At 33.1% G+C, this 60,948-nt stretch overlaps 4 protein-coding genes across 9 annotated transcripts; 2 read left to right on the forward strand and 2 right to left on the reverse strand.

Moving 5' to 3' along the window:
- Positions 1–482: 482 nt before the first annotated feature.
- LOC105331661 (mitochondrial import inner membrane translocase subunit Tim8) lies at positions 483–3,398 on the reverse strand. 2 transcript variants are annotated; one of them, XM_020068671.3, is made up of 4 exons: positions 3,346–3,398; positions 2,603–2,643; positions 1,053–1,102; positions 483–908 (listed from the first exon to the last, which is right to left on the reverse strand). In XM_020068671.3, the coding sequence occupies exons 1-4, from the start codon at positions 3,381–3,383 to the stop codon at positions 708–710; spliced, it is 330 nt and encodes a 109-aa protein (XP_019924230.3). In that variant the 5' UTR covers positions 3,384–3,398; the 3' UTR covers positions 483–707. The 2 variants fall into 2 exon arrangements, with proteins under 2 accessions (XP_019924230.3, XP_065933321.1); XM_066077249.1 differs by lacking the exon at positions 2,603–2,643 and having other exon boundaries at positions 3,346–3,364.
- Positions 3,399–4,121: 723 nt separating this feature from the next.
- LOC105331662 (uncharacterized) lies at positions 4,122–13,322 on the forward strand. The gene is made up of 9 exons (XM_011433942.4): positions 4,122–5,098; positions 6,957–7,055; positions 7,229–7,501; positions 7,732–7,924; positions 11,508–11,612; positions 11,761–11,945; positions 12,063–12,327; positions 12,586–12,904; positions 13,074–13,322. Coding segments are annotated over exons 1-9 (2,376 nt in total). The 5' UTR covers positions 4,122–4,162; the 3' UTR covers positions 13,075–13,322.
- Positions 13,323–13,748: 426 nt separating this feature from the next.
- On the reverse strand, positions 13,749–21,512 carry LOC105331663 (large ribosomal subunit protein uL22m). The gene is made up of 7 exons (XM_011433943.4): positions 21,375–21,512; positions 21,200–21,248; positions 20,213–20,399; positions 18,906–18,971; positions 18,329–18,406; positions 18,139–18,208; positions 13,749–13,985 (listed from the first exon to the last, which is right to left on the reverse strand). Exons 1-7 carry the CDS (start codon positions 21,379–21,381, stop codon positions 13,768–13,770), a joined length of 675 nt encoding a protein of 224 aa, XP_011432245.3. The 5' UTR covers positions 21,382–21,512; the 3' UTR covers positions 13,749–13,767.
- Positions 21,513–28,803: 7,291 nt separating this feature from the next.
- LOC105331664 (uncharacterized) lies at positions 28,804–58,286 on the forward strand. 5 transcript variants are annotated; one of them, XM_011433946.4, is made up of 8 exons: positions 28,804–29,051; positions 36,190–36,639; positions 51,366–51,747; positions 53,067–53,313; positions 55,239–55,462; positions 56,290–56,396; positions 56,484–56,621; positions 56,807–58,286. In XM_011433946.4, exons 2-8 carry the CDS (start codon positions 36,566–36,568, stop codon positions 56,931–56,933), a joined length of 1,299 nt encoding a protein of 432 aa, XP_011432248.3. In that variant the 5' UTR covers positions 28,804–29,051; positions 36,190–36,565; the 3' UTR covers positions 56,934–58,286. The 5 variants fall into 5 exon arrangements, with proteins under 5 accessions (XP_011432248.3, XP_011432250.3, XP_034301458.2 ...); XM_011433948.4 differs by lacking the exon at positions 28,804–29,051 and adding an exon at positions 35,776–35,852; XM_066077250.1 differs by lacking the exons at positions 28,804–29,051; positions 36,190–36,639 and adding exons at positions 46,583–46,607; positions 48,707–48,758.
- Positions 58,287–60,948: the final 2,662 nt, after the last annotated feature.

Consider the following 60,948-nt stretch of genomic DNA (forward strand, 5'->3'; position numbering starts at 1 on the left):
TTTTTTAAATGTCACGAGGTGCCCTTTAACCCTATGTATAACCTTGCAGATTTAGCAGATTTCTTCTTCTTCAAAGTTCTATGTGTCTTAAGTGTTTTCAAAGAGTTCTAATATGTCTAGTAAAGTGTTTTTAAAGAGTTAGTTGTTTGTATTCAATTTTCTCTTCTCAGCTGCAATAGTGGTATTTTGATGTGAGCTGTACAAAGAATATTTCAAAAGTTCACATACAAATCCAAATAGTCACCACACAACCGTTTTGTTAATATCTTGGTAGAAATGTGTTTTTTTCATCAGGTATTTAGAAAGCCCATTTGTATGTTTCTAGTGAGAATTACACTTTTCTAAAGATATCAAACTTTTAATCAAAGGCTCAGCTCACTTATTTAGGACAGCTATTTCAAATTAATATTCAATATAGCCTTCACACAATTTACAATTTCAATTGGTTTGTTTTGTTTTCATATACAAATACAAAATGTATATTTCATTGAATACATAGGTATTTTAATGCTTCATTTACAATGTCATGAGACCTTTTTACAACCTTCTGTACAGTTTACATGTATGGTAAATTGTACTCCAATAACGATGTAAAATATGTAATAGGTAAAGTACATGTACTTAAATTGCCCAAAGGTATTCATAATAATGCCTCATATCAAAATGTGACAAATTCATTCTTAAGTCTTCAGCTTCTAATGCCATTATCACATCCGTCCCATTGACAGTTTCTCCTGAAAGCGTTTTTGGATCGCTACAGCGGTGTCCACATATCTCTCCACACAGTTCACGATACAACTCTCCGTCTTGCCATCAAACTTGGCAGACATTGAGCCGACACACATGTCCCAACACATCTCACTCTTCTGGAATATTTCCTGTTGAATCTTGCCTTTCTGGCGCTCCAGCTGAAATAAAGAGTTCATTTAATTTCTTTCATCATAGTGTATTGTACAGTCTACTTGAGATTCTGGATAATCAAAGCAAACTACATTAAGTGCAGTTATTATGGACTCATTTGATATTGCCATGATCGATGTTTTTAGTTTTACCTCTAGATCTTGTGCAAGTTGCTGATCTATTTGTCCAGAATCCATGGTATCTGTAAAGTTAACATAATATCAATTATTTAATTTAAAACGTGTAAAGATAATCAACACAACTATTAAATAATAAGATTCAACAGAATGCCATAAAAAAAACTCGTTATTTTTAATAAATATCTGCAGGAGATACTAATGAAACCAGTAGAGTTTTGAATTCGCATTCTGTTTTTTTTTTAAAAATATGAATTACTCCCTAATACAGTTAGTATATTTAAGTCTACATGCATGCAAGATATCTACTTAGTATCCATTTCAACCTTTTGTGAATAAAACTGTTTATTTTATAACTGATTAATTCCTAGCTCTCTGATTGACTCATATCCAACTGTGATGAGTGTCTAAAAAAACCCAGAATGTTATATTCACCCACACGTGACCTAGGATGTCAAAATAACATTTGATTTTCTCTACATTGGACTAAAAGTGGATTGTCCAATGAAATTTCATGTTTCTCAATTTGTTCAGCTATGGCTTCAAACTAAAATCTTTGCTTGATAATACTCAATTTAATATGTCTGTATCAACTCGTCGCTGAATCTTAAAATAAAATAATTATTGCTGGGTTTTTTTATCAATACGATGATTTAGCTACCCGCGTAGTACAAATTCACCTAACATCCTACTCGGTGAATATTGTACTTTTTGGGTAGCTAATCATCATATTGACCTTAAAAAAAGTAATAATTGTATATTGTCACTCCAACTTTGTATTGAATACTGTGTTATTTTGTGCAATTTTTTCCCTTCTTCCCTTGCAAAAAGTTTTGCCCTGTCTTGAATTTGACCATATAAGTTATGTTTAAAGAGAGATAATTTGAGACGTTAGAATTTGTCTAGTCTTAATTTCCCGTTGACAACGAGGGTGAAATGTGCGAAAATAAAATGGGGCGAATATTTCCTTACACAGTTTGAAATTATACATGTATATATTGTATTGTAATGTTTATTGGTCAACAGCTGTACAGCTCATAGACATATACAATTAATATACACATGTTACAATACATATACATGTACTGGTCAGTTGAAAAAGGCAAGTTTATACATGAAGTTTTCTGATTACAAAAGCATTCTTAATATATTTACCTAAATTGCACAAATCTTTAACATTTTGTGTTGACAATAATATAATTAATTTAAAGACAGAGGGTTTAATATAATAAAACTTCTTAAGGAATTTTTCTCTTAAGTTACAGTAATAGGGACATTTCAATATAAAATGATATTCATTTTCTATATCTAAAGTACATAGAGGACATAAAGGAACATTGTTATATCTGCCAGTTTCGATGGTAAGACAATGAGATGATATATCAGAGGAGATAATCTCAGATTATATATTATCCTTTCGCCTTATTCAATTTTAAAAGCTTATTGATCTATTGATAAAATTCCAGAGCCCTGTGATGTAACAATGATCAGCATCACAACAAGTAATCTCAGCAAGATGCGTCAAAACTGAATTTGACTGAATTCAGACATTAAATTTGACTTACGTCTCTTGCGATGAATCTCGCTGGCATTACAAAATAAGTTGCTATATTAAAATGAAACTGTACAGAATTAGCTGCAGGTCTGAAGCTCCCGGTCTGAAAAAATTTGGATGGAGGACCTGGGAGCTACAGGGCCACCCATTGAAAAAATTGTATATTTATTGCGCAGAAAAACGTGTGCTAGTTTTGGACTGATTTACCTTATTTATACGCAAATTCTGTGAAAACAATTAGAACCATTAAATTCTTCATGCAACTTACTACTGATATCGCCTCTTTATTTGCCTCAGACTTTCTCCGAAACACGCTACCAACTTCGGAAAATCACGTATGTTGAATTTACACCGAGATCGAGAGTCACCATTTTTACATGTAAACAAAGTGCACCACATGAATTTACGGGACTGGTGATGGTGTTTAAAAGACTATCCAAGGCAAGTGAAGAGATGATATCAGACCTGCAGCTAGTACAGAATGATTGATATTTCTAGATCCAAAAAATATAGTAGACTATGTCAATATACATGGAAAATCATTGGGTAAATCCTACGTCATTTTTACTGCCAATTAATTTAATGACCAGACAAAAGAAATTTAGCTCTCTCTTTTGTAGATCTTTTAGAGAGGTCCAGATTGTATCTAGATGGAGCCCTGCCTAATACAAAACGCTTTAGCATTATTGTTCATTTCGCTTGATTCATGAATAGATAAAAAATGGTGAACTTAAATTATTGCGTCAACCATACACATAGTTGGATGTAAAATAAATTCGAGTTGATCTCATGTCTCAGCCCTATTGTTCATTGCGCTTGAAAAGATAAAAAATAGCAAACTTAAATAATTGCGTCAACCATACACAGAGATGAATGTAAAGTAAATTCGAGTTGATCTCATGTCTCATACATGTAAATTCTCAGACAAGTAAATTCCAGTTGATCTCATGTCTCAGACATGTAACTTCTCAAACAAGTAAATTCCAGTTGATCTCATGCCTGTGACGTGAGATCAGCTCGAATTTACTTTACATCCATCTCTGTGTATGGTTGACGCAATAGTTCAAGTTTTTTGGGGGTTTTTTATAACCTTTTCAAGCGCAATGAACAATAGAGCTAAAGCGTTTTTGTATTTCCCTCTACCAATAATGAATCGATAAGAAATTAAATTATATAGCCTAAATAATACTTACGACAATAATATTCAGATATTAATAAGCACGTGTGACCTTCCGTCTTATTTTTTTTCTAAATATGAATTTCGAACCCGATCTAAATATTTTTCGTTGTTAGTTTTTATTGATTTTTCTTTTGTAATACTGATTGTAGCCTTTTAAAATGTTTTTGTACTTCTTTAAAGACCATTTGGCATCATCATTTTAAATATAAAAATAATAATCAATCAAGTCTTGCAGTGACTATTCCTTGTGACGTATTGGACATTATGACGTAATCAATACTTGTGACGTATTGGACATTATGACGTAATCAATACTTTTGATGTATCGGGTATTATGACGTATTGTGTCTCTAGGTAATAAATTGATAGATTATAACAGCATCAGTAAAAATGTCTCGATCTTTTTCGAAAGATGTTCATGAACGAGCTCGCTTGAAAGCACAAGCACGCATTTTAGAATGGGTGGAACAAACAAAATCTGCAGGAATTACTCGCCTTCATGATCGATATGGAGAAGTTTTCAAACGAGTCGAATACAAGAGTATTGAGAACAATGCAAATAAGGCTTCAAATGAAGAACCCAACAAACAACAATCAAAAGGGAAATCTAAGGCCAAACAAAAAGATACTATAGCTCCAGATACCCGTAAGACTCCAGAGCGGTGTAAAAGCAGGCAGACCCCAGATTCTAGGAAATGGATGCAACAGGACAACCGCAGTTCCCATAATCGGAGCTCTAGGGCTGGGTTTACCAGCGTCTGTAGTGTAGAAGCGGTGTCGCTCCTGTGTGATGATGAAACAGCAAAGAATTGCGAGTCTTCTTTTAATCTAGATCATGTACTAGATGGGAAAGTGCCAAGAAAATTCAAACACGATAGGGACTCCATTCGAATCATACGCGGGACTGCAAAATTTAAACCAAAAACTTACAGAACGATTCAACAGAAGAAGTTGTATGACAGTTGCGAAAAATGTAATGTGGTCCGAGAGTCTGATATTGATCAAAGTCTCAAAAGGATTAGAAGAAAAAGTGTTTTTCGAAGAAAGCAGAAGCAAAAACACCAACCAAAGAAAGGAGGAGAGGACAAGGGTCCCTTCTACGTCATCACATCATCAGAAGGCGTGGAACTGAAAAGATCCTCGACCACGACAGTCCAGCGCCACACCCATTCCAGATCCGGGTTACTGCCCCAGCTAAATGAGATTTGTGCTAGTGACACGGAGCTCCCTACGAGCTTGCGCACGGCATCGTCCTTGGCCATCGGAACTGAACATTCCGAAGATATTGTAGCAAGGCCGATTTCAGCGTCCAAAATCACTCAACATGTATGTAAAGGGCTATTTATTTTTTGTAGCATAATCAAACGGAATTATTACAAAGCGATTCTACAATGATACATGTGCATAACTTCTTCATATGAAAAATAACTACCTGTTTTTTCTTCGATAGGGGAAAATAAAGTGCCGGAATTTTTATTCTAACACCGGTCAAAAGTTCAATTTCAAATTTAAAAGCTGTGAGCATCTTTACTTTGTTAAAACCTTGATACAGCCTCTCCTTCTAAAGGTAATTAGTTAAAATCACTTTTGATGATGATATTGGACTATCCTCCTTTTAGATAGGATGACTTCATATTGGAAAACAATTTCCCTCGAGGCAAAAATCTTACAGAATATTTTCAATTTCCTGCCGAAATTTAACGACTTCCCTTAGACATTTAAATTATGATAGGGTTTGAATGAAAAATTAATAAAATAAATGTCCAGTAGGAAATTTTCAAGAAATGTAATTGTGATTTTCTATGCTTGTATATTCTCTTAAAAAATATTTTTCTCTCTCATGAATCCATTGTATATTTTGAAGCAATTTACCTGAACTGTCAGGTCAGACACCTAATCACCAAAAAGTGGTCATAAACCTTTACCCGATGAGTGTATTTACAGGTATTTAAGGAATGAATTTAATATTTATTTGTTTTATACGATATAAAATGGTTTTAGACAGTTTACGCTTTATAAACCGCGAATTCATTGTTTATAATTTTTTTCACTTTTCATTGTAGATAAAAACGGTCATTTGATCTTTAAAATGACGTAAAATTGTTGAAAATTCAAACGTAACGTCAGGCGTATTGATACGTTTTTGACGTTATTCCTACTATGATGTAGGCAACATTCTTTATACGATATAAAATAATTTTTTAGCCAATCAGAAAGCGCGTTACAACCAGAATTAAATTATAATACGAATATTAGGCAGATCAATTTATATTAATAAGTCATAAATAAATAAGAATATTTGACTTAAATGATTAAATTTTCAGATTAAAAAAAAAAAACCAACCAAACAAACTCTATCCGACAAACCCATAAAAAAATCAAAGTACTGAAGAACTGTTGGGAGTTGATTGTATTGATTATTATCAATTTTAAAATCAACGATATGTTATGCAAATCTTTATAATATGAATTCTCGAACTTTTCCGACAAGAATTTCGAGAAAACCCCATATGAATCATGTTGTGTAATATTTAAAGATAGAATTAATTCCATCAAACTGTGTATCAGTAATCGAAATGTTTCGTCTCAATATTGAACTCTAGTCTCGTTCAACCAGACACTCGGCTGTCTCCGTTAATCTCCGACTACCAAGAGAGACTCTCTGCTTGTCGGAGTTTTACGGAGACAGCGGAGCGTCTGGTTGAACGAGACTCTAGCGTAGGAATACATGCAACTACAAAAACAATTGATTTGTTCGTACTATATAATTTCTGACTATTTTCAAGGTATTAATAGATACTTTTCATTTGAAAAACAATGGTACAGCATAAAGTACACCGAATTTATCTATTATTTTTAAGATCTACGTCTTGTCAGCGCTTAGGTCCAAACACTGTTTCACTTTCGGTTTGCCATAGTAACTGCATAGGAGAGTTGATTAAAATCAACTAAAAAAACCATGCACATTATATTAACAACAAAAAAGTTCCCCATTCTATCTTTGTTTTGAACATATTTTATTGATTACTCAAAAGGATCAGAAACAAGTTCTTACAATTTACTACTAGTAGCTCTTCTTTTACACCTTTTGGAGTGATGGCCACAGAATACAATTATTCAATACATCTATCAAGCATATTCAAATATTATCCATTTGTTGAACTTCTTCCCTGTTTATTTGTAGACAATACCTATTTTACCAACATTGCGTCGAGTGAAGTCGGGTAAGAAAAAATGCAAAGCGGATCCCCAACAACCTGTCAAAGTCGATTATATCAAGCCGGTAAGCCAAACATGTCAATAGACAATAATTTTTGTTCATTCAACTCTAGAACAAGTAAGAGCAAATACATACAAATATAATTGTCTTGCTTTTAAATAATACTAGGCTGCCTGCAGTTTAATACATTCGTTGTTGAAGATTCTACTGTTTGTTTTGGGTTTTTTTTTATACAGACTCATTACACACTTAAAAGATACATCAGAAAAATAATGAATGTATTGCATCTGCTGCGGGTAACAAGACAAAAGGTCAAAGTGGATCTCCTTGCCGAATGCCAAAATCAAAAGCGGCAAGATGAGAGAAAGTCCAAAAAAGAGCATTTGACGTTTGATCCTAGTTATTTCAGAGCGGCCACAACAACTTACGGGGGATTGTCGACCAGCGCTAGAACTGCTTTGTGGAAGCCAATCGGTCACAGAACTCCAGATGATGTTCGAATCCTTACTGTAAGATTTCGTCTCGCTATATTCAGCAATATGGATAAAGTGTATTATATTCTTCAAAATGACATTTTTGAACGATATGCAAATATCATTGATTAATGTTATCAGAAAAATAAGTTCAATTTTTTTCTTCCTCTACATTAACACCATGACCATTACAACACAACTTGTTTCAAGTTACTATGCATACATGAAAATAATTAAAATGTTTTTTGGGTTTTTTTTAATTACAGGAAGTTATATATCGTTTGCCGTTTTTCACCAAGTACTCCCGCTCTGTGAAGGAAAAACTGGCACAGGTAGTCTGGTACGACCAGTTTGAAAATGACAGGATCATCATACGGCAAGGAGACTTGGGATCCAGAATGTATTTCGTCATATCCGGTTATGCATCCGTGCAAAGAACCGACATAGATCCTAGAACTAGTAAGTGAAATTATTACTGCACGTATCTATACTACTATATTAAAATAATAGACTCGAATTTTTTGTCTTTAATACCGAGAAATCGGAAGAATACTGTCTTTTGTTTTATATATTTTAAACATAATTGGTACTTGAAGATTACCAATTTGTTTTTATTTTTTCTCAGTTAAGCTTCGCTAATTAATAATCAACGAAAATTCCTCAAAAATTCCCGGAAATCACTTGGATTTTTTGGATTTTACAATCTTGCGCTTGCGCAATACATTCACGCTAACGGGATCTTTAGTTTACGTTTCCACAATATCACATCTGCATGAATGATAAAACATATACGGGTAAATTTTCATTGGACTTTTGCTATATATTCTGTTCATATATATTAATGATTTCTTATGAGAGAAAGTATAAAATAACAAATATACATTTCAAGTACATGTAAGTACTTAATTACTTTTGTCTTCGTGATGACAAAAATATTTGATTACATAAAAAGTTACATTATATTTGTTAGAGTGAAGATAGAATATGTTTTATCGTAAAAATGAATAATGTCCTACGGACCCAGTTTTACAAAGAAAATACGTGTACATTGGTGAAAAAGTGTTGAATTCTTCCATTCTGTGGATTAAAATTTTTAGATAAAAGGTATTTGCAGTCTGAAAAAGGTTTGTTGTGATGAATTTGACTGTTATTTTCAAGGCAACTTCATTAACTTTCTCCATAATCGTTCCGGAGCGATTCTGCAATTTTCTGCTACATTACGGGTATAACGGAGGCATTCTAACTGTGGGGATTGCCTTTCCCGAGACACAGTTAGATTTACCAAACTAAGGAAAGTGTAGTGAAATTAATACCATTATTGTAGGCTTATAGCTTTGTTATTCAAATTTCAATAATAAACTGTGTCGATGTACCTATTCGTAAGTGTCCGATATGCAATGTCAACCCGTGCACGCACGGGTCAAAGTCTAGTATATATATATATATATACACTGAACGAAAGTTCTCAGTGTTTACTAAGTATTATGTATTTACTGTATGAAATACATTGTAAGTATATATTTTGCTGTCGGTATGTTTGATTCCCAATTATTTTCAAATAGGTAAGAACGATGCATTGACCTTGACCTTTTGTTACGACCCGAGACATTGACCTTTATTAAATATCACAAACATTTCCGGTTGATTGAATTTCCTTCAGAGCTTTAATTTTGTACTGTTTGGCATTTATGGAAGAGAAAAATTATATCAAAATAACGTTTCGTTCGGATTTAAAACAATGTTGTGGATAAAATAAACAGCAAATAAAGTGAGTACAGTCTGTCGTAGAAACAATGCAGACACCAATATTCCAACAGCTCCGGCTGTTTTCTCAAAGATCAATTTTGCCATATTCAATGTTTTTTGTTTCTTTTTAAACTCTCACTAAAGACTAATGTCAATCCCAAAAAATTGCCAATGAAAAATAGCAATTTGATGTTCTGACATTTCGTCACGGGTAATTGATTTCATTCAGTGTTTCCCCTTTTCATATGTGCCTTTGATGAAAAGGCATATCAGTTACCAAATGTTGAAAATTACACATCATTTTATCTCGTAATTTTAGTTAAAAATTAAAGTTATTTTATTTATCATGGTGAACACTTAAAAGTTTTGTTGAATGTATATTACATGTAATGAGGAAAGAAGACTAAAACAGCTAAGATATGTAAATAAATGTACTGTAATGTTGTACAGATTAGAATAAATGCAAAAAGTATAAAATATATGTGAAATAAATTCAGGATACTGGTTTTCATCAAATTAAGTAATATTTCAAATTTTCCTGACATTGTTCACACAATGTTCAGCGAAAACGTTGTTTACACTATTATTATATCTTATGACAAAAAGTCAGAAGGATAAGAAATAGACAAATTATAGATTAAGTTTGGTGTACTCCCCTACCTATGCAGTGTCACGACCGTAGCATTTACTCCTTTTGCAGTTGAGGCAAAAGGTTCAACATGTACATGTTTTACAGTAAAAGACTAAAATTATCATTTCTCGGACAGGAAACTTGGGTAATATAGTTCTAGATAAAAGAAACAGAAAAAAACTTTAAGAAAACAAATTAAGAAAAAAATGGTGGTAGGAGATTTATGTACACTAAACAAAATCAGATTCTACAGAGATTTTGAACAAGGTACAAGTGGATCACCAAACTGTTAGATCTACCATAAAGATACTAGACAGAAAGCTGAATAAATAAAGCACTATAGAAATAGCTAACGACAAGAACAATTAATCGTCAAATAATCGGGACAATTAGTCAGGTTTGAATAATTTAGTCAGTGCAACCGGAACTTCCCTGTGCTGTTCCTCTCCGTGTTCGTCCAATGCAAGGTCATGGTCAATAATTACGACTTTAGTGACCATCAAGGTTGAAATGCTCTGCGGCTGGTTTTTATTTTGTTTGTTTGTCGTGTCTGATTATTATGCGGATGTCACATGCTTTCCTAACGTATTAATTAGAGTAAACCTAATTATAAATGATGAGATGTAAATACTATTGTCTGTGCGACAAGACGTGCTACCCGATATTTTGTTGTTGGGACCCGTAATGGGACTAGAATACCAAACTGTTCGTTTCAGTGCTGTTCTTGCACAAACGGCATCTGACCTCGGAACAAGTTTTAAGCCACCGTTGGGTAATGAGTTGTCTAATCTCGCTCTCACTAAGTACTGTGCCTTGATGTTCTTCAGAGGTTTGATATATGCAGCCATCTGTGGATCATTGAAAAGGTCTGTCATTTTCTCATTCCTGTAAAGAATGGGCAATTCCTTTTTAGGATGCTGTCAGTCAATGTGTTTAAGGACGGGATGATATGCTGTGACAAGTGAAACCCTACTATGGTCAATTTTCTCTATGTATCGCAAAAGGGTTTCCATATTTTTCGTGGTTATCTCACCAATTGCAAAGTGCACTGTGTTTAAGTTTTGTAGCCTCAATAACACAAATGGGATTTCAATATTTCATCAGATTATATGCGTAGTTTTCTAAAAAGCTGATGAGGATGGTAGCTATATAGACGACTCCGTCAGTGACTTTATATCGACATCTTTCAGATGTTTGAATTTTTGATACCTGTAAATCTGGTGAGTTCATGGCTTCCCAAACTTAACATAAGATTAAAAAATTCATAAAAAGGTTGTCGCATTTTTCTCCATTACACTACGACTGTGAATTATTTACGTGCTGTTTGATAATATATCAATTAACCCGGGTTATGTGCTTTTCTACGACGTCCGTAATCATTATACCATATAAAATACTAAATTACTAGACACACGTACATCACATACATGTAGATTAACCCCAAATGGTTTTAAAGGGAAAGACGTTGCAATTTTTATTACGTTTTATTCAAGATCATGTCTTTATTTATGTCATGACTCATAGAGTTTGAATTCTTTGGAATACTTGTATACAAAAATAATTTTAACGAGGTTCTGCTTTGTGTAAGTATGCAAATGCAGCATTATTTTTAGGATGAGTGGTAATATTATATATACATGTATATAAGGCCATTTTCTGTTCCAGACTCCAAAATCATCCAGCACCTGTACGACATCAATGAAGGGTCCACCTTTGGAGAACTGGCTTTGATTAGAAACATGGTTCGAAATTTTACGGTGATTTGCAAAGGTAACTTTTTTGCAAGTTAACATTTTTCATTGAAAATGTATTTACCCAAAGACTGAATCAGAATGATCTTCCAATACGTGAATACTGATATTACATTGTACATGTACATTATGAAATTCTCGTTATATATTAATACATGTATATACAGGCGACTCGGAATTTCTTAGTTTGAGCAAGGGTGAGTTTAACTCGATATTGAGAAAGGATTACGAAGATTCCTGGAACAAACGACTGGATTTCTTTCAGAAGTCAGTCTACTTTGAAAAGATGTCAGAAGATCAAAAGCGACAGATGGCGGATATGTCAGAAATCAGGGAATATTCCAATAATCGGGTGGGCGCAATGACTTGCATACCAATTTCATTTTAGTTTACTATATAGTGCACTAACATAATTTCAGCAATTACATTATCTAAAACAGAAATCAATATAAATGTACATTTTCCCCAGGTGATCCACGGAAACGTTCCCGGGCTGACCCACCACGTCTACTTCATCCGCGCAGGAAAATGCGAAATAGTCAAGAAAGTGGGATTTGTGCGCTGTGTGTCCCCCTTTTTGCGACCGGATCTCATTTTACAGGGGTCAAAGTCTGATAAAGCCGACCCCAAGAAGTTTCTGAACAAGCCCTACGGCCGTCGTCTGCGTCGCCTCACCCCCGAGGATCACTTCCTGACAGTACTCACACTGACCGCAGGGGAGTACTTCGGTGTTGGTAAATATAAATATCATGGAATGTGGAACACTAGAAAATATTGTTCTGCAGTAAACATAAATTTTAAAATTACCAATCAATATTACTTAATGAAATTAACAATTTTTTTTCTATCGAAAACGAATATGTTCATTGTCTTATTATTTTATTTGAATCTAACGAGTGTAACTTAACCGTCTGAATTAATGATAAAAAGTTTTTAAGAAACAGTTTCTATATGTAATCCCTGTGAGCTGAGTTAAACATTCTTATTTCCAGGTGAGGATCTTACTGACACTTCTATCATAGCCAAGGGAAAAGTAGAGATTATCTCCCTTAACGCGGTTACTTTCAGTTTAAATTACACGGTCATTCAATCGATGCGAGATAATCGGGAAAACCTCATACCCTCAACCGAAGAACTCGCTAGGCAATTTGAGAAAAACAGAAAGTGGATGGAGTACAAAAGGAAAGTCATTGATGATATTGTTAAATGGAGGAAAAAGACCAACTGTGCTACCTACCAAGATGTCCCGGAGGCCATGTTGAAAGAACCTTCAATCCCACTGGATCTCATCAACTACAAAATGTTTCACTAGTATGTTTAAAGATCTATTTAAAAATCCTGTTAAGCATAGATGCGCAAGATTAGGGTTAGTAGGTTTTTTTGCCTAACCAACTCATTCATTTTCTTTTTCAACTCTTAGAATCTTTCACTTTGTTGTATGAAATATACACCTTTCCTAGTTCTTCCTTTGTATTTTCAGGTCAGAGAAGCCACATGCAATCTCAATACAATGTATTACATTAATCTGGAATATTACGTCTATTAATTATATACTACATGTATAAATAAAGTTTGGTTTAGATACAGATATACTGTATACCACTATAGAGCAAAATTGTTTTTCAATTTTGATTAAATCATTCAGCATATCTAAAAAATAATTAAATCTTTTTATACATCAAATTTCTGATCAGGAAAACTCAAACATATATTTTTTGTTCATTAAGAATCTATTTAAAATGAATAAAAAAATATTACAGCATGTGAAAATATTTTGAGTTATTTTTTAAGTATCCTCCTTTCAAATGTTACCTATGTTGTACATTATGTGATCTGTTTACTCATTTTAAATTAACCAAATGACTCTAATTAAAATTAGAACTCCCATCTGCTCCCAGGTTTTGATATGTCGCATATGTGGTAGCGTAAATAGAGGTCTGGCTTTGGTCAGATTAAGACTAAACAAACTCAATACTGGCCAAATGTATTGAAAAGTAAGTTGGTCACTAAATGTGCAACTTTAATTTTGCAATATGCACTAAAACACCAATATCATTTTCATTGTACATGTTTAAATACCAGTGAGTGGTCTATAAAACACAAGGCAAATATAAAGCCCTATTACCTTTAGATATAAAGAAAAATAAAGTATAAGGAAATTCTAAAAAATTTATTTATAGTGAAAATAATATTCGTCGTTCTCGTTGTTTCTTTATGTAATCCTCCATCTTTTCAAACCCTGTCATTTCCTCTGAGGGGTAGTACTCTTTTGGCGGGGCTCCTTCCCGAAACACAATACACACATGGCAATACCGGGTCCGCACTCGGGCAGGATACTTGAACGCCAATCGCATGGTGTATAAAATCTTTCCTTTGTTACAATATGCATGTTCTGTACCAAAAAAATGAAATAGTGAAAACAAGTGCATGTGATACAGTATAGAAGTATATGAAGGCATTAAGGAAGGAGTCTTTTTATTATCAAACATACTTCTTATAATAAGAAATGCATGAAATTTTGACACAGTCAAACGGATCATATTACTTAATGATTCTATCAGTTTAATTAAATTTGACCTTTTTGTTATTGGATAAAGGTCTAGTCAAGGTCACTACCTTTTTCCTCAATGTAAAAATTGATAAAAATAAGTGTAGCTCTTTATAGTTCTGTTGACATTTGTTTAAGATTTGAAGATTCAAATCTTCAATGAAATCATAGACCATGAGAGTGTCTATCAGCTTATACTACTAAATTGGAATAAATATTTATACTAAAATTGATATTGCTTAGCCCGCATTTCCTCTAATTTTCTTAAATTTTAAAGAAATTTTGATTATTTTTTTATGCTTCCAATAATAAAATATTTCTAATTTATATGTATTATGAAGACTTTATAGAAAGATATAAATTGACAGAAAAGCTAATATATTGACCGTTTCATAAGAGAGAAAAACTGATTTTAGTGATTTTTTCACAAAAATCAATGTATAGAATGGGTGCTTTAAAAAGCTTATAAAAATGTTATTTGATAGGCAAATCATATTTTAAAAACATATTCTGAAACCCAAGTATTACATTATTAGTTCACATTAGTAAAAAAAAATCCAACATTATTGTTATTGTTTTTAAAATGCTAAAACAGACTCATTATATATATATAATCTGCAGCAATTCTGAATTGCGCAACATGTGATATTTTCCTACGCCAAAAATATAGTCCTTGTTCCACTCTAAACATTGATTACATTTTTCTATGCCAAGTTGTATGATAGTAAAAAAGAAAGAAAAATATACTATTTAAATTTCCTTTCATCTTGATTTAATGAACAATTAATTAAATTTACGTTTGACAAGTCGAAAACCAGAAAAGACTCCTTCCTTAAGACCCTACGGATAATTTGTGAGATAAATAACTTCATTTACTTTGATATGGTGATTTAATATTCAAACATTAAGATAATATATAAACATAGGTAATCATAGATTACTAAGCTCACCGAGACGGAGCATCACCATTATGAGACATCACCTTCATAAGACCACCTTTATCATTTTATATGAAAATCATACTTTATGATCTTGGATATTCATGGATTCTGTTTTGACAAAATATCGTATATCATCTGATAAATTTTTTTATGATAATCATATGTTCATATGTTAATCAATACAATGATATAAAATTAAATATTGCATCATGTCATATTTCATCATAATAAATAAAATACCGTAATAAACAATAATGAGATTTGATATTGTAACGTATGATATGACATTGTATTGTGTTATACCTTATTGTATTTGATCACATAATACAATATCATAAAATATAATACAATATAGTATCATATTACAATATCATATTACATAATACATCATAACACTGAATCATGATATTATATTGTATAATATAGAATGATATTGTATTGAATGACACTGAAACATATTTGATACATTATATGATATTATATCATATAATACAATATAATTTGATTCCAACATTGTATCTTATCAAATGATACAATATTATGTGATATGGTAAAATATTATAAAATACATTATTATATTATACATATTGCATCATATGACACAATAAAATATATTACAATATCATATAATACAATTTCATGTGATATGATAATATATCATATAAACCAATATCATATCATACAATATCGTATGATACAATATTATATAATATTACAATATCATATAATACAATTTCATGTGATATAATTCTATATTACTGAAACCAATATCATATTATACAATATTGTATGATACAATATTATAGAATATACAATATTGTATCATAGGATACAATATAATATTTTGCAATATCTTATGTAATTGTATCATGTGATAAAATAATAAATTAAAAATACAATATAATATTATACAATATTGTATCATAATATACAATACTATACATAACAATATCATGATACATAAGCATATCATACAATATAAAAAAAATTGATACAATATCATATCGTATCATATGACTTTTTATAATATAACATATGATATCATATTGTATCATATCAAACAATATTGTTTCATATCATACAATACTTTATCATAGGAATCATGTTATATCATTTATCAACAAACACATCTATCTATCGAGCTGGTTTGAGTGAGGTAGGAGATTTCTTTAGCATCCTTGATAATGGAGATCAGGCTCTGCTTCTGAAGCAACCTCTGCATTTAATTTATAATAAAGTTAAATCAACTATGCAAGCTATCATCTATAAAACATGTGACCTGTTCCAAAAAACTAAACCTCATCCAGCATCCGAAACCTATGGCTCATATTCAGCATTCAAGCCCATCAGGTGCATTTGTATCATAAGACGCATCATCCATGCAATTTTGGTGAAGTTTGGACCAGTAATAACTAAGATATCATCATCAGAGGGCACTAGCAATTAAAACCTTAACTTCCTCCAGCATCCGCAACCTATGGCTCAGATTCAGCATCCATGCCTGTCAGGTGCATCTGTATCATAAGACACTACATCCATTCAAGTTTGGTGAAGTTAGGACAAGTAATAACTAAGATTTATTTTTTAGCATCCTTGATAATGGAGATCAAGCTCTGCATCTGAAGCTACCTCTGCGATTCATTCATATTACAGTTAAATCAACTATGCAAGTTTGAAATAGTACTATCATCTATTAAACATGTGACCTGTTCCTAAAAGCTTAACTTTATCCAGCATCCGAAACCAGACTATGCATTCAAGCCTGTCAGGTGCATCAGTATCATAAGACACACCATCCATGGAAGTCTGGTGAAGTAAGGACAAGTAATAACTAAGATATCATCATCAGAGGGCACCTGTTTCAAAAACTTTATCTAACCAGCTCTTAAAACCTTAACCTCCTCCAGCATCCGAAACCTATTGCACAGATTCAGCATTCAAGCTTGTCAGGTGCATCAGTATCATAAGACGCACCATCCATACAAGTTTGGTGAAGTTAGGACCAGTAGTAACTAAGATATAATCATCAGAGGGCACCTGCAACAAAAACTTTAACCTGCTCCAAAAACCTCAACCTCCTCCAGCATCCGAAACCTATAGCTCAGATTCAGCACTCAAGCCTGTCTGGTGCATCAGTATCATAAGGCACACCATCCATGCAAGTTTGGTGAAGTACAGACCAGCAGTAACTAAGATACTGCTATCAAAGGGCACCTGCAACAAAAACTTCAACCTGGTCCAACAACCTTAACCTCCTCCAGCATCTGAAATTTAGGACCCAGATTCAGCATCCAAGTCTTTCAAGTCCATAAGTAGGTCCAGATGCATCATCCATGCAAGTTTGGTGAAGATAGGACAAGTAATAGCTTAGATACAGGACCTGCAACAAAAACTTTAACCAGGTCCGGACGCCGACGCCGACGCCACCGCCGACGCCGAGGGTATAGCATAAGCTCTCCTTGACTTCGTCTCGGTGAGCTAAAAATGTTTTTGTAAACCTACCGGTAATCAATTACATGCTATAGGTTCATCAAACATACTCCTTGCATGTTTTTAATTTTTAACTCTGCCACAGATGTGCAGAAATGCAAAGAGGATTAGTGTTATGTAATCAATTTTTTAATTCTATAATTAAATGAAGCTTTTTGTAGGAGCACCAGAACATAGTCCTTACACTAGTATTAAATCATGCTGTCTATCATTAAAATTTTGTCTTCATATGAATTTTGAAATGATAGACAGTTATTAAGTTATTATATCAATGGTTTTTTTTTTATCAATTAAGTTTCATTCATGAACTTTTATTTACAGGTTTATATTGCAGTATCTAAGACAAGTATGATATTGTGATACCTGAAGGTGTTTGCTTCCTAGTAAAAATGCTATTGCATTCAACAAAATGATTTTCAATACAATCAAGTTTTTTGAGGAATACTTAATATATGGGATCAAAGATAAAAATAAGGAAACTTGAGCTTTTAAACTGACCTATTCACTTATGATATTCAATGCTAATGCCATTTTACATCTACAGCATACATAAAACTGAAACATACCTATCCACATATTAGAGGGGTATTCAATGCCATGTTCTCTCACTGCTATCTTCTGACCTTCCAGTAAACACTGCCAACAAAAAGGCAAAGGTAAAGATTCTATTGATAATAAACAACTTTCTATCAATATTGTGGGATAAAATTAGATTTTACAAAGAATGCTAGGTACGATATATATATAGCCACCTACATCTTTGAGTATCTTGGCTCCCTTCTGTGGCAAAAAGGACACTTTTCTAATAGCATCATCAATGGACAATCCTCTTATCTAAATAGAAAAAAATAATGTACATACATTTATATGAAAACTAATCCTAATAAATATATGCATATACCCTTAAAAGTATTATCTTGAGGGCAGGACATGAATGGTGACAAAAAGTCAAGACTAAATAATTTTTGTGACATCTTACAAATTTTGTTCATTTGTCAAATGGTAACAAAATCATTAAATATCAGATGGATGTCGATTTACATTAGTTTTTGCAGTTTCTGAACTTGATTAATATTCTACTAGTTCTAGTATTTAAATCAACATAAATATGATATGTTGCTGAAAATAGTCAAGTCAGGACCCAGAAGGAGTTGCTTCATACAATAGAGAATAGCCCTGGTACTAGTATAACACTACAAAGTACAATTTAGCATTTGACATAGATCTTATAACTTTATATTTATTAAAATACATTCAATTTTACAGGAATTATTAATAAAACCCAGTTTAAAAGTAAAAACTACTTGTTAAAATTTTTACAGTAAATTGTTACCATTGCTGTGTACTTCCACATCTTCTTCTGTGAATATCTCAAATCACGGGTCTCGTGAAAATACTCCTGATACCAACATTAAAAAATTAGTGAAATTAATTTGACAAAAGAGAAAAATCATATCAAAGTTAAGAAAACATGTTTTGACAAGTCATATTTAATATCATAATCTTTGCTAGCATTATAAAACAAGATACATGTACAATGTATGTGTGAGCCAACGCTCACTAATGATACCCCTGCACTGATGTGAATATACAGAATATGCAAAGTCAACATTTAACAAAAACATGACGTCTGACAGGTACAAAAATGAATCCCACAGTATGGTATGCCTAAACAAAGAGTGTGTTAATATTTCTAGCATCTGCGATTAATAGTTGATGAGAAATCTTTCACTAAATTTTGTTTCAAAACTTAGGCTAAACAAAGTTGTCATTTAACAGGAAGTTAACATTCGATTGGTACAAAAATTAATTCCACCATACAGCATGCCTTAACAAAGAATATGTTAAAATTTTAAGTGTCTGTGATGAATAGTTTGGAGCAGGGTATAATAATTTATATGTTTGGTCTGTTTATAGCTGCATAAGTGTATAATTTCAAAAAAGTGCATTTACAGTAATATGGGAGAAAAATGTCGGTTGAATAAGATGTATTATTTCCTAATATTCAAGTAGAGACATATTATATGAATGTGGAGAAAATTTAGAGGAGTAAATTGAAGTTGTAGAGCATTACTGTAGTTATTGAACAGTTTCTTGACACAGTAAAGACATATTAATAAGAACTGAATTAATAACTTTTTCACTTCATTAAAGCGCTACTTGTCTTTATTTGGTAATAGATTTTAAAGATCACATCCAACTTAAGTAAATAACTCTTTCCTTTCACGGACGTGCCAAGGACGATTGATTTAAATGCAATTAATTCTATTCTATAACTTATAATAAGGAAAGAAAATGACTTAAGTGTAAGAGTGAGTGTGTAATAAAGGTGTAAGCTGCATGTATACAGTAATTCTTAAATACTTTACTTCTAAAGAGTAAGCATATGTAAGGCCATCCTTAAAAATGTTTGTTTGGAATTGCCGTCTGGAGGTTTCTAGACCCAGGAGGGAGGGAGGGAGGGGGATTTTTTTTTTATTTTTCGAACTTGAAGTTAAACTAATTAAAAATGGGTAAAAAAAATCCATGGAAAAAAATTCTTTATTTTTTGCTAATAAAATTTTATTAGCAGGAGGTATTTCAATGAGGAGGGAGGCAATTCCAGACAAACAATAATTTTATTTTGGCCTAATAACTCACAATTGGTCGGGGAGGTTCTGAGGGATCTTGTGGTGGATAAACAATTGTATTGAAATCTGGAAAATCGGACTTGTCTTCTGACTGATAGAAAAAGGCATATTCTTCATTTTTTTCAGGATTGTAACTTGCTTTATAAAATGGACTAGTGTGGATGGTTTGACATACTGCAGGCCATGAACCACTTGCTCTGAAAGTGAAAAAACACATTTCACAGATTTTATGATTTAGAACATTAAATAATTAAGTGCACATGTTAATTTTACTAAATATGAAATTATCATGATAGGAAGTTCCTCAGTTAGAAGTTTTCCCTCAATAATACTTTTATTCTTACAAGGCAGCAATTATATCACTTTTGTATGATGTCTGGATACAGGCATTTGCAAAAGCTGAACAGCATGTTGTGAAAAACCACCTTGCCATCTTGCTGTTCCACAACAAGCAATACGCTAATACAACTTTGCACAACATAGTTTCATGCTAATGCAACTGTGCACAACACACAGTAGCAGTAATACAACTTTGCACAACTTATTGTAGCACTATTGCAATTTCACACAACTCACTGTCATGATGTTGCACAACACATCGTGATGCTTTTGCAATTTTACATGACTCGCTTTTTGCATTTTCACACAATACCCTGTGGTGCTGTCACACATTACACCCACAGATCAAAATCTTGAGAGCAGGATGGCAAGAGTAGTGAAGTTGTGTTAGCGCAAAATTAATGGTGCGTTGTATAACATTTTGCAAGACTCATTTTGAATGCACTAATTGGTTTAGCAGGCAAATTCTGGAATATAATACAGCAAATTTATGCATTGTCAATATTAAACTACCTAAAAAATGTACAGTTGACTCTTAGTATTGAGTAAATATGAATGTGCTTGTAAAATAGAAATCAAGACAATTCAATTATTGAGTAAATGCATCGTTCTTTGAAATAGTTTCATTGTTCACGATTTTAATTCACAATTACAGTACCTTTGTAGTAGATTTGGGATGCGTGTAAAGCTTCTTAGTGTTCTCAAGCCTGTAAATAATTTCAAAGTCAAGTTACACACCACTCAGTTTAAGCATGAAGCATAGATCAAGTATTTTGATACACGTATGTCTCCTTAACTTGCTCTTCTTGTTATAAATATTTCATCGTACTTACACTGCATTTTTCTTAATAAACTTTAAATATTAAAATTGATTTCACATTGTAAAGAATAATGTGTTATGAAAATCAAAGTCATATAGAAGTATTATTTTACAAGCAAAAAATGACTCTCATTCTAAACACCCTGAAGATTAAGACTTTGAGCAACTACTAGTCAAATAGAGATCGCTGTATGTTCCGGAATTATTTTTGTGTGTGTGTTTTAATGACGATTCTAAATATTTGTTATACAACTCACTAATTTAGAACCATGAACTTTAAAAGATTTAACAATTACAATAGAAACTTTAACAGTTACATGCATTTTGCAAAATTTTGTTCTATTCTGCACTATCACTATCACGAGAGAGAGAGAGAGAGAGAGAGAGAGAGAGAGAGAGAGAGAGAGAGAGAGAGAGAGAGAGAGAGAGAGAGAGAGAGAGACTGAGAGAGAGAGAGAGAGAGAGGGAGAGAGAGAGAGTATGTGTGTGTCTGATAAATTCATACTGTATTTCCTATGTAAAAAGATATTAAAGATTTTTTTTTAAGAAGTTCATCAAAATACAAGAATATGCGGTAAAAAGATTTTTCTTTTTCAGAAAAAGGAAAAATTAAGCAAATCAAGGTACGAAAATTTAGCAGCTGACATGTTGAAATGCAAGCCAAAAAAAAAAAGCCCGAAAAACGACGAGATGGTATTCCATGACAGTTGACTATGAAGCAGCATGCACCCATTAACTCTCGCCGGGGGAGACAAGTTGTTTCTGTTTAAAACAGAGAGTTGTCAATAGAGCACATTTCTGTCTAATTATAGACAAGGTTTTATGTAGAATACGAATTTTTATAGGTAGTTGTAATGCGTTTTAAAGTTGTTTCCCTGTACAGAAAAGTCAGCTGATGAGTATTAAAGGTAGGATTGTTTTAGTTCATTTTTAAAAATTGCCATCATTATCAATTTAAACTATGCTTGTTTCACGTAAAGAAGTCGACAAAGCCCCTTTCTCGTAAACCACATTTGTGATGCAAAAGCTGGGTTACAAATTATGATACAGGTGTACACATATATACATACTTATAATTGAAAATGGAAGGAAGCGTTTCACTCCAGGTACATGTATATATATGCTGTATCCGTATTTTGGATGTCCCACTGAAGAATTGAAAAAAAAAATGTAAAAAAGATAAAAAAAAAAAGAAAAAAAAGAAAAAAAAAGAAACAGAATCAGTCGTTGTGTTTTCCCACATTTCAGACTCAATATTTTGAATTTAGAAAAAAAACAATTTTCCATTTTTAGAATCAATATGAATTTCAAATATAAGGTCTCGTGTTTCACTTCATTCATTATTATACATCATATTGCTTCACTGCTACTTCCCACAAGAGCTTACCTTGATCCTTGAAAGACGAACAGAGTAACAGACAGACGGACAAGCATACTTTTTGTTTGAATTGATTATTGTAATCTAGTAATCATGATATATATATATATATATATATATATATATATGTTTACATAGGAATGGTTAGTGTTTTAGAAGCTATTGGTTTATAAACCTTATCTCGAACTGCACAGTAGATCAATTTCAAAAATCCGGATTAGTGCTACAATATCTAAATGTGAGGTAATCTGTTAGGGAATGACGTGACATTTTTGTTTGGCATACACTGTTTCTCGTCATACCAGGGCTTGGTTCTATGGCAAGAAGTAGGTGGTACATTTTACGACTGTATTATCCACCGACCTCCAAGAACAAACAGATACACCAATATATCAAACAAATGTCATAACATACTGCAGAAAGCGTTGATCTTTAAATCCTCGGGGTAAAGAGAAGCGGCGCAGCAGTTACCCATGCATACATGTATATATTATTTGGATGTATACTTAGGTTAACAGGAGTTTTATAAGAGCTCGAGTTTTTTTTTAACTTTCTGCACTCTCCATTTAAGCGCCATCTCATAAGGATAAAAAACAGTCCTGCCAATATATTATTGGTTTGTCAAATGCGGAATTTTCGGAAGGAATTAAAAGTACAACGTAAAATAGATGACTTTCAAAATTACAAGTAAGAAACTGAAGCTGATATATTGTTTTCCCGATGGTAACCCAATATGGGTATTAATAATCAGTTGTATTATAGTTACATTATTTGATGACGTGAATGTCCTTCTATGATGGAGACGTCCTTGACAACACAGACGAAATGGAATGCAATAATTATGTAGAGTTTCTTTTTCAACGGCCGTGTCGATTTCAGTTTGATTGTTACACCACAAAACTTATCCTTCACAAGGAGTAACATTAACAGAAATCTGACCAGCTTCAAATTATAGATGTGCAGCAACTTTAAGAGGTCCCTGGGAAATAAATTTTATTCAAGAAATTGTGAACGTCTAATTTGTCAAATTTGGCATGAATATGAGAAATGCATTGGCGCTCATTGCTATATGTGTATTATTATTGCAAAGATGCTACTAGTAATTTAAGGAATTTTGACTCAGCAATTTTTTTGTACGACCTTTAACGATGTATGTTTGTTCAAGTTATATGGGTATGTTTTGAATACACCGTCTTGAAATTTTCTCATCAGATGAAAATTTTTCAAGCTAAACAGTTTCATTAATCGTCTAATTTGCTGTACAGTTTAACTATACTTAAAATGCAAACGCCAAGTTATTTTTAAAATTCTTAGAGAATTCCAAGATGTCTTCCTTTAATTTCTGTCTTTCAGCTATGCAGGGAGAAATTTGTTGTCTTTCAAAACTTCTAAATTGTGTTTGCTAAAGCTGCAAAAGTTCAATCTGCATGTGTCAATTAAATAGTCGTGGCTTATTTTTAGAGATCTGCAGCAAGATAAATTGATATTTCGGTCATTTTTTGGATATTTAGGTAATGTTGACAACATACATCTGGTCGTCAATCAGATGATATGACCAGCAAAAATCTCCTGTTGTTTAAGATGTAACTTTGTTTAATTACCGATTTAAAAGATTTATTTTTCCATCGTGAACAAATGCTTTTATAAGATGGCTGATCATGATGTTGTAGATTTATGCCGTTGATTAGGAAACTAAGATTTCTCTTCATTTATTATTTTATCTTGCAGACTTTTGGTAGAGTAAACTTACAGCTCAATTAGTTTCAGAATCAATCAGTCTTGTAGACTGAACAAATTCTTATTCAGATCGAAACTATGACTCACAGGAATTGGTGCATATTTTACTACACTTATCTTGAAACAGATTGGGAGCAATTTGTAAACTCTGCAGAAAAAAATAAACTAGATGGAGCCAAAGTTAACCCTGATATCAAATTGATACAAAGTTTTTGAGCAAACGATTTGGGTCATTAAAAACTTTTTAAAAGAATTTCTTTGAAGATATGCATTAAAAAGTAATCTTTCAAAATGTATTTGGTGGTTGTCATACAGGTGAGAATGAGGGCCATGCTGTAGTATGTTAGATTCCCCCTCCATCTGGCTAACAGACGCTAGTAAGTAGACGGTCAGTAATGCGACCGTGACTCACATTGAATAATATCAGCTCCAAAAATGTTTAAAAAATATTGTTTAATTAAACATTCCTACCTGCTGAACTTAGGTAATTAAGTCGAAACTATTATTTTTTTGTGTGCGCAATGAATTGAATTTTTTAAGGGGAAATTCTACGTTCTGTCCACCAGAATTTTCCAGCAAAGTGACTGTTATACAGCTAGGTTAATGTTTGCCTATAAATCAGCTACGTTGATAGTTTCGTCTGGGACAAGACAAAAGGATTTTAACGAACAGAGTAAATAGCAGAGAGGTTATAATGTATTGGGAGAGTGATATTTGGAGAGATTGATTTTTTGATCATTTAAGGTGGTTAAATGGAGGTGGACTAAGCACTTGGAACCGAAAAGGAAAATATTGAACGAAACACCTTAAGAATAATTATTTTCAATTGGACAATGAACAGTGCTGTTTTTGAATGATTCCTGAAAGATATATGCATTATATCAATTTTAATTAGAAAAAAATTTGGTTTCGAAAGTGAAACTTAACAATATATGTTAAACTTAACAATATTAATAAAGAGACATTTTTTTATTTTATTTTTTTTTTTATAAAAAAATTATGTAACATGATGACGCAACCGATCATCCCGCTATCGAAGAGACAGATCGTATTTATCAGATATTTAACCTTTTAGCAGTCAAAATGTATCTTTGAAAATTAAGAGTAGATATCAGAAATTGGAAAATTGTGGCTTATCAATTTCACACCAAGGAGTGAACAAAAACTGAAATATTCCAGGACCACCCCAGATAACATCAGAGAAAATCAGCATGCTGGAATTAGGGTCATGGTCACTATCTCATCACTTTGGGTTTTGAAATCTTCCACATTCATATTTCAATACAGGAATTATCTACAAACATGCATTTCCAGAATTTAAAGGATAGAAGAATATGATTTAATTCCTTATGATTCAATACTTAATTGCGTACCAGTCAACTTTTTTAATTCAAAAACTTTTCATCTTCAAATTCAATTTCTAGAAATGAGATTAAAATGATAGCATTAAGTATTGCGTATCTTTATTGTAAATTAACTTTTGTAGACTATCTTTATTACATTGGCTTGTTCCAGATATCTTCATTAGATTTAGTTCTCCTATCAATGATGTTACCATTTACATTGGAATAATACTTGACGCAGGGAGATATACAAATACAATTTTTTCGCACCAAGGTGTCAACATACTCAGGTTTTGATCCGATCTGAACACAGCTTTGATACCATGCTTCATTACCAATTGCTACAGGGATTGTACTTTTATCATTTTGCCGGAAAGATAACCTTCTAACTGTTACACAGACTGCAATTGCCCCCAATATCCAATCACACAGTGTTTATCTTGAAACAGATTGACACGTCTGCAGTTTTATTGTAAAAACATTGAATGCAGGTAATGTACGCTGGTAGGCATATTGAAATGAAGAATTTTTTTTCCAAATCTGATAAAAATCACTGAGGCCGCGTTGTTGCTCCAACACAAACATGGAGGTCGCACATTTCACCCTCCGGAATTCGGGCCAAATTGGGGGTCAACATTGAAACACTTTGCCTATATAATTTGGAACTCAAGCAAAGCAATTTGTCACCGAAATGTAAATTATTCATGAGAAAGAAGCTAAAGATCTAGTTCTATAAAGAAACGTCTGTGTGTTTTTTAAAGAAAAATTTTTTTTGCTCTAAATCTGCCTTTCTGTCTGGCACTGTATTTATATCTTATAATATAAGACGTTTACTTAAGTTAGTTTACAAGGTCAAGGGTTATACATTGGAATACAACTTACATTCAAAACGAATTTTATTCTCTCTCTCTCTCTGCGCAAAATATGCAACTTCCGGTTTATCTTTTGCCCTCGCTCTTAGATCCCTCTGATAAACATGCATTTATCCACAAGTAGTCTGTACTTTATAATTTGTGAACAGAGGACGAAACCACATACGTGTACAACCAAATAAGAATTGGTCAAAACATGAGAACTATGACGTATATTCTACTGATCGTCAGAAAATAGACACCTGTATAGCATTTGTCGGCTTAGGACCGGAACAGAAATGTACTTCATGGGAAAGAAGCATGATGGATGGTGTTTGCTTCTATTTAAGTTTAAAACAATATATTTCGCAAAAAATCGAGTTTTAGCACTACTTAAACTCAAAATGGTCGTTATCTAACATTTAAAAAAGTGTGGATTTTTGTAGTGATGTGTCTCTTATCTAAACCATGTTTGTATAAACAAGGTGAGAATAAACAAACTTATCCATTGGTTAAGTTCACTTCAATTTCTCGTCAGGCAAGCTCGAAGTTCTCGAGGAATCGTGTAGTTTGGTATGGGCAGCTGTAGTGTTCCTCTTCCTCTTATGATTCAAGATCTCGATTAAAGGTCCTGACCCCAGATTTGCAGTGACATCTCGACAACATCTTCCTTTTTTGCTTCCATCTGTGTAATCTTTGAGCAAATAGATCTTTTTATCTTCTGATGGGTCGTTTGACTCTTATACTACTATTGATAGAGTTACTACACTAATTTTATAACTTTATCAATTTATCGATAAGGGATGAACCATGTACATGTCAATATGTCAGATGCCCGTACTTCGGCTTGGAGTCTTAAACATCTTTAAGGTAAAACGAACATTTTGAAATACAAACAGGCAAGTATTAATCAACTTAGCACTTACAGTGCAGCATACAATTCCTTATTTATTTATTATTAGTTGTTCTTCCAGAAAAATTTGAGCTCAGACTTGAAAGTTTTTTACTACCAAAAATATATATACGTATTTAAAGACTACTTAAACTCTTTGTTCAAAGATGCGCTCCGTTTCCGGTAAAAATATGTGCCAACAATTTTTTTCGTCTCATTCTAATTTGAAAAAAAAGAAGCAATACGATATCTAAACAAACAGAAAACCTTTTTACAAATAATTTGGTTTATTTTGGTTAAAATTAACTCTTATGATATATGGTCTTCTAATTACTACAAAAAGTTCATTTCTTTTGACGAAAAATGAATTGACACCGTTGGAGGACATTTTTGTCGCATGTTGTACTTTGTTAACTATGCAGTATGTGACGTTGTTTGGGAGAAGCTCTATATTTCGTAACAGAGGAAAGCGTGAGAATAAATGGCAGTGTTTTCTGATGTGTTTTTAAGGTGTGTAAATAGATCTCACCCTTTTCCTCTATGTTCACACAAACGTTTCGCTTTTCAACCTCGCCGATTGAGAGTGCAATTCAACTGCATTTAGTCATTATCCTCGCTGTGTTTCCTGTCAGTTGACATGTACACCAGTCGAATTTCGTCAGGAAAACTCCAGATATATAAAGACAAACGATCGATCAAGTACTACAAATGTTTCTGAATGAAATTCTGAAAATTGATTACGTCGTCGCCAAATTTAAATGTGAACGTTCACTCTTAATTATCAAAATGCAGCGCAGTTATCTCCATGTTTTAAAGGAACACGTAAGATTTTAAAAGTAAGACGCATCTGTACGCAAATCTATTGCCTGAAATACTACGTTTTTAATAACTGTGTTAATAGGGTCAGTACGCCACCAAAAAATCCCACTGATCAATGTCCTCTAGCAGATAAGCTTCCGATTGACAAAAATATCGCACTCACTGCCTACATGCAATAGGAAACGTTACATAACTCACGTCGCTCCAAGCTGCATACGCAATACACAGGGGCATCAAAGGACACTAAACGGTTAATCCTCATAACGCTTAATTTCTGACTTAATGGCTGTTTGTAGCAGTTTTTCTGGCAATAAATGACATTACACCTTCGTAAATGTCTCTTTTTTGTTTTCAATCGTGAATTCTAATATTTACTTACATTCATTGTTTAAAAATAACACTACAGGAATTGTATTTAGATAGGTTTCACAAGGGATATTCATGGGTTTCCAACATTGCATGTGGTCAATCCAAGGTGAATGAACGTGCAGGGTGTCACGTATCGGCATTACATCAGTGCTCTGTCCCGAAGACTTCCGATTGCATGCATATGTGAACAGGCACCAATCACAAATCTTTACAGGATAGACCGGGCAAATTAAGATCCGAAACCAGCGCCGTGGACTCTATAACATTTGAAACCGACCACGACACAGCAGTTAATCTCCGTGTGAGTATTTGATTCTTATCACAGTAAAGATATAATGAATTTGTATGGTATACTGCTTATCTTTGAGAGAAGAAGCACATATTTTATTCTTCTTTTTTAAAATTAGTTAATGATTATGAGATTCATTAATTAATTGATAAAAATAAATGTTTGAGATATGTATAAGCAATGCATATGAAAGCGATTTTCCAATAGCGTTGAAAAACTCTATCAATCGTCTAAAAAAAAATTGCTTCGGAAAATGCTCGAACTTCCAAAATTTTCTTTTTACCATTGAGTAATTGCGTCAACACTGAGATCCATGCGTAACTTCCGAAGAATAAGCTTTCTCTTGTAGACGTCGTTTAACTACCGGATTCTTCAATTTTTTAAAAGACAAACAAGCTTGGCACGTGAATTCCTGACATCAATGACATACTATGGATCTTTCAATCCAATATGTGTCAATTTATATTTATTTTGTAAACGTTGGAATGACATAGACTAGCTACTTCGAGTTCTCTAAACATTGAAGACTTTACGATGGCGTCAGAATGTACACACTGAGTCTTTGTTAAAACGAAATCCCCAAAATGCGGAATTGATGAATTAGAATTCTTCTCTTTTTTGCGACATTCTGGTAATTGACTAAACAAAATTTTTGACTGCATTTATTTTTGGGAATAGTTCTTCGGTACGTTCAATCTTCAAACAAAATTTAAACATATAGTGTTATTTTCAATATAAACATATAATTTTACCTGTAGTGTGTTTATCTTTGTAGATACTTAAAATTGGGGTTTTAAATTTAATTTAATCAAACTTCCTCCATATTGATTCAAATCGAATCTTCTACAATTTTTTGTATGCTTTCACATGTTCTGTTAAGATCAAACTTTGAGACAACAGGTATACCCACTTTTCCATAAAGCATGCATCTAAAGGGGATTAAAATGACCAAAAAGAAAAAAAAATAACAACAAACAAACTAATCAGACATAGAAAATACTTATTCAATAAAAAGGTTATATTAGAAATTTAAATCAAAAGTTTCAGAAGTTTTGCTAAAAGGAGATATTCAGAGTTGACTACAGGTAGATACCAAACGTTTGATTATGAATTGTCTTAAAAGTACAAATAGATACACACATGCAGTTTCATGAACTATTTCTAAAACAAAGAAAGACCGATTTCTCGTTTGCAACATCTAATTAAATCTTTCTTGGTGCTTTTGCTTACTTTTCAAAGACTAGGATTTTACACAGTCATATTCTCACTTTCAATAACTTTTACCCGCATTAAGACATCTTGCAAGTGATATATGTGTCTGAATCTTGACATAAACTGTAGCTAAAGTTATTTCAGGGTGGTCGAAATCCGAGAGAATGAAAATCGGCGTTCTGATATCAGCAATTTTGAAAACGATGTCAAAATAGCTAAAAGTTCAACATCGAATATAGAACAATTTTGTGTTTTTCTTCAACCCTTTTCAACTTTATTATTCTAAATCAGTTCCAAATGGGCCATGATACGGGGTCTCAAACATTTTTACAATTTATGTCCTTGAAGCTTGAGTTATTTTCTAAGTGATGAGGGTAACTTCTTTGAAGAAATTAACATTCTAGCTAATTATACGTTTTTGTCAATATGGAGTGAATTAAAAGAATCGCAAATATGTATGCAAAATGGATCGTAGAAACTGTCGGGTTGGAATATATGGGATGTCAAGAATTCGTGCCCCAGTGCAGCTTTAACTAATTAATGCCGGAATAAAATCACTTCAGAATATTTTATGCTTTTCTGCACTAAACAATCACTAAACGTATAAATCTATCTTCTTTTTAAGTTTTAACGTTTTCGTACTTTTCAATAAATGTGGCGTATTTTGACAAGCTCAGAAAATTCTGTAGCAAAGTGATTCGTACGGAAAAAACAGAAAGATGTAAAGAGAGGTTAGTTACCATAATTCAAAATATCTTGATTTATATTTTTTTCTAAAGCTGTAATATGCCGCTTTTGCGTACTTTTATTCGAATTAAATGTATTTATTCTTTTCTTCCCATTAGTTAGCAAGTTCTATTTAACTTGACTCTATTGCAAAGAGCTTCATTTAATGACTTTTACCTTTCTTGACCCTTTAATACACCATTGGTGGTTAGCTTTCTTTGCCTTTTAAGTACATCGTTGGAACACGTCTGTTGTATACAAAAAACAGAAGTGCAAGAAATAATCGGCGAAACTCAAGAAGTTTGTAATCAGAAAATGGGCATATCGAGAGAGCCACTCTAAAATATCGTTTTTTAACCACTTAATGAACCAATCTGCACTAAGTGTATTTCAGAACGTGTCGATAGTCTCTGCAGAACTGTTATAACTTTTTTGCTCAATTTTGACTTCGACAAGTCGTATGTATTAAGTCAGAAGTGATGAGATGTAATTAAAAAATTAGCAAGAAAACGCGGAAAAGGAATTTTTAAAATGCTGTTCGGTTTGGAATTCTCTTTTTTGTGGGGTGGTATCGATCTTTCTTCTAAGAAACATAACACTTTAAATCTGTTATACTTCCTGATAAAATGAGACCCACTGTTTGGATAACCTTTTTATAATAATACACAATGACATTTAATCCTACCCCCCCCCCCTCCCCAAAAAAAAGTCAAACACATATATAGAACAATATGCAAGACTGTTCGATAAATGAAATGAATTTAAAGCTAATACATAATGTATCGAACAGGTCCTCGAAAATTATAATTAAAGGCAGCATACAGATGGATATGAACTTTAATATTTCGAAAGACAGCTTAGTTAATAAAATATTACGAAGGGAGATTCCTTAACTTATTCAAAAGAAACTTTCATGGCAATCCAGCATTTAAATATTGACACAAAATGACATAACTCAAGTTTTTGTTAGAGAGAGCAATGATTACATTACACTGTGAGTGACAGGATTAGAAGCGGGTTATGATGGTACTTAGCCATTTAACAAAAAATAAATAAATAAATAAAAATAAATAATATTTTAAAAAATGAAATAACTTAAGATGGGTACATTCAGATTTCATTTACCTTTTAAGGATATAATATCTCGTTGACAGGTTTATCCACTTGATATATTGTTGAAATGTTAAAGGCTTTCAAAGTGATAAAAAAATAATCTTTTGAAGACAGTATATCAAATTGATAAGTTAATCAGATGCATTTATTGATTTTCTTTTGTATAAGCACTTTTTGGGGTTGGGATGGGAATTGACGGTGATTTTGCTTTCACATTTATGTTAACTTTTTCCCGATCTACCGACCCATTTTGGAGGAAAGGGTTTTGAAAAACATTTTATGGCCTTACGATCTTTCTGCTGTTATATTTGAAAGCACAGAGCCCCCCAGTGTAAGGTAACGTAAAAGTAAGGCCTCGTCAATAAGGTTACAGAACTATTTGTTCCTGGTTTTCTCATCCAGGGGAGAAAGCAACTTATATCGTAGACACTTGCGCGAACGTTTAAACATTGAATGATTAATCATCGCAGATTGCAGGTTTAACGTGTTACTGATTTTGGTGAATGAAGGTCTTTTGCCTTGAAAATGGAAATGAGTCAAAACAGCGGGGAAATTCGGATTTTCTGTCCGCCATTTAATCACTCCCTGTTTGGCAGTACGGTGAGGCCACCCTTCCCCCCTGGGTTGACAATCCCTATCTTCCAATCGTTTTTTGTGCCCAAGTCAGCCAAAAGTCATCAAACCGCTGTTAGCGAAAGGGAGTGATCGCTTTGGGGAAAGGAACTTATGAACAAGATTGCTTGTTAAATATAATGTTTTTAATGAATTTAAATATTAGAACAGACAAGTCATCGCAAATTGAAACAAAAAGCAACATACAGATAAACATCAACTTTAGTCTCTTTTGAACTACAGCGTATTTTTGAATAAAAATGATTCTTAAACCAAACTTCAGAAAATATTTTCTTATTTTATGAACAAAAAAATTTCTCGGGCAATTTTGCACTTACATATCAATACAGAATAACAAATATAACTGCTTTTAAGTGGGGGGGGGGGGGGGCAAATGATTAAATAACACTGTGTGTGATTGGATTAGCAGCGGGTTATGATAGCAGTTGGGTGATTTTACAAAAGAACTTTCGTACGATCGGAACTATGGTAACAGCTTACTATTTCAGTATTCGGTTAATTGTAAAAAAAATTTCGCCGGATATTTTAACAAATTAAATTGTTGATAATTTAATAACTTAAATTAGAGACAGTTTAGGCGACGAACCGATTTAAAATTGGTCGGAATGAGTTGCAACCAATTATCGATTGCCATCCTTAAACCTAGTACATGTATATTCAAACTTCGTTTACTTTTTAGGCATATAATGTTCTTGCTGTTAGGTTAACCCATTTGATATATTGTTGACATGTTTTCATGCTTAAAGAATTGGGAAATAGTCGTATAAAACTAAGGACCAAATCAGATGCATCAAATTGGTAGGATTATCAGACGGATTTATTAGATTTCTATCGTAAAAGCAGCACTTCTTTATCGGGAATCTAAATTAAAGAGACATGTAAACGGAATAGCTGGGCGCTTGTCGAATAGTTTAAATACGATATACTTAATGATTATCACAATGATCGATTATTATTTTTTTGGAGACGGCACCTATATTAGGCCACTATTTCATTAGTTGCTTTTGAAGACCGACAAATCCAAATTTTCAAGAATTAAAAAAAAAAGTTGTACGTGGAGTCCAGTGATTTTTTTTTTAGCCCAAGATTCATGTTTTTGAAAAAAAACAGGATAAGTTTAACAAGATTTTAGCAAATTTTAAAAGAGAAAATACGATATCCTTTCAATCTTTTTGGGAGAAGGAGTGGGGTAAGATGGTGATATTACATTTTGTCCAAAAATGATTCTTTATTCATTTTTTTTATTTCGACCTACTAGTCCAATTTTGGGGGGAAATTTTGAAAAACAACTTTATAAAAAAAACATGGCCTCACTTTTTGGTAAAACATGGAGTCACCTCGTGTAAAGGTGACATCAAAGTAAGGTTTGAATCTGAATTGGGTATAGACTTACGTAATTGTTTGTTCTTCGTTTCTCTCATCTAGAAGAGAAGTAACTGTGCTCACACGAAAGTTAAACACTGAATGGTTAATCGTCACAGTTTGTAGGTTAAACGTTCTAGAGATATTTTCCGGATATATAATTTGGTTATTGAAGGTTACTCCTTTTGCCTTGAAAATGAGTCAAAACAGCGGGAAATTCGGATTTTCCGCCGCCATTCACCCACTCCCTGTTTGGCAGTATGGTGTGGACACCCTTCCCCCCTGAGTTGATAATCCTTATCTCCCAACCGTTTTTTGTGCTCAAGTCAGCCAAAAGTCATCAAACCGCTGTTAGCGAAAGGGAGTGATCGCATTGTGAAAGAACTATCAGATAAAAACAGACACATTTATCATATTGTATATGATTTTCTTAGATGCTTTATTCTTTTAGAAAGGTAGTAGAATTGCGATTGAAATCCGTTTTCTGCAACGTCTTTATCTGAGTTGATGAGTGAGTGATATTTTCTCTTATACCACTGATTAAGTCCTAGGGTTCTGTGTGTGGTCCCCCGAACATGCTTCTTCACAAGGGGGACATTTTGTCATTAATAGATCATAGCGTGCTGGAACAACTTTTCTTTTATTTGATTAACAAGTAAAGAGAAACAAATTTGGATGTATTATTCCATTTAGATTTATTTTACAGATCGTGTTTGCTCAAGTGAAATGCATTAGTTTCTAAATGAACATAAAGCGGCTTATCGTGTTCCCGGGATAATAGGAGTTGTTGTCCGCCTCATTCACCCGAACCTTCAACAGCACGTGAAAATAACCGAAAAATGATACGTTACAACATAATATAAAGGTTATCACGTGACAGCGCAGTCTTTTGCTACAATACGATTTTTTTTAAAACTTGAGCTCTGATGTTCGCCTTTTTGATATTAAATCTGGTGATATACCGTAGCTATTTCATTTATCTGGAGTGTTGTTTTGTATGATATCTAGTTTATAAACTGAAAAGAGGCAAATGTTAAAGATCCGCATTAATCATACCCACTTAAGCAAAATTAAAAAAGAAAAAAGAAAAAAAAATGAAATTTAAAAAAAAAAGTGGAAGAAAAGTGATAACATACAAACCCAAGAATGTTGCATTGCATGAAAAACGAAGCGTCGTTTTTATTGCATACATGTAGTTCACGAACAGAAATTCAGACGGACGACAGAGGTAAAGAAATAATCGTTTATTTATGTACCAATGAAAAATGATACCGTTATCATATAATCAGAATAAAAAATTAAGTACAAAATTGACTATAAGTTCTTGCCTGTGCTATTGTTATCCATCATAGCAGCTTAGACAAACGCTTTTAGACAAACTTATTAACTCTTGAGTCCAGTCGTAACCTTCCATCATCATAATTTGCATCGGTCAATTTAACGAGGTCTTCAAAGTTGTCTCCTTCCATTGTCTGGTTTTGACCCTTACATTACGGGGTAAAAAATGCCACTAATTTTCTGTAGTAGCGAGCGGTAATGAAATTGTTTATTAAACGAGCTGTTTTTTGTTTCTTGAAGAGTTGTCCAATCAGTAGAATGCTGAAGAGAGGCAGCGAGGAGACGCGGTCGCTTTTTATATAGCGAACGAAAGTCTGATATATTTAAAGGTAGAGATTATGATATGCTTATGTAAAACGCTATGCAGCAGTACAAGGGCTCACTTTCTCGCTCGTCGCTCGAAGGGGATGAATGTTATAGACCTAGATGGTAGTGACTATAACTAATGGGGCCCTTTTTTCCGTGACATTACATATAATCTTTTAATTTAGTAATCAAGAAAATCACCGCGTGTGTGTCTTTTATTGTGTATTACAGAGGACTAAATAGTTTATGTCATTCGTCGCATTAATAACGCTTTCTTAACACGTCTTATGTCAAAGTTTAAACGCAACAACAGTTGTCCTAAGACTTTAAGAGTTTAACCCAATGTGATAGACAGAAACGCACTTATTTGCAATATATTATGCAAACGATTTTATCCATCTCTTTTAATATTTGCTCAAAAATATTAACTTTGACATGCTGCGGTTTTATTTCATTGCAGATTTTTTAAGAGCGACGAAGCGCTTTAAGTAAAAACGGAAGAAATTAACATTATTGGAACCGTTCTTGAGAGTGTGAAAGCGTCAAGTGCCCAATCTCGGAATCAAAAAGCCTACTAATTTTTAAAGTTAGAAATAGTATTTGTGGAATATGATCAATTGACATTGGTCTTTTCTCGGGTGATGTGAAGATCGCCTGCTGTTGACAATAGCGACATGTTTATGGAGGGACATGCTATATCCAAGTGATTTAGGAGTACTCTGAACTTCGATATGTAGAGAGCTATAAGGTTCGATTCGTATTTAATTTCAACAACCGGGACTTGTTGAAGGATTATTAAGACATTTTGCGACAGATTTCACACACTTAACCAAGTGATGGATTGTTCTGAAGAGGCTAAAATGAACTTTGTGGCGGACAAGTGGTCAGATACCCCGAAACATTCAGACAGGTAGGCCTTAACACTGAATTTCCTAAACAGAACTGACTTTATGAAAAGGATATACATTTTATCTATATATTTTTTAAATTGTAACATCGTAATGTAACGAACTGAAGCTTTTTTCCGATTGGGACTTTTTGGGGGCAAACCCTTATTTTACAAGGCTTACTTACATATATGCTAAATTACACTCAACAGACTGGGGTCTTGTGAGTGTTGTGTTATTAGTGGCTCGAAGTCGCAAATTTCCTTTCCCCAGTATCTTTCTTCCTTTTCCCAATAACTGTTCATATCACTCTCGTAATTTTGCTTTTTAAAAATTCCAGAATTTTTTAATTTTGAAATTGACGTGGTTATTATTTTACAAAAGAAATAGAAAGGTAAGAAACTTACATGTATTGAATTTTGGATGACAGCTTTGAAATGCATGAATACGAATTTCCTCAGACATATCTTTAATAGTTTTTGAAGAGGAAAACTTCATTTATCACAATTATGTGTATACATTTCAATAAAGATAAAGCACGCTTATAAACTTGTAAGTGAGTTTTTATTGATAAAAAAACGTTTATTTAACAAAAGAAAAGTGCTTTTTAATCAACATTTTTTCTTATCCGCAGTACTAGTCTATTACTATAATTTTATGGGTTTTTTTTATAGAACAGATTATCGATAAGTTCCAAATAGCACATTTTTTGGAAACAAATCTCTATATTTAGATATTTTATATCTCAATATTGAATGTAGGTCGCAAATGACAGCGCTGTTTGCGTTCATTAGCCAGTTCTGTGTTGTCGTCCCATTGTCGTATCTCTTCTTCTTCGGCATATCTGGGATTTATTACCGTAATGAGATAAATAACCTTAATGACACTAAATGCGTTACATAATGCGAGGAGTTTTGTTATAAATGACCTTCACATCGTCATCCAGAAATAGTCACAGTCGGGGGGAATGACACTATACCTCCTTGTGTATATAAGTGGTATGTCAAGAAATAACTGCTCTCTGTATCAATACGTTACACAACTAAGCGCCGGAAAGATATAGTTAATATGTATATGAACCTGTATAGTCCGCAATCTTAAATCCGTTTTTAAGCTATAAATTAGAGCTGAATATATTTCAGAAGCTGTTAACCCAATTTGTCTGTCTGTGTGTCACTCTGACATTGAGTCCACCGCAATTTTGTCCCCTACCCAGGTACAAGTAAACTAACCAGAGGATTTTTATTTACCCTTTTAGAAGATACTAGTAACTTTCGATGAGGGTGAAATATTTCTCAAATAGCTTTAGGCCATTGCAAGTTTTTTCTTTGTTTAGCGTCCATCCAAAACTCAAAAACCTATCTTTCTATCAGGAAAAAAACACAAACCATAGAAAACAACACAACTTTAAAGGTTCAACAAAATAAAATTTGTTATATATTTTGAAGTATTTTCTTCATTTTGTAACAAAAATACAAAAATAACAAATACCTACTATATGATTTCCATTTTGAATGTTATTATATTTGATATCTGATCCAGATTTAAAAATGCGATCCTGAGCCCGACGATCTAATTTTATGAACACAACCATTGTGTTGGTTTTTTTTTAATTTTTACATCTCAAAACCAATCCGTCCGCGGACGCTAAACATAGAAAAAACTTGGAATGGCCTTAGCATGAGTAGGGGATATTTTCGTATTTATTGCTAGCTCTTCTCTCCTTTGGTCCAGGGGAGGTCAAACTAAAAAGTGAAAATATCTGTGTATGAATACCTAGAAATAAATAAAAATGCAGATTGGTTCCATACTTATCACTATTCCAAAATCTTGACACCTGTGTATGTATCTATGTCAGTAGAACTCCGCCTCAGGTGTGCATTCCCCTGCATTGTCTATTGCTGCATTGCAAATGGAGTCATTCTGGATTGTAAAGATACGATGTAATATATTTTGACACTTTCAACATCTGCTGATACGCATCAAGTGTAATAAAATATGTCTCCCTTAGCTATGGAAAACCTCAAAACGATGAGAAAAAATTATTTAGGTTATCATGATGCAAACTTATATATATTTTAGTATTTCGGGGAGAAATATATCTTTGAATTAGAGAATGTTTCAAGAGAGGGCCATGGGCAGTTGCACATTCATTTTCCCCATGTGTTTCGGAGTTTTTCGTGTTTAAGATAAAAGAATGTTTTTAATATAGCAAAGTATTTTTGTTATAAAGTAACGGTTACAATTTCATCTTTCAGCGGAGTAAAAAGATAAACTATGATTTTATTTTTAAATTATATGAACATGACAGTAAGGATTTTTTGCCAAGAGAAAAGGAAGCTAGAGGTGTCGATGTGCCAACTAGATCCGAAGTACAACTTTAAAAATGTTAAAAACATAAAAAGTGGTTCTTTCAACTTGTTTGTTTCTAGGTTTAAGGCGAGAAAAATCCATTATCTTTAGTCTGTATTTGCCGTGTCTACCAGGGATGTTTACTTGAACAATTTGCAAACCTCGCCTCACCTTAACATGGTGCAAAAGTAAAGGTCCTCTATCTTGTATTCCAATGCTGAGCAACACTCTGGCGGGTATTGATAGCTCTCGTCATGTACCTGGCTGCTAACTACAGCAGAGCATTTATCAAATTTCAACTATTTAGAAATTGGGGAAGTTTGAATAATAAATCCTATTTTTTTTTCTTAGCTGACTTTCGAAATACGAGTATCAATTTAGCAATATTTTCATTCGATTTAAAAATAAATCGAAATATAATGTTTGCAGTGATTTAAACGGATTACACCGACCTCTTTTCAAAATAACCAGGAACTCATGACGATCTATAGAGACCTAAAATGTCACCAGATTACGTTTGAAGATTTCATTTTTTTTTTCGTGCAGACATGTCGCATATCGCGGTTCCTCTTGACCCAGCGTGTCATGTCATACTTGTCGTTCTGGAACCTCGATCGTGAGGCCATGAGGTCGGCCAGATTTACAACTTTAATCACATTTCACACACATCTACTACTTCTGAACTTACGATAGCATGAGGATGATTAATCATAATAGAATTACAACAAATCTAAAACGTGTCATTGATAAGGTTGCGTTTTTGTCCTTGTTGCATGGAGCTTTTAATCCTGAAGTTCATAAGCCGGAAGGAATGTCGAATTTCTAGAAAAAAAGTAGGATATTTTATTACGTTTTCCGAAATTACATAAATCTAATTGTCTTCGCCTGAAATTACGTTATAAGCTGTATATATTGAATAGTGCGCATTCAGACCTGGTTGTGACTGCAGCGTTAATTCGTTTATCGCCCTAAGAATGAATTTTGTTTAACTTTATCAGAGGGTTCGTAAACTTAGACATTATCTGTTGCAGTGTCATGCTCGTTTGCCCCGTCTGCTCGTACAACAAATCCTGGTTTTTATACCTGGGGTTATCATATCTCCCCATACCTCAGACAACTTAAAGTACCTTTTCTGCTATCTCTCATAGATGCTGACTACACAAATGTTATCAGAGACAGATTGAATGCATTTATTTTTTTCTGCATTATTAAGTTAGTGATAAGCCTTGAGAGGTGAATAACTTGCAGCAGTTTCATTTTATTAATTACTTGACAGCGATAGCTTTTAAATATGTAAGGTTGCGAGTAATTTAAGAGTCAAACGACTAAATCTGCAGTTTAATTACGTGTATACTAGTATATGGCTATAATCATTGGGCGACACTACGTTGATGTGTAAACGCGACGTTTATCTTCGTCACTGAAGAGATTTTAGCATCTTTATCATAATATGGACTAACTTTTGCATATATTATTGATTAAGAATGTCAAAATTCATAAACACCTTCTACCTTTGATTTTCTGAACGTTTCGCTGCATTCCTTTTATGCAGAATACGAACGTGTGGTGAAGACTTTATATGCAGCCCCTTTTCTTTCAGTCTTCTAGAATTTGTATTCAAGAAGGAGGCCATACGTCTGGTTGTTATGACAGTTGGTCAATAAAAGCTCAAGTATGATTCACTCCTGAAGCCCCGCAATCTTTCACAGACTTGGTCCCCAAGTGAAATGAAAAGTGTAACTACACTTAAGTAACGAATCCCGGGATCAAATGTTAGGAGATTTATGGACGCGGAACGCCTATAAGTATCTAGACTATACAGTCAAACATGTACGCCGTCAACATAAATTACACAAGGAACCTCGTTCTTAAACCAAATGCAGGTTAGTGGAATGTGGACTAAAATACTGGGTTTTAACCGTATTTAAAAAAAGTCAGTGCAGGTCATTGTTATAACATTGTCATGTAATCGTGAGAGTGCGTGCTAGCGTTCAATCAGAACATGTTTGGGTTCCATTGGCCGTGATTTGATGTGTTAATTTGATCCTGAAGCTTTGTTAGGTCGGAGTCTGTCACATCGTGACAGTCTCCCCAAGTTATCGCTAGCTATATACTGTTGTTACCCGAGGTAAGACCACAGTGTACATTCAATTTTAGCAAAATGTTAGGCTAAGATTTTTGTTTCATGTAGTTGTATGGAGCTTAATTTAGACAATAGTTTGATGATATTCTATTATTTTATATGACCCCACCTGGTCCAATTATATAGGACTAGTATATCATGCCTTTTTCAGACAGGTATTTCAGTTTTCTCTAGTTATTAATCATCGTTTTAGCATTACCTTATTTGTCACAAAAGTTGCTATTTTCTTTCCTAATTGCATTTGCCGTTTTGTGAAGGGTTGTTATTTGCGCATCTGTTTTGGGGTTATGTAATGTTAATGTGTGAAAATTTGCCGGCGCGACAGTGCCATGATACAGCTTTTTAGACAGAAGACACCGTTTTAACGACCCTACACTCTGAACTGCTTGTATTCTATTACCTAAGGTTGACGTTGCCACAAGCAATGAACTAAATAGGTCTGATGGATGTTATCTTAATCATCGAATGTAAAATCAGTTCAGTATTCTAATGATCTAAACTCTTCTGGCCATCGCCATTGATTCTATTTCACACAAAACGCATTCTATCTGGCGCTAATATATTCATATTTGACCACAAGCGACTGAAATCGACGAAACTCTTCAAAATAGGCGTTTTATGCACGTGCAGATATGCATATCAATATATATCATATTTTTCATATTTTTTACTGAAAATTATGTAATCAAATCGCCAGAGTCAGCGATAACGTTATCTGTATTTTCATTCATATCTTTTGATATGTGAAGAACTTCACCATCTGTTGTCAAACTTGTTATAAGGAAGAATCGTAAAACTCCGCGGAGAGATCCCATCTGATCAGCCCATGTAACCAAGGTTATATGACGGATCGTCTGCTTCTATGAAAGAGAACAAGACGTGATCGAACGATATTTGCAATCGTCGTACGTGGTGGAATGACTTAAATTCTCTCGTAAAAATGGTTTACCAAGCATGACTCCATTTAAACTCTCTTTTGAAGATGAAGGTCTTGGAATACCCACCCATTTTGATATCTTTGAATGAAGAAATGAAGAAATCTTCTTTTCAAGTATTGTAGAATGAATTAGCAAATTTTTCAAACGTAATTTGTGAATTAAAGTGAGATATGCGCTCGTGTGTACCTAGTGAACTGCATTCTTTGGGGGCAACTCTAAAGTAAATTTATACAAATGAATTGTTTAGTTGTACTTTAATTAATGGTAAAACAAATGATTCTAGACGTTTTCTGATGCATGGGTTCGGACTGGCTAAATACAGATTAATACGTTCTTTTTTTCCAGACATCCGCTTGAGTACACCGGAAATGTTTTGTTTGGTCGTGTAATTAATTACAAATGCCCATTAGGTTTCTTCATTACTATCAGTTATCTTTGTTGTGTACTTTTTGTGGTTTTTAAATATCCTATAATATTTCCGTTGATTTTAACCTAACATCACCTATCGCCAGGAAGCCCCTTCTTGCCAAACATGTTATGAGGAAATTTTTAGTCGCCAAGAAAATTTAAAATCTTTATCAGTATAAAACAGGAACCAGGTCCTCTGTTTCCAATTGTTTACAAACAAAATACTTCGTACTTTAAAGACTTGACCAAATTCTAGCTCTACATTACCACAGTGACGTCACATCAATCTGTAGACAGATTTTATCTTCGATGGAATTTCCGTTGCGCTTGTCTCCATGTGTAAAAGTGATGCAACATCGGTTTTCTTGAATTGCAATCTTCGCTCGCCGTCTCTATCGCGCATATAACCTTGACTCCTCGCCAATCTTCTGCTTTACACATTTTTACATATGCGTCTAAGGATAAGATTACATGGAGAAGTCAATACAAGTTTTATCCTAATCTCATCTTAATCCAAGATAGGTGGTTCAAGGTCGCTTCAATTGCGTCATCTGCAGAGATTAAATTAGTGCCCGGAAATATAGACCGTCGGTTGCTTGAATACTAGTATACCCCTTGGTGGTCCAAATTAATCACGGAGCTGAACCATCTGGAACTGACTTTTTACACCTGTACTATAGCGTGCCTCTGATCGTTAAATAAGCCGTGGTAAATTTATATTAAATTCGCCTTTATCTAGTATCATCCGTTATAGATGGAAGACTTCACTTTTACTATCTCTCATCAGATGTTATCACTATGGCCCGTAAAATAAAGTAAATTGATCAACTGTGGAATCTCTTATTCGAGTGTAATTGGTAAAATATTTATGTTGCGTCTCTATAAGCTACCTTAAGTTTATATACATACAGTAATCAACCTTCCTCTATCTAGCATTAACTCAACTACGAAAAAAAACCTTTATCCGGTGTAGTAAGTTCAATTTTCTACCACTGAGCCAACAAATAAAAATATTTATCCTTTAAATCTATTTGTAGTTATGAAACTCGTCGCACTTTAAATAGGCACCTTGTTTTATATAAGATAAAGATATTTTCAACCGATAAAATTCCACCTTACCTTACATTGACAATTGCAAATGGAATCATCAATACAATAGTTAAATAATTGAGTCATAAGAAAGTAGTATTTATGTTGTTAAAACTTATCCTTTGTCTCGTTCCGCACACATCGAATTATTTACATATATGTTAGTACAAATAAACAGAAGCAATATTTTTAAATAGATTAATATTATATGGAACATCATTTGTCTATGCAAGAAAGAGAAAAATTAAAAACGAAATTTTAATTCCAGTAAATTATGCATAATTGTGTGCAGTATACAATATGTATTTTATTACCATATTCAAAGGGTTTCCTCTACTCAAATACCACCCCTACTCCTCACCTTGTAAACCTTTGAAAAAAAATTGAAAAACATTTCAATTCATTTCAATGTTACACAAAATCAATGCATTAGTTTCTTCAGGTATTCAAAAGAATCATTGACTGGCATTAGACTTGTCTGGGTAAATCTTCTGTATCTATTGACTCGCAGGTTTGAGTCTCCATTTTTAATTGATCTCGTTCTATGCGACCTGTATCATGATGAAAAGCAAACTTAAGAAAGCCTTGCGAGATACAATATTTCAACTGATTTCTTGACGTCGACATCTAATTACACCTCAAAAATACGATTTCGGAGTCTTCATGTTTGTGTTTTACGAATACATGTACATACAGTTCAACTCGGCTTTAATTTTAATTACAAGATCTTTTCATTTTTTCTTTATTAATCAATACAACCCTTACAAGCGTTTTCTTGACAATAACAATGAACATTATTCTCGTAACTGAATTTACAGGGTAGAGAAGATACTTATGTACAGTATGTACAAACTACAATATATATAATAGATGAAAACAATAGATACAGGCATGATGGAGGGATAACAGATAATTTAACCAATTTAAAAAAGTGAAAACTCATAGAAGCAAACCCAAAATGATTACTTCCGGAACAATAAACTTAAAACTGAAGGGTCGGCTTATATCGGTATAAGGTCGGTCAGGTATTAATCTAGAATGCACTATGTTTTTATCTTATACATGTATATGTAATGTTTTAAACTAAAGAACTCGTGGTATCTATGGAAATTTGTCGATAATATTCAATACGGATTGTGACACAATATATTTTAAAAGAACATGACTTATGAAATATAATCATCGGCTTATTTTTTTTTAATATTTTGTACACTATCTGACATAAAAAATTTTTAGTCATTTTTAGTCATATTAAAAAGAAAGATAAAAATCATTCTTAAAGACATGACTTGCGTACCACTTGTCGTCGCCTCGGCCAAATCATACCTTTTATATACAAGATTAAGAAAAATACTAAGTACGTATGAGTTTGCTTAATCGTACAATTCCCAGTATCAAAGTTGAATTTGTGTAAAGGACACTAGAATATGTACGTCAGTAAATGGGGGGGGGGGTGGTTTCTCTCCTTAAAGTTTGCTGAGTCGTGTGCATCGAAGAGTTGTGCGCATTCGAAATTGTAAGTTTAAGAAATTATTATGTTAGTCTTACCGTGTTCATCGGCCTTTAAAGCAATCCAAAGTATTAAAAAATATGTTTATGGGCATCGTTTTAATTGGTGTGAGTAAAGTATAAAAAAAAAAAACTCCATATTTTCATTAAAACAAACGTATCTTCAAACAAATGGTTTTATATAAAAACCTCTAAATGGTTTTATATGGAAACTTATCAATATTTTCAAGCATAAAATCAATCCCTTAATAGCATTCAATCCATATAGTTTTCCTCATTCTTTCAAAAGTGCATCAACCTTTCCGTTAAATAGTCCTGACAGACTTATTTTAGTCTGATCTTTTTATTTCCAAAAGCATCAATTGTATGAACTTTTTTGAGCCTGACAAAAGTCTGCAATTGTGATGGATGTGACCTCTGCATTTTCGATTTGAAGTCGTAAATCACCTGCCGGAATTGGGTTTATATTGCAGTAGGTAATAACTCAGAGACCTGATGTTATAAAGGTGTGTTGAGTGATTTATTGATGCATTGATTGATTAATGAACAGGGTCGGAGTTGAAAATCTGAGAAAATTTCACCAACTTTTCATTTTTATCTTGTGACAGAACGTAGCTATGGACTAGAGAATAAGTATATAATCAATAGTTCCCATGGTTTGATATGAATAGGTCTTTGATCATTTGAAAGGTCTATATATTACATTTTTTGGGCCCAACGCCTGTCACTGTGTTTGTATGTCGGAACAATTGAGGCTGTCGCGGTCATGTTCTAATCAAGTATTTCAAGCGAACGCTTTCATTCACGTGAGTGGGGTACCACGATGGGGAACAAAATCAACAATTTACAGTGTTTTATGTTGCTTTTATCTCCTTTATTATATTTGGAAGAAACCCCCAAAACCCGATTAAAACTGTTATTTTACCTAATTCATCTATGTTGTAATGGTGGCCGTACGTTAGAATTGAATGTATGCATTTATTTTGATTTCCCCTTTACAATGTTCACCGTTGTCCTTTATAATCTATGTTAATTTTTATTTCATTCACACAGCAATTTGCGATTTAGAAGAATTTTTTTAGAATTCAACTAAAATTGACATTTACTACGTTCGACCTTTGACAGACTGTATGCTTGTCTATAGATTATGCATTGTTAGAATTCACGTCTCATTTAGGCCTGCTTTCAATCGTCACGTGGACAGTTTTGTCGACAGTTTATAACTGTCAAACGTACACATTAGTATAAGCTCGTAAATCAAGTTTGTTAGGAGCTTCTTAGTTCCTTTTAAAGGACACCTTCAAACTATTTTGCCAGTCATTTGAGGAACTTCACATGGTGAAGCAATGAAAAGAAATCAGCAGCATTACTTGATTTTGTTTGCCTTTTAGAATTAGGAGACATAGAGTATTTTTTTTTTTATAAATAATTTTCTGTGAATGAATATGGAATGTTTTCCACATAGTTTAAACACTATAGAGGCATGGTGCGTAAATATTTTGCTGAAGACGGTTGGATACACTGTAAAGATTGGGAATTCCTATGACACTAAGTATATATTTGTTCATGTTTTTTGTGAGATTTTTTTCGGGTATCTCGAATAAAGAGAGTAGTTAAATTGATTTATGATAGTAAAGATTCCAACGAGAATATCACTTCTGGGGCGCCACAATTGAGTTCTTTTTTAAAACTTCCATCATTAAATAGTTGTAGTTACAAGTTCCTGCGAACTACAGACTCTGGTATTTAACAATATCATTCTGGCCTTTAACACAGAAAACATTCAAACTCTCGAATCAAAGTTTTAAAAAAAATCAAATTCAAAAATCAAAAATAAACCCAACCAAATTAAACTATCAACATTTTGTTTACATGTGAGCTATCTAAATCTGAAATAATACAATTCACCATAATATAAATTAATATCATGAAAAGAAATCATGCTTTAAATTTTTGTTTCTTTGTTTGATTATATAATCAAGGTACTGAAGGGACGGAAATTGATTTATTACTTTTTGTTTTGAAATCAACGATATGTAATTTCGCATGGCAAGTAGTTTCTTAGCTGTATTTAAATATTTACGCACATTTTTTATACGGATTCTCGGACTTTTCCGACAAGAATTCCGAACTAAAGTCGGATTAACCCATTTATAAATGTTGAATGATATTTAAAAATAGAATTGACGCCATCAAACTCTTTGATGCATTATGTATCAGTAATTGAAATATTTATGGAAAACCAATCGTACCCAAGCAATTTTTAACAAACAAATTCATGTAATGATAAAGCCAAAGCTGAAGAAATGGCGGTTTGGTAATCAATAGCAGCGAACCGGTCTTATTAAACTCAGGAGGAATGCATACGACTATAGAAAATATCATCTAAATGTTCGTACCATCTAAAATATGACTATTTTCAATGTATTTATTAATAAGTTTTCTTGAAAAACAATGCTTCTGAATACATTTCATTGATTTTATGGATTATTGTCACTATTGTTTTCAAGTACTAAGTCTTGTCAGAGGTGATGGTTATCCATACATAATTTATGCTTAAGTCCAAACACTGTTTTACTTTCGTTTCGACAGAGAAACTGCATCGAAGAATTTATTAAAATCAACTCCCAAAAATTGATATTAATATTTTTATTCTGTTGACAACTTGTAGTTAAAAGTCGGAACTATAACGATTAATGTTCGAAAGTACATTTGTGTTATAATAAGACGTCACAGGTCGAAGATTAGTCGATTGATCTACTTATTGATGTTAAACTTCACTTCAAGCATATTTTTGGTGTCGATAAAAGGATTCAAAATATTTAATTTGAGCTTGGAATCCTTGGCTACTAGTATTTGGGTTGGGTTTTTTTTGGTCGTACCATCAAATAGAATTGTCGAATACTTCGCTTAAAGTCTCTTACAGTCTCACTGACTTACAGATGATCAAGTTAAAGTTCAAATAACATCGCTTGGCAAAATAGTTGTTGCTTCCCATAACCTCGTGGGTAGCTGCAGAAGGGGTTCGAACTCCTGACTTTGGCCTCGCATACCAAATTAGAAACTTATATAAGAGATTTGAAACTTATTGTTATGAATTGGTGTGATTTAAGAAGCATTAACCTATGACTTATTTTTAAAAGCTACACGTAAGTAAAATGATAAATGTTGGAAACAAGAAACTCTTCGTAGAATAATGCCTTATTTTAAAAAAGTCTTCTAAGTAATCTGAAGTTCTGTTTTGCGTAGTAACAGTAGGGCTTATACATTGTATGATGGATTAGATACATCCCAGATGTAATTAAAGCGTCTAGCACAGCTATTCCGAAATTTAGCTTTGTTAATATTATTTGTATCAGTTTTCTCTTTTATCAATATCATTTTAAGATCTCTGTCATTATAGAACATAAAAGGAGCTTTCCGAAAAATCGATTTTTCAATCCTAATTATCGTATTCGGCGCACCTTTAAGAAACAAGCTATGAGCACATATCCCACCAAACTAAAGTAATTAATATGCTAAGGCTTGGCTCTTCCTCATTAAAGAACTTGTGCAGTTGTACTATAACATAAAACACATGTGACAAAATCTGGTATTTTCATTCATTGTATTCAACCTATTCACGACGACAATGATTGCATCATTATTCAGTTCCCATGCCTCCGCTGCGCCGGACGTGTTCTCCAGACGGGGAAATATCACGGTAAGATCTCCGCTACCATTCTCGTTCTTTAATTAATGATAATTAAAACATTCATATGTAACTGCGGCGTTTTTAACACCGATAATACGGTAGAATTTCGTCCGTTAAATGTTATGTCTTTTGTTAAGGTTTTCATGACAATTATCGTTTGGGGTTTTTTTTTTAATTGCGAGTATTATTCTAAGAATTAAATAATTTTTAAAATACATTTTTCTTTTTTTCAAAGAAACACCTCTTATATTTTGTTACCTACCGTGCAACAGTAAAACACTAACCACGCGTTCGTAGGTGTTGCATCATAATGGGACGTCCATTATGTTTTCATTGCGCGCCATAAAAATTCAAATCAATAATTCATTTATTTTTATTTGTAGTTAAAGATACACTCATACTACAGGTTTGATTATAGTATGCGATTAAGAATGAATTACATTAATTTATAAAGTCCATCAGGTAAATACCATGTTTGATCGTACCAAAACGAGTTCTAGGTATTGTTCATTTGACCTTTATTTCTCAACATGACCTTGACATTCGATATCTCAAGGTAGTACATGTAGTTAGAATAAAGCAGAAATCGACTCCCTCTATTTCTTTTCATTGTCGCAACAGCTTCTCTCCGAGCCAATATTGGCTAAATTACATCTAAACCCTTCCGCACATAAGACGTAGCGCCTCAGTCGTGCTTCTTTGTTGATTTCAATTGTCGCTTTAAAATACGTTTTTGAATGAAATTTCTCACTGAATTTTAGTCAATGGAGATTCATTCTCAAGACTGTTTAAATCAATAAATCTAGGCCCGTAAATGCTACCTGGTTCATAGTCTGAGCTCCATGTCAATGATATCTTTCTTTTCTGGATTGCCATTGCTCGGGGTTTGAACTTTTCTTCATTCTTCCTGCATTGCATCAAACTCTTTAGTTTTACTTATGCAGTGAAATACCGCATTCTTATATAAATTTTGTCATGTTCTATTTTTGTTGTTAAATCCCTGATAATAGAAAGTACATTATTTTTTTAACGTAAAAGGTGAGGAGAATCATGTTTAGCTAATTTGTTTCATACAGTGTTAAAAGGAATTTTTGTGTTGAAGCATCAGATTTAGTTAAGGTTAAAAAAAGTCGTATCTGCTGTAATGTTTGTCATTGTGCTTTGAAAACAGCTGACAACCCTCGTGTGATTTTTTGCAGTGGTATCTAAACTGTGCTTTCGTTTCTTGACTAACCACCCACTTAATGCAGATTAAATCTCCAAATATATACACAGATAGTTTCTACTTACATAGATCTTTATGAAAATCAAGATTTAAAAGAAAAAAACCTTCTCTGTTTGATTGAATTTGACAGCTTGTAATAATAAATCTTTTAAAAAAAAATTATATGTAGCGATAAACCTACAGTGAAGTTATAAACATTTTTGAGATGTCTCCGACTTTCCCTTTTTTCTGCTACATCAATCGCATAAATCATTCTTTTCTCTTTTTTATTACAATCCAGGTTACAGATAAATTGACAGAACTATAAATAGATTTCTGATGCTTGTTTTAGACCCCACGGTTTTTTGCACTGGGACACCTGACTATAGCATGTCATCTGCTAGTTTGCATAATTACGTTTAAATAGGTCATGGTTAGTCTGGCACTGTCCTTAAATATCTCAATTTCATTTACTGATACATTCTAGCATTCAAAATTTAGATATTTACTAAATAACTACTTAATCAATCAATCAATAAGAAAAGATTTATCAAATACAATTCGGGGCTTCTGAGGTCATACAGGTACAACTTCACAGTATATGAAAGTCAAAATTTATGATGGCATATGAAAGAATGAAAAAAAAACCGAAAATGATAATACCTTATTAAAGAATTAAGCATGCAGATGGGGATTAATTGGTTAATAATTGATGTATTTAAAATATGTAAAAATACAGCATGTTTATCAAATGATAAAATCGCCATTATGTTATAAACTGTAATCTAAGACTAATGTTTTTTCATACCATGATAATTATTGTGGAAATTTGTTTGATATCAATATTCTTGTCCCTCTGCTCTGTTATTTTTACCCGCACGGTTTTCTTGTTTTGGCGTCAAAACAATACAACATGTATCTGCAGAAACCTCCAGAATTATCTGTTTGAAGTCTGTTGTGAAAAAAATAAGGAAAAGGTAGAGAGTAGAGATGCTAAATGATAGTAGTTGTGAAGGGCTTTCTAACAGTTATGAATGAATGTGCAGGATTGCGCACTTGGGATCTCCGAGAGTTGTGCGGCTTGATTGACGGCTATTCATTAATAAACAAGCATATTAATTGTTACATTCTTCAGGTAACTATAAGTGGATCTTGACAGTTTAGCTTTGCCCTCCACTGGAGATGCCCGCTGATGAAAAATTGTCTCCAAAGCATGTTGGGATCTCTTTTATACGCCATGCATGGGTAGAGATACATTTGTAATGTTACTGGGCAATCAAAGCTGTCGGCCCTCGCTGATTCTCCCCACTTAGCCCCCCGACAAACACAACAAAATAAGAAATCTGACTCCGCCGATTGGGTGTTGCGTTGTTTAATTTTCTCTGAACTTGTATTTTACTTTTTATTTTCAGAACTAGAATCGAGAACCATCAAAGCTACCATAAAACTTTCCCAAGGTATTCACAGGACGATTCTATAGTGTCCTACGGACATTACGATCCCATCGCAAGAAAGGACAGGTGCTCTAAGTGTTGTGGGGACCGGGAGATAGAAAAGACTTCTTGGGCGGACTGTGTGTATAAAACGTCCCCCAGTCACCATAGAAATCACCGAAAGTGTGCAGAACATTGGAATTTATTTATACGAAATTCTAAAATGATTCGTTGTGGAGGAAAAGTATTGGTCGTTTTGACCCTTCTGTGTTTGCTAGGACTTATATTTGAGGGTTCTTCTTCGTCGATCGTTAGTGAATCGGAAAAAATTCATCTCGGGGAAGAAGCAAACATAGTAATGGTACGTATCTTATTTTTCATCAGGGAACAGCAAAATTGAAATATCAAATGAAGACAGTATTGGCCGTTTCATCTCGGTATATCGGGAAAAAAACCCGGATATATCTGAAATTTATACAAGTAGTTTTTTGCGAAGCATTCAAAATGTTTGTAAATGTCACAAAATTAGGAACAATAAGAGTGATGAAAGACATCTGGCTTAGCAATGAGTTCTTTGTTTTTTCTATTTCGTAAACGTCTTCAATATAAAAATATTGATTAAGGAGTTATATTTTTAACTTGGATTAAGATTAATTTTAATAAAATTCTAATAATTTGAAAATTCTTAAACTACGTTTCCGTAAATCAAACAGGATATTTTAATTTATCTTGACTTAAATTCTAAACTTGTCTAATTCTTTATCATGTGCAAAGAAGTATGACTCAGATTGTAAGTGCGTCTTGCAATTTTTTGCATTTCCTGGCGATGCCCATTACCAGATAAAATTATTATAAAAACTATTAATATTACATAATTAAACATTTCCTGATAAGATGCGAGCGCGTCTTATGTCATCTTGTTAAAATGACAGGAAAGAAAAGTATATGCTAAATACGAATTTCAATTTTTTTTTTAAGAAACTGTAAAGTTAATAGATTATGTTATTTTTTGTCGGCAGGAGGCTGAGAGTGTAACCCTTTCTTATTATGTAACGTTGATCAAAGATTGCAGGAAGCATCGATAAAAAGAGATAGTAAATGTGATACAACAGGTGCCCGAAGTTTGATTATAGAAGTATCTTATATACATCATATCGGCATAGGGATCTTTGAGGTGCAGTTACCAATAAATCATAACATTGAAATTTTTTTATTATTCCATGCACTCCACAGATGGATAAGTCTTAACTGTTAGAATCGTGTACGATAGAAAATTGATTCAGTGCCTAAATCTAAGTTTATTCACCGACTCATCTTTCGGAGAGATATCTATGTTAATCTCATTTCTAAATATAATGCACACCACAGCGATCCTTGATGTCTCAAGCTCCCATCCTGTTCAAACTTTCTTCGTAAACACAAACATAAAAATAAAGTGAAATGATGTCATTTTCTAGCATAGACTTTGTACATGTCTATATTTTCTTGCCAAGTGTACAAAAAAATCTTTAAATGGCTGCAAGATTAACTTGAAGCAATATATTTCTTTAAATTCAAGTTTTTTGGTGTTTTTTTTTTGGTATTACTCGTCTTTTTAAGATTAAAGTATTCTCGCTAAAACTCAAACCAGAAATCAATCAATCAATCTGTGAATTCATATTTTCGTGTTTCTGATTTCAGCATAGAATTCAACCAGTGAAAATGAGCGTATTTCATCAGCACGCCAAAAATGTATCAAAATACCATCGACATGATTACCGAGATTTATTAAGGATATTTTTCAAAGATCCTAACGTCAGTGACAAAGAAATAGACATGTTCCTTGAAAGAAAAACACTGAAGGATATTTTACCGGAAGAAGACTACTCCAAGAGAGATTATAATTATATGAATGATGAAGCTATGTTTATGGAGGATCCATTAAACTGTAAGTAATTAAACCCCAAATCTGTTGAATCAATAAATATTCGTGGGGGCAATTTTCGTGGATTTTTAATTTTTTTTAACAGGTTTACTGGAAGTTATTGGAAGGTAATTTCGTGGATATCTTTAAATAGGAATTCGAATTTATATGAACAATGTTTTAATAATGTAATAATAATGTAATTTAATAATGTAATAATTGGGGGGGGGGGTGCGAAACAAAACTTGAGTTACCGTGAACTCTAACGAATCAAGTCGTAGGTTCATTTCAATGCACCGATAGTCAGGAATATTATAGGATAGACGCAATGTTCAAATTTCCAGGGAGACGGCTTAGTTAACAATCTAAGGTACATGTAATTGAAAGGCAACCTAAATAAGTAGCATGGTAAATACTGGGTGTGCATATAAATTAAGCTAACAATGTCATTTACTCAGTAAGTAGCATTGTAAATACTGGGTGTGCATATAAATTAAGCTAACAATGTCATTTACTCAGTAAGTAGCATTGTAAATACTGGGTGTGCATATAAATTAAGCTAACAATGTCATTTGCTCAGTAATCTCACCCAGTTTGGCTTCACTCGCTCTCAAATTTAAAGAGAACTAATCTGATTTCATCCAAACAGACTGAGGAAGTTGGTTGTTTATTCTGCACATCTTTTCCTTTTTAATTTCAAAATCTAACGTAACGTTCATTATCAGTTTAGAGACTGAAACTGGAACAGTTGGCGCGAATGAATGCCTCAACATTTGATCAAGATCCCGGTCTTTAAGATAATGGACTCAATTTTAAAAACTTAGTTGTATTTCATCAAGCACGAACAATTTCTAATTAGTTTGCATATAAATGTAAATATGTTTACTACATATGTCGAAACTTTTTGAAAAGAATAACAATTTAAAATATACCTTACAAGAACACTAGCTACAACACCTTTCATAATTTCGTCTTGTCCTTCAAACAACCTCAACCGAATTTACAGAAACAAATTTCAGCACACTTGATATAAATCAGAAAAATAAATTCATAAATGGGTCTTAAAAATTTTTTTACGTGTTCAAAAGAAAATAAAAGATTAAGTGGTTAAAATGATCGATTTTAACACCAGCAAACAATTCAGTATTTCATGTAATACTAAATTGAGTGTGTGGGTTGGAATATTAAACATTTAACACATGAAATATATAAATGTTCAAGTTGGTAGTGGGAGAGTTCAAGGCTATTTGACGATTTATTCTGGGCTGTTTATTTTTATTTTGGAAATTCGTACGGACATTACTTATCTGAAAAACTTTTCCTCGTTGCGAAACAATTACTTACAAATGAGCATACCGGGCATTGTATATACCGGAGAAAGTCGCTGCATCATTAGCATGAATGACAACCAAGGGCCGCGGCGTACATCATCCCCTGATTAAATGCAGATCTTCTGAAGTTTAAAACTGTCATATGTCACTCATAATCTAAGAAATAAAAGAAAAACCTTCATTTAAAATTAGACACATTCAAGCAGTGTTTTCTTTAAACGCTTTGATTCCAAGAGTTTAAGCTCTTTTTAACCTTTTGTCGTTTTTACCAACTGAACTCGCCGCCTCACCGTTTACTTAGTACTCCAGAAGTCTTTATCTTCTTCCTTGCTGAGAATCAAACTAACGTTCAACATTCCATCCTCTAAAAATCAATCCTTGCAACATAATTTAATATATTGAATACGTTTGTTTTTTAGATATTACGTGCGATTTTATTTGAATTGCAAAATATATTCTTCGTCTTGAAACGCCTTGATTCATTTTAAGACGAAAGCTTGAATGAGTACCGCAATGTTTTTACCCGGACTTTTGGTGTTCGGCATAAGTAAGTTAAGGCTGTATATTCTAAATTAAATTTATTTTAAAAAAATAATATTTATCCATTTTCTTTTGCAGTAGCTGAACAAGCCACAGAACACTACGCACAAGTGTTTGATCATCCTTATGCATCGTGTCAGGACCCTCAACCGGAAGTGATATACATTCCACCGGAAGGACATATAAAATATATTCCAGAATACACTATTCTTCATCGATGTAGAAATACAACCGGCTGTTGTTGGGACAAGTCTCAGACATGCACCGTTAAAAATCTGCAAATCGTCACACGAACTTTCTTCGTAAGTGCACGATTTACATTTGTTTCATTAATCATGCAGTGGTTCGTAATTTTATTATATTTTCTTGATACACTGTTAGATTATACATAAAAATTCACATGACCAAAGATCATAAACGACAGACGCCTGGAGTCAGACATTTCCGAATCTACAGCAAAAAAATAGAAAAATGAACCAGACAAAGGAAAAACATGTCGCTTTTTTAGATAAAAAGAAAAAATAATACTAATCCAAAATAGTTATCTTCTCCGCAATCGTTAAACGATGGAATACACTTTAGATAAGGATATCATTAAGATGAACTTTGTCATTAATTTACTACAGCTTTTTATCAAACTCATTCTGGTGGGATGTATATTATCTCATTCAATTGCAAAAACATTCTTCAAGAAATGATAGTGAAAGTAGAAAAAAAATCATTTATCAGAGGGTACGCCTAGAAAGAATAATAATGAAGTTAGAACTCCGGGAGGGCAGTGCATCATTTTTCATATATTTTGTGATGTTTTTGTACTCTTATGATGCGTTTGGGTCGGCTACCTTCTATTCATCATCTCCCAACATTTGTCTTCCGAGATAGAAAGGCTGTCTGGACCTTTATGAAAAGGGACTAAGTTCACGTACATTTTTCCTTTATAACTAATGACAGGTGTTAGTTATCCGACAGCCGACACTTCATTATTTTCTAGCAGCGTTTTTGTACATGTTACGGAAATTGCAATTATATGGAACATCTGTAATTATATCCTTGTAAACCTGAACTGTCATTAATTATAAATCAAGAATTGGTTAGAGTAAATTAATTAAAATGTTATTATTTTGGACAGGTGGTCGATACGTTTTCTGATGATACCATATTACCAAACCAAGCTGAGCAGCTTTTCTTAACGAACCATACATCGTGTCACTGTGAGCTGCTGAATCCTCAACCAGGGTATGTGATCGTAATGGTAGCATAAAAATGTCCACAGTATTGATAACACTGCTCTCTGATTGATTAAATGGTTGGTTTTGTTTCCAGGTGTGACCAGCAGTGTCCAAGGCCGTTCCGCAAAATTCGAACTGGAGACACGTGCGCGTGTGATTGCCCAGGCGACCGTAATTTAGAATGTCTTGAGATTAAATGGGGGATCGCACCTCTCAACACAGATGGATTCAAGTAAGTATGAAGCATACCGGTATATCACAAAAATGTAAAGATATCTCGAAACTATTATTTGAATTGAATATTATACCGGTATAATTATTCGTCACTGGTAATTTTTATATTTTGAACAGTCATACAATCACGATAAATAGAATAAGCAATTGAAGTTGTATAAATCGTTGTCATTTTCTTTTTAGTTGTGTAAAAGAACACCGTTGTATGGCGCCAAACTGCCAGTCGGGAAGGTTTGATATCAGGAAGGGATTCTGTCCGGGAACAAATGAACCTTACCCGCACCGGAAACGACGGAACGTGCAAAGGTAGATGATGACGTCACAGCGTGTTACTGCCTACCTCATCACAAGACGTGGTCACGTGATTCTTCAGTTTCATTTATTCATAGAAATGTGTTTCATTTTACAATTTATTTATTCTGTTCTTCATCCAAAAAACTACGTTGTGATGAGTCTAGTCAAATGACATGCGCGCAGAGCTATAAAGTGCCAAAGTTTTCACGCGTCTGTGTGTGTGATGTAGGATACAGATCCAGTCTGTCAAATACAACAGGGTTTTTAGCCAAAATCTGAATTTATATTTATCTAATCAAGACGATGTTTGATGGACTTTACGTACTTATTTACCCAAACTTTATCTGTGTTTCTTAAGGAATCAGCGACTGGGTTCTATTACGTCTGCTTTTAAACAAGCAACATGTGTGTTAACTTTTGGAGAACACTGTCCGCACAGTCCCGTCACAAATCGACGTCATTAAGATCAACTCTGGTTCAAGTCAGTCACGTCATTTGTGTCTTCGACGGATGGTTCGATCTGAAAATAAACAACACTGAAAAAGAAAGTATCAATGAAGTGAAAACTGTAATTCTCCTCATCGATATTAGAAGTGAACAATATTAATTTATGTACATGTAACAATGACGTCATAATACGTTGAATCTCCCTCTTCTAGTAGAATGTAACTATTTATGTTATAAACCATGTATATTTTTGTTGTCTATTTTGTGTATTTATGTAGCGTTAGTTTACACATCTCATTTGTATTGGTGCACATTTATTTATGAGTCATAGATTACAAATTTTTCATTATTCATTAACTTATTCTTAATTAATGAACTGCTCGTTTACGTTGTAATTTTGTGTAATTATACATACTCAAGGATTGTCAAAGGATATTTAATGAAAGTTTTTTATAGCTTTGATACCTACAAATGTGACATCAAAACAATTTATCGAAACCCAATGGGATTCAAGTTCATACAGAAAAACATGTGTAATGATTCATTGCATGGTTCTGTAAATTTTTAATAATTTTGGCTCCGTGTTTTATTAAAAACATTGCATATGTGATGCGATATACAAGTTCTCTTTCATATGTTTGATTGTTTTTGAAAATTATGCTCCCCCTTTTTTTTGTTCTGTAACATTTTCAAATTAAATCAACATAAAGAAATTAAAATTTACTGTACAGAACTAGGTATAATAATAATAAATGTTAAGGCACTTCCCATTCCCCATGATGTTGAATAAACGATTCCTATTTTGCGTTAACGTTTGTTCAATCTATCAGAAACTGTTTAAAATATGAGTGTATATATGACATCATATCAGACATTATATAAAGACATTAAACAAAGAAACGTATTGGTTAGAGCAATTTAACTTGTTGTCTTTAATCTGACCTTGACCTTTCCTTTAACCTTGACTTCATTTTTTCGTTACCTTTCGTTAAAGATATACTGCTGAAGATATTTTCATTGAAATTCAAAAATAATGTATTTTTTAGAGCAATTCAAATATGCCATTCTTTAATCGACCAATTATAAAATCATAAACAAGGCAGTTGAGTTCTATTTACAGTATGAACATATATGTACTGCGACATTTAATCAGGAACATCCGCCCCTTTTTAATCACCGATCCGTTGATGACTTGCAGGGTTTACAGCGTGCGTTTTATATGGCGAAATTTACATGATTATTTGCACGCATTCCCCCTGAATATTTCATAACATACATTGAATATTTGAATCGAGATAGTTTTATGTGGGTCATATTTCGATTGGTTAATTTCTATGACCTTTGGTCCTTATTGCTTTCGTTTGAAAATAAATCCCGCGGAGTTGTACTCATTTGATAAAAGGTAAATTCAATATAATATATGTGACTGATTTTAACTACACGCTTGTTTATAAAACAAGGTGAACACATTTTATTATAATTGAAGTTGAAAATATTTCTATGAAACAATTCTCTTTTTTATGAAAACCTTGGATAACATCTATGTTCGACACGACATTTGTCAGCTTGAATAAATTATTTTTGAGGTTTTGTCAAAACATTCATAGGTTATCCCATTACATATTCTTTTCAATCCTTAGAGGTAATAATGTACATATTAAATTCACTCGTGGGCGGTATTAATGTACATATTTAATTCACTCATGGGAGGTAATAATGTACATATTATATCCACTCGTGGGCGGTAATAATGTACATATTATATTCACTCCTGGGCGGTAATAATGTACATATTATATTCACTCGTGGGCGGTAATAATGTACATACATAATCTTTTCACTCGTGGGAGGTAATAATGTACATATTATATTCAATCGTGGGAGGTAATAATGTACATATTTTAATCACTCTTGGGAGGTTATAACGTACAAATTAAATTCACTCGTGGGCGGTAATAATATACATATTATATTCACTCGTTGGCGGTAATGATGTACATATTCTATCCCTCGTGGGCGATAATAATGAATCGTGGGAGGTAATAATGTACATATTCAATTCACTCGTTGGCGGTAATAATGTACATACATGTATTATATTCACTCGTGGGCGGTAATAATGAACATATTATATCCACTCGTGGGCGGTAATAATGTACATATTCTATCCACTCGTTGGTGATAATAATGTTTCCCTTTCTTTCGCACGTTAAAGAAAACTTTGAAATCAAATAATTGATAGGTTATGAGTTGAAAACTGTTATTTGTTAATCCTTGACTCCGAATTTATTGCGAATGGACTATTGCTTTGAAAGCAAAGACGCCAAGCCATGAAAGATTAGATGAATTTTGATATGTAAAAACATTGGCCCTGAATTCTTACATAAAAAGATTTGGCATAGATGTGCTTTACTTTTTCAAAGTGATTGGCAGAAATGCTATAACTTTGATTATGTAATTTATATGAGTAAATAACAAATTATGGCAATAATTGAATATGTAAAGTTCAGTCAGACCTGGAAAAATAACCGGCAGTATCCTGCCGCCAATGGTTAAGTGTCAAAATTACGAAACTCGTACATGTATTTCGAATCTCGTATTTTGAATCTCGAGTTTCGAGTGAGCCTTCTGGGCTTCCGTACAAAATTGTGTCATCCTGCATCCTGCACCAGTAAATCGGGTAGTCATGACAATGACTTATCATCCGTGCAGATTTTTAGAAAAATAAAGAAAAAATACAGGCAGAACGAATCAATGGACTTTAAACATCAAAATATTTCATCAATTTGATCAAAAGATAAGAAAGTTGGGTAGGGATAGTGAGGGATACAGCGGAAAAAGAACTTTCATCTGTCCGCGCATGTCGGTTAACTAAAAACCGTAAGTTATTGGGACCGAAGCAAAGTCTTTCTCCATAACATTGTTTATCTTGAAGGGATAGACAATGGCATGAATATTTTGAAATTAATTCTACTTGTAACAACCTACTTGATTGGCTGTAAACGTGTAATCTGCGTAGTATTAATGATTTGAGTTACATGTTTTTTTCTTTCAATATGTAATATTTTTTTTTTATTTTGCATAACAACATGTATCATATCTGAAAAAAAAGACAAATAAATGAAACCTATAGAAATGAAAATAAAATAAACAGTATTCTGAGAGTATTGTATAAGCAATGCATGTCTACGGAAGCCCTGGGAGGACATTGACTTACTTCTTAATTGTTATCAGCCCAGGAAGGACATAATAATTAAATATTGACTTACTTCTTAATAAATGCTAAGTTTTATTTATTTGTTACTTCTTAGGTACTACAATCGACGAAATTTTAAAGAACTATATATGATATTAGTCAAATTTGGCCCCCATAATTCGCTATTTTTAAAATGATTCAGGTACATTAATGTGTTGTGTTAATTTATAAAAGAGTTGATATAGAATATGTTTTTCACCTATTTATTTGATTTATATGCACTCACTGTCAGTATATGACGTCAGAAGTGACGCTATTTTTATAATTCAATCAAAATCAGTCAATAATTTACATTTTTCCTATCTTTTTCGAATGGGAAATATAGAGC

This window comes from Magallana gigas, chromosome 2 (assembly GCF_963853765.1).
Source record: "Magallana gigas chromosome 2, xbMagGiga1.1, whole genome shotgun sequence".
Lineage (NCBI taxonomy): Eukaryota > Metazoa > Mollusca > Bivalvia > Ostreida > Ostreidae > Magallana > Magallana gigas.

What these genes read in the sequence shown, in the direction of transcription:
- LOC105331661 (XM_020068671.3), bottom strand. Translation starts at nt 3,383, where the DNA reads ATGAGATCAACTCGAATTTATTTTACATCCAACTATGT. An exon ending in TATTTTACATCCAACTATGT is followed by an intron (nt 2,644 to 3,345) that starts GTATGGTTGACG and finishes ATTTTAATATAG; the next exon opens with CAACTTATTTTGTAATGCCA. An exon ending in CGAGATTCATCGCAAGAGAC is followed by an intron (nt 1,103 to 2,602) that starts GTAAGTCAAATT and finishes TTAACTTTACAG; the next exon opens with ATACCATGGATTCTGGACAA.
- LOC105331662 (XM_011433942.4), top strand. Translation starts at nt 4,163, where the DNA reads ATGTCTCGATCTTTTTCGAAAGATGTTCATGAACGAGCTCGCTTGAAA. An exon ending in AAGTCGATTATATCAAGCCG is followed by an intron (nt 7,056 to 7,228) that starts GTAAGCCAAACA and finishes TTTTTTATACAG; the next exon opens with ACTCATTACACACTTAAAAG. An exon ending in AGGGGAGTACTTCGGTGTTG is followed by an intron (nt 12,328 to 12,585) that starts GTAAATATAAAT and finishes TCTTATTTCCAG; the next exon opens with GTGAGGATCTTACTGACACT.
- LOC105331663 (XM_011433943.4), bottom strand. An exon ending in ATCCCAAATCTACTACAAAG is followed by an intron (nt 20,400 to 21,199) that starts GTACTGTAATTG and finishes TTTCACTTTCAG; the next exon opens with AGCAAGTGGTTCATGGCCTG. An exon ending in CAGAACCTCCCCGACCAATT is followed by an intron (nt 18,972 to 20,212) that starts GTGAGTTATTAG and finishes TGTTGGTATCAG; the next exon opens with GAGTATTTTCACGAGACCCG.
- LOC105331664 (XM_034445567.2), top strand. Translation starts at nt 46,495, where the DNA reads ATGAATATGGAATGTTTTCCACATAGTTTAAACACTATAGAGGCATGG. An exon ending in GGGAATTCCTATGACACTAA is followed by an intron (nt 46,608 to 51,365) that starts GTATATATTTGT and finishes TTTTATTTTCAG; the next exon opens with AACTAGAATCGAGAACCATC. An exon ending in CTGCTGAATCCTCAACCAGG is followed by an intron (nt 56,397 to 56,483) that starts GTATGTGATCGT and finishes TTTTGTTTCCAG; the next exon opens with GTGTGACCAGCAGTGTCCAA.